Source organism: Cupressus sempervirens, chromosome 3 (genome assembly GCF_028749045.1).
Source record: "Cupressus sempervirens isolate cs-2001-9-10 chromosome 3, ASM2874904v1, whole genome shotgun sequence".
Taxonomy (NCBI): domain Eukaryota; kingdom Viridiplantae; phylum Streptophyta; class Pinopsida; order Cupressales; family Cupressaceae; genus Cupressus; species Cupressus sempervirens.
In genome coordinates, this window is record NC_143120.1 from 1,091,196,891 (window position 1) to 1,091,268,979 (window position 72,089).

The window sequence follows — 72,089 nt, forward strand, 5'->3', positions numbered from 1 at the left end:
CATGTAATTGTTATTTATGTCTGTGGTTTAATCCTAACAAGTGGTATCAGAGCGAAGTTGTTTTTCAGTTATCCTCTGTAGGAAAGTCTCACAGTTGAGTGGGAGCGATGGAAGACGACAATAAGCTGAGGGTTGATAGGTTTAATGGGCAGAACTTTCAATTATGAAAGATGTAAATAGAAGACTATCTTTATCAGAAGTATTTATGGAAGTCGTTGGAAGGCAAAACCAAGGACTCAGTGAGGTTTTGATACTCGACATCCACTATCAATGTTGGGCATCATCATGCACTCGTTAGACATAGAAGCTCATTCCATACTCATCACTTCCAACTAGTCTTGAACTTGGTCTGCACTGGTGACTCGGTGAATACTATGAAACTCGTCATATAAACTGAATCACTTGTTTACCTCTACATCAATGTCAAATGATGAATCATGGATCTATGTCAAATAACGAATGGGATCTTTTAGACAGAAAAGTACTTGAAAACATTTGATTATGCCTGGTACCATCAGTGGCATTAATATTACATAAGTGAAGACGACAGAAGAATTGGTGCAAACCATAGCGAAACTATATGAAAACACCTCTGCTTCAAACAAGGTATTTCTCATGAAGTGTTTATTTAATATGAAAATGGTAGAAGGCGAATCTATTGCAGATCATTTAAATGAGTTTAATACTATTACTAGTCAGTTATCTTCTGTAGGTATCAATTTTGATGAAGAAATTAAGGCTCTCTTGATTTTTTGTTCTTTGCCTAAAAGCTGGAATGGCTTGGTAATGGCTGTGAGTAATTTTGTTCCTCGGTCTAGTACCCTAAAATATGATGATGTGATCGGTGTTATATTGAGTGAGGAAACTCATAGGAAAACCTCAGGTGGATCTACATCAAGAAGTACTTTGAAAACACAAAGTCGAGGCAGAACAACTAAGAGAGGAAGTAATTTCGAAAATTGTAGGAAATCAAGAGGAAAGTCAAAGGGGAGGAGGTCTCAATCGAGGGGATCGAACAACTACTGGTACTGTGGGAAACTAGGGTATAAAAAGAAAGATTGTTGGACTTGAAAGAAAAATGAAAGAGATAAACCAGATGGAGACAAGGAGGCAAATGTGGTAAGTAACAAATCTGAAGAGGATGCTTTGGTTCTGTCTTTAGAAAGTGTTGATGATTCATAGGTTTTAGATTCTGGTGCTTCATTTCATGCTACAGCTCATAGAGGTTATTTCATTGATTATATCCAAAAAGATTTTGGACTTGTTTATTTGGGGGATAATGAACACTGTCAGATTGTTGGAAAGGGAAAAGTTAATATTAAGTTGCAGAATAGGAATCATTGGCTACTACAAGAGGTAAGACATATTCCAAGGCTGAGTAGGAATTTAATTTCAGTAGGGCAACTTGGTGATGAGGGTTGTGTAGTTATTTTTAATGATAAAAATTGAAAGGTTTCAAAAGGTTCCCTTGTAGTAACAAAAGGTGTGAAAGTAGGCACCTTATATCTTTATACAGGTTATGTTGTTCATTCTACTTTAATTGTTTCAAAGAAAAATGAATGTTTAGAAACTGTTGTTGTAGTTGAGCAAGGAGAACAAATAGCTGCTGTAAATTCTGATACAACATTGTGGCACAATAGACTTGGGCACATCAGTGAGAAAGGTATGAAAGTACTTCATTCAAAAAAAAATTTACCATGTCTGAAATGTGTTAATATGGATTTCTGTGAAAATTGTGTGTATGGAAAACAAAAGAGAGTGAGCTTTGTGAAGACTAAGAAGGAAAATAAAAGAGAGAAATTAGAGCTTGTGCATACAGATGTATGGGGACCGGCTAAGGTATCTTCCCTTAGAGGCTCTCATTATTATGTTACATTTATTGATGATGCAACTAGAAAAGTATGGGTTTATTTCCTTAGATAGAAATCTTATGTATTTCAAACTTTTAAGAAATGGAAATGCTTAGTTGAAAATGAGACTGGTAAAAGATTAAAATGTCTCAGATCTGATAATGGTGGTGAGTATTACAGTCATGAATTTGAACATTATTGCTCCACTAATGGTATTCGTAGACAGAAAATTGTTCCAAGAACTCCACAGGAAAATGGAGTGGCACAATGCATAAATAGGACTATAATGGAGTGTGCAAGGAGCATGAGGTTGCATATTGGGTTGCCTTTACACGTGGGTGGAGGCTATCAATATAGTTGTATATTTGATTAATAGAGGTCCCTCTACTCCTTTGGGTTGTGATATTCCAAAGGAAACATGGACTGGTAAGAAGGTGAGTTATTCTTTTCTCAAAACCTTCAATTGTGAAGCGTTTGCTCATATAGATTATGAAAATAGAACTAAGCTAGAAGCTAAGTCAAAGAAATGCATATTTGTTGGATATGGCATTAATGAATTTGGTTATAGGCTTTGGGATTTTAATAATCATAAAATTGTAAGAAGCAAGGATGTCATATTCAATGAGAAAGTGTTGTACAAAGATCTGTTGTAGCAACATGAGAAGAAAAAAGATAATTATGTAGTGTTGGATGGTACTCTAAAAGTTGATGTTCCAACAATTCTTCATGACGTGCAACAACAAATACCAGACACACCAGTGAATGTTAGACGGTCAACAAGAATGAGCAGACCTCCAGAAATATTTTCTCCCTCTTTGTATTCTATTTTACTTATTGATGCTAGTGAACCTAAATGTTATGATGAAACTATGTAGGTGGATACTAAGATTCAGCGAGAGTCTGCAATGAAAGAAGAAATGGACTCTTTGCTGAAAAATAAGACATGGGAGTTATGCAAGTTGCCTGCAAGTAAACAGGCCTTACAGAATAAGTGGGTTTACAAGTTAAAAGAAGAGGAAAGAGGTTAGAAAAGATTTAAAGCCAAGTTGTTTGTAAAAGGATTTGCACAAAAAAGGGCATTGATTTTGATGAGATATTTTCTCCTGTTATTAAAATAACTTCTATCCTTACAATTTTAAGTATTGTGGCTACTAAAGATTTGCATTTAGAGCAACTTGATGTTAAAACAGCCTTCCTTCATGGTGATTTAGATGAAGAGATATATATGGCTCAATGACAGGGATTTAAGGTCAAGGTAAGGAGAATTTAGTGTGCAGATTAAAGAAAAGTTTATATGGCTTGAAGCAAGCACCTCAGCAATGGTATCTGAAATTTGACAGATTTATGCATAAACATGGATGCAATAAGTGTCATTCAGATCATTGTGTTTAGTTTAAGAGGTTGGATGATAATAGCTATATTATTTTATGTTTATATGTTGATAATATGCTTGTAGTTGGGCCTAAAGGGTTGAAATGTCAATTAGCACATGCATTTTCTATGAAGGATTTAGAGGCAGCAAAACAAATTCTTGGTATGAAGATTTGCAGAGATAGGAAAAACAAGAAATTGACGCTATCTCAAATTGACTATGTTGAGAAGGTGTTGCAATGTTTCTTTATGGAGAATGCTAAAGTTGTCAACACACCTTTACCTAGTCATTTGAAGTTGACTAAGGAGATGTGTACCAAGACAGAAGAAGAGAAGGATAAGATGTCTAAGGTACCCTATGCTTCAGCTATAAGAAGTTTGATGTATATTATGGTATGTACTAGGCCAGATATTGCACATGCAATTGGAGTTGTTAGCAGGTATATGAGTCATCCAGGAATTGAGCATTGAAATGCACTCAAATGGATTCTCAGATATTTGAGAACATCCAATAAGTGTTTACACTTTGGGAGCTCTACTACTGATTTGCAGGGCTATGTTGACTCAGATATGGCAGGGGATATTGATACCAAGCAGAGTACTATAGGTTATGTTTTTACTATTGGTGAGGCAGTCGTGAGCTGGGTTGCTAGGTTACAGAAAGTTAATGCTTTATCCACTACAAAGGCAGAGTATGTTGCTACTACAGAGGCAGCCAAGGAGATGATATGGCTTCAGTTCTTCTTGGAAGAATTGAGACACCCTCAGAAGGATAATTATTTGTTTACAGATAGTCATAGTGCCATTCCTTTTGCAAAGAATTCAGCTCTGCATTCAAAGACAAAATACATATAGTTGCAGTACCATTTCATTCGATTTGTTTTGGATGATGGATAGTTAAAGCTGGACAAGATACATACAAATGAAAATCCAACGAATATGTTTACAAAAGTAATAACAAGGGAGAAGTTGAACTCCTCTTCAACTTCAATTGGTCTTCTAGACTGAATAGCAATCAATGAACAACACAGTCCAGGGTGGTTTGATCTAGTGGGAGCCCCGTGTGGTAGCGGTATTGCTACAAGATCAATCTCCAAGTGGGAGATTGTTGTCTAGTGTGGAGTTTGATCAGTCCCCAAAAGGGATACTGTTAGTTTGTGGTGACTGATCAGGAAAGTATTGTACATACTTCAGAAATTCTTTGAGGCTCCCCCGCAAAAAAAAATTGGGCCCTATTTTATTGAGATTTTGGGTCGTGTAATTATTTAATTATAACCCTAAAGTGGCTTAATACTTGTATAAAAAGGCTTAGGGTTGGAGATTGTTTAATAAGGTGATGCAAAAATTGGTTCTTGCAACGATATTGAGTTGTAAAGGATTACAGATTGTAATTAGGTTATAATCACTGGATCGTAAAAATATTGGACTTGCTATTTGGTGGACGTAGCCTAGAGATTGGGTAAACCACGTTAAATCTTGATGTCTTGTGTTCTTTTTTGTGTGATCTATTATTTTCTGATATTGTTTATATTTGCATATAATTGTTATTTTTGTCCATGGTTTAATCCTAACATTTGCAACTAGAAAGTGTGCTTCTGGATGCCAAGGGCAACGTGAAAGTTTCCAATTTTGATCTAAAATTCAATCCCCCATATAGATAGACGGTTGTTACTGGCAAATATAGCTATTTATCTGCCTCTATAGCTAATAATGGTGGTTAGACTGGTAACTTTGCTACTGCTTCTGGGCCTCTATCTATAACTGCCCCTGCCATTTTAAGGGGATCTATTCCTACAGGTTATGTTGCTACTCTTGACATCATTTTGGAAACCTATCATGGGAGCTTCAAGATATGTTGCAAAATTCTAGAGTGAAGCTTTTATTTATTTTTTATTGGTCTAATGTTAGATATTTTAGATTTTTAGCAAGAAAAAATAAATTATCCCTGCTCAAACCAATCAAAATTTTGGAAAAGTGATATTCATTAATTATTGAAAATAAATATTAATTTTCAAGCATTATATTTTAGTGAAGTAGAATTTAATATTTCAATTTGATTGGTCAATTGACAAGTCAAATCAAACAAATTGGAGTGAACAAATGGAGGAGGAACTAATAATAATAGATAGATCCTATGAAAATCCTAGTCAAACTAAAATTTTAGTACAAAAGTAGTTGTGTGGCAATGACATGAAAATAAAACAAAACTCCAATCTCATCCACCTTCTTTTGGGTACATTGATAAACATGTTCTCTAAGTAATCCAAGATTACAATGGAGGCATCGCAACCATTTTAAAAATCTATATTTTATTATAAAGTTAAAACATTTGCCTTTAGTATAAAACATCTAAAACATTTTTCCCAATACTTAAACAATAATAACATTAACATGCAATCGAATTTGATTTAAAAAATCTATCAATTATTGACCAAGTGTAAACAATTATTGTGTACTCTGATCAAGTTGGGGGAAATGATTTACCCATACTGATATTTTTGTCTTTTTTCTCCTCTTTGAGGCATTGTGTCAAATAATTCAAATACCTTGTCTATGCTTCCACAATTTGAATACATGTCAACCAAGGCAATTGGAACTACATCTAACAAAAACTTTGATCCTTCATGATTTGATGGATGTCCATGACTTATTTCAAAGCTCCCATTTTGGCATAGGCATGGATGATTCTTCCAAATGTTTTGGAATTTGGATTTACACCTGCCAATTTCATTTGTTTGACATTTTGTAAGGCCATTTCAACAAACTAATGTTGTACATATGCTTTGATCATGGTATTCCATGAGACCATATTTCTTTTTGGCATAGGCATGGGATGCTTCCAAAGGTTTTGGAATGTGGATTTACACCTGCCAATTTCATTTGTTTGACATTTTGTAAAGCCATTTCAACAAATTTCTCTGTAAAAATCCTCTGATTATGGTATTCCATGAGACCACATTTCTTTGAGGCATTTTCTTAAATAGGATCTAATGCTTCCACAAATCTGACAAAATCCCTCTGATGAATATCCATACCCTAGTCTAGAGCTCCCATTTTGGCACGGGTAGGGAAAATACTCCACATTTTGCATGTCTACTAAGGCAGTTGCAACTACATGTGCTAATATTTCTCTATCCTTCGTGCTTTGATGGATGTCCATACCCTGTTCCAAAGCTGCCATTTTAGCACAAAGGTTAGGGTGCAAGTGCTAGTTTATGGAATTTATATGAATTTCGGTCTAAAGCTTTTAGCATATGGTACTTGATGAGATTTACCATTAAGACCTTGCTCACTTTTGCCTAGCAAGACAAGATGCTCTCTGCACTTGTGATAAGGAAGCATATGGAGATTTCTCATGTGCCTGAGGGAAATTTTATTAACTCCTGAATATAATCACTGGCATGGCAATACACATTGTATTCTCATGCAATAGTAGAGTCCTCAATGTTATTTTGGAAGAAATGGAGGCGTATAAAGCTAATGCAACACTTCATTTTTTAAATGTTTAAATGCCACCATCCAGATGCTCAGTTTGCATTCTCTTGTTGTATATACAAAGTAAATTGGGAGCATGCATCAAAGGCCATTCCCCACTGCCCAACGTGGTGGTATAATTTACAGCAATGAGCTCATTCCCCCTAGGCCCTGGGGTATGTTCATTCCAACTCCTTTCAATTTTAATCACAGATAACATGACTAAACATTATGCAGAAATGTGTTTATTAGCTTATAAGTGCAACTGCAAAACACTTCGAATATCTAAAAATTAATTTTACGGTCGAAACTCTACTAACTTGAGGTCATCGACATGAAAAATGTGAATTTATATACTGCAGAATATGAGGAGATGACCTAATCCCTGAAATATACAAAAGAAAATTAAACTTCTTTGAGCAAATGACTCAAGATGGGCAGACAAGGTTTTCATCAGATAGAAATGACCTCTGGAACAAAAATGGTCACTTCATTTGGATGTAGTAAGTGCAGTTCATCATTGAGATGAACTCATGTCCCAATTACTGGAAAGCAGCTTCACACCACTCAAATAATCACAAACATGGTTATAACCTCAAGTAATCAATCATCCCACCATTCTTCAATTCATGTTAAAGACTTGTTTCTTGATTTTCCAGCTTAGCGAACTATCCTGGCATTTATTTTCTGGGATGTTTCCAGTAACATCCTCTGCCTGAAGCTCCTCTGCCAGCATCTGTCTAATCATATCTTCCTCTGGATTGATTGATTTTTGCTTGCAAACTCCTAACAGATTTGATAAATTAGAAACATCTGCCATATTGCTTCCAACAGAACAATCAGGTTGTTCATATTTGTAATCATCATCTGATTTGACAGTTATAACACTCCCTGTGACAGAAAGTCCCATATCCAGCTCTCTGTCCTCTAACATATCTGCTTGATTATCATCTGAATTGAAGTTCACTCCTTGAATTTTCATGGTACCAATATTCACTGAATATAAAGTGCCAAGCAGCAAACTCAGTCAGTCTGCCTCGTCAATTTTGAACTAGGATTAAATTAAGGATGGAAACAAGCTACAGATTGGCACACAGCATCTACACTCAAACTATTATACTTTTAATGGAACCATACCTACAGCTTCATGTCCAATCAAGTGAGGCAAATAGCGATTAATATGGTCTTCTGCATCCTTTTCAGCTTTCAAAGTCTCACATTCAAAGGAAATGAAAAGTTCATTGTTCTTCTCTTTGCTCTTTGCAACCATGGAGATAACATCCTCCTCCCATCTGCAAAAAACTAAGCATCAATAATTCTCGAACGATCCAGAGTCAACCTCCAAATTATGGAAAAATTGCTCACATATACCATATTTTGTAGGGCATACCAAAGAAAATGAGCTGTGACAATTTTGAGCATTACATAAAAGGCTATTATTTTAATTCTAGTAATGAGAATCATAAAAAGTAATAAGGATTATATAGATAATAGAAGCATTGAACAAAAATCCAATATTTAGAGGATACCCATGAACATGATCTACATTCTGGAACCGAGCAGCATCTTGACCTTTACACTCCACTATGACATCTTTTTCCTTCTTGCTCTGTCGTACGACAGGTATACTATATTAGTACATAAAAAAAGTTACAAAATCAAAAGAAATAACCTAAGAAAATTTCTAAGCATAGAGAAAAGGAGTGTTGAGTAAGAAAACCATATCCACTACCACCTTGTAGTTGAAGAAGAAATAGCTTGTAGGCACCGGAAAAGAAATCACCACAACTTTATTAACTTAAATTTATAGTAGGAGCCCTTAATTAAAGGTAAACTATCACTTAGTAGAACAAGCAAGCTCAAATATAGTATCAGAATAAATACCACTTTTTTATATTTACAGTTGACATATAAATACTTGCTAAGCTGTGATCAAAATGCAAACTGCAACGCTCAGAAGTTATAAGACAAGGAATTGAAGCAAGTTTTGCATCAACAAAAAATCATGTCTGAGAAACATTGATTCAAGGCTTGCTTGCTTCAGGCTAATGATTGTTATCAGAGAAATACAATACAGAAAAATCGAAGGAAGAGACCCCCAGGGTAGGCAACAAAGCAACTCACAGAATAATCAAAAACTGTAAGTTTAATCAGCCGATAATCTTCACCTCTGCTGCACTCTCTGTGACATGCTATTTCTGTAAATATGAAAATGAACGCAATTCAACCTATTAGCCAAAAGAGGAAGAACCATTTTAATCCTTGAAAGTTGAAGATCTTAGTATTTCAAGCTGCACAAGACTCATAATTATTAGCAACAAAATTACAATTCCTCATCTCCCAGAGTTTCAGATAGAACTAAAGGAAAGAGAGTAATATTTCATGGGGAATTCCCCACTAAGAAATTCAAACACAATAGAGAAACCCTTCGTATGAAAACAGATCTATATTAAACAAAGCAGTACTTATGATGTGAAATTTTAATAAACCCCCTCTTCATAGAAAATGGTCACTTGTGAATACTACAATAATCAAAATTTCCAAACAAATTACATACATACATTGTAAGAGTGTTTTTCGTTTTTCCTTCAACAGTGAATTCAACATAATTTAAATTTTGGCAAGAAATATTTCTACACGCCCAAACCTTAGTATAAACAATGTAACATGTATAGAGTCTAGTAGCAAGATAGAGAAATCCCTTTTCTGGTAGTAGCCATATTGTCTATTTTAATAACTCCCGAATGTTCTGGTCAAATGAAATGAGCTCAAATTATCGAGGTTGCAGAGACCCATGTTAAAATCCCCAGTAGAAATTGTAATGTCCCCTTCTCACTAGTGCTCAAGTTTAATGGACTTTGACCTACCATCAGACCCTCGTAGGCCAAGGTCTTGAGGAAATGGTCCTGTGCGCAGTTTCGTACTGTAGCCACAGTCTTCCTGCAGTCGCAAACTAAATGGGGCTACAAACTTCTTGCAGCCACTAACTTCCAGTAGCCTACGATATTATTTGCACTTTATATTAATTATATTTTTATATTACTTTAAAGTGCAATTAAATATTATTATGAAAAAGGTGAATCTTCTAGAAAGTGAAATTAAATATTATTTTATTTCTTTTAGGAGGTCAACCTCTTGGAGTAGAAGACTAAGTAGGGAGGAAAGCCTCATTCTTGGATATCGAATATGTTGCCATCTACTTTGTTTGATAACTTGCAAAGCCAAGGGTTTCTGCAGCCTGCTACATTGGTCATTGGGAACGAACACTCTCATTGATCCTCTTGAGGGTTGCAGCTATTGGAGAAAACAAATCAGTCTTTTCATTGTGCCAAGTTTGTGGCCTCAGGCTAGATTTGCGGAGAAAGATTGAAGAAATAAGTCTAATATTTAATTTGGACATACTGTACTAGTGCTAGAGTATTTAAGTAATGATAACAGAAATGTTTGGAAGACTTTCCTACAGCTGAAAGAGAACAGTGTCGCTGCTACAGTATCACCACTACAGTGTTGCTGCAATGGTAGTGACATCCAAAAAAGTTTGGGCAACTTTCCAGGTTCCCATCTACTTATATTTTGCATTGTTCTGAAGCCATATCTGAATACTTTTAAAGGATTTGTAGGGACTTTGTAATCAGTTATGGAAACATTATAATCTGATTTTATATCAGCAAGCTGTCATTTTAAAGGGGATTGAATATCATTGCAGTTTGCATGTCAGGTGTATGTCCTAATGTCATACTCTTGTAGAAGCACATTTTCTCACCTTTAACCAATCCTTATACACTTGAAAAAGAAAAGTACAAAAACATTTGCATCTTCATTGTTCCATATTTTGGAGTTTTTGGAAGTGTATCTATTGTTATCAATTAAAGTTTCGCATTTAGGAAGAATCAGAAATGAAGTCAGCAGATTATTCTTTTGTGCAAAGTGTCTGACTAAATTCTCAGTCAACAAATCAGAAAAATCGAATTCAGAATTGCAGGGTATATTACATGAAAGATCCTCCGAAGGGTTGCAGCTATTGGAGAAGACAAATTAGTCTTTTCATTGTGCCAAGTTTGGGGCCTAGGGCCAGATTTGAGGAGAAAGATTGGAGAAATAAGTCTGATATTAATTTCGGACATATTGCAGTAGTGCTGGGCTATTTGAGTAATGATTCTAGAAACATTTGGAATGCATTACTATAGCTGAAGATGAACAATGTCATCGCTACATTTTCGCTGCTACAAGGTCACACCACATTTGGATCTTGTTCCATTTGATCAGGTACCAAATGGAAGAATCTAGAATATCCTGCATGTCCTGATCATGTTTAGGGGCAATCTAGAATACATTCTTTGTCTGATTTCATTCACATCTATAGTATTTGCCCAAAAATCTTCAAGGTGCATCTAATGTTGATATCTTGCTCCTGCCACTATTTTGATTTTGTTGTAGGGATAAAAATAGGGCCTTCCTAGATAAAGTGGTAAATGGAAAAAGTGGAGCTAATCTGATGATCTCTCTGTTGCCTTCAGACACAGGCACACCTCAGAATTGTCCTCTCCTATGGAAATTAGGGAATCCAATCCCAACTTCTTTCCTTTCTGAATTTTCTCATAAATAGTAAGTTGTCAAGTGAGTTCCAAGAGGACTATCTTATATGTTGGGTACCTTGGGAGCTTGTATGCTTGCAAAGAAAATCTCTAAAGTAGGGAGCTATGAACATAGCTCCATACTCCACCAACTTCATTGCCCAAACTTACAATCTCATTAGTGATCTCTTTTGTAGGGTCCTGACAATGTGTATTGTAAATGCATCATTAACTCTAACACAATCGTCCTTCAAATGCAAATGCAACTGCGAGTAGCATTCATGAACTTTCAACCGCTGAGTTCCGCTCCCAATTGTTCCTTTAGATCAGGATGGGTTTTTCTTCCCCCTGCTATACAACAGTATCCTAGTTAAAGGAACGAGTGAAGTACAAGCTTTTCAGCAGACATCTGGAAATGCTCCAACAAGGACATACCAGAAGAATTACAAGAATCATGAGCCATTGACAACGTCCACTCCTCCAAACAACTTTACAACTCCTCCACATCCCAATGCAAGCAATATTCTAGGTCCCCTAAGGGACTCGCCTAATATATCAACAACTTGCTAATTCACAAGGAGAAAAAGGACAATCTTCTATGACAAATGCTTCGCAAAATGAGAAAGGGCGACCTAACATACAATCTACCACACAAGAAGGAAAACAGAGGCAAAAAAATAAATAGTAAAAAACAGAAAGAAAATCCTCCTATAGAGGAATTTAAAAGGTTGAGCTCTTACAAACTGGAGGAATTCAAGAAAATCAAAAGTGAGTCTACCATTATATTAATTGATGAAAACTCCAGAAATTAGAGATACATTGTTGGGAAGTTTAAATGATGCTCCTCTGAAGACTATTTCTCAAAATGTATCACATCTGCCCAGATGTCTCCCCAACGTTCAACAACTTTACAACTCCTCCACATCCCAATGCGAACAATATTATAGGTCCCCTAAGGGACTCGCCTGATATATCGACAACTTGCTAATTCACAAGGAGAAAAAGGACAATCGTCTATGACAAATGCTTAGCAAAATGAGAAGGGGCAACCTAACATACAATCTACCACATAACAAGGTAAACAGAAGCAAAAAAATAAATAGTAAAAAACAGAAAGAAAATCCTCCTATAGAGGAATTTAAAAGGTTGAGCTCTTACGAACTGGAGGAATTCAAAAAAATCAAAGTGAGTCTACCATTATATTAATTGATGAAAACTCCAGAAATTAGAGATACATTCTTGGGAAGTTTAAATGATGCTCCTCTGAAGACTATTTCTCAAAATGTATCACATCTGCCCAGATGTGTCCCCAACATTCAACAATCCAGTTTTGCACAAAACACCAATATTGTTGACGATGTGCTCCCAAATGCACCAGAGGTTCCTCAAAATCCTTCAAGTTTTATTGGAATGGTGCAGAGTTCCCCTAATGATCAGAAAGTTACAACTAATGAAGGAATCTCACAAAATGATCTTGCACCTAACACAAGAAACAATCAAAGATACTACTGCTTCAGTAGAACAAGTGACAGGCACTATGTAGAATGGAAGTGACATTTTGCAAAATATAAATAATGAAGAATTCAATTCGAGAGCACAAAAGCCCGTGGTTCTCTATCAAGGGAAAGAGGACCCTTCTCCTTTCCTTGTGTCAGTCACAATTTTTGGAAAAATGTTGCACAACTGTTTGGTTGATTCTGATGCATCCAGTAATGTGATTGGCTTTAGACATATGCAGAAAGTTGTGATCAGTTCCACTGCAAACAAATAAGTTGGATAAGACTGAAGTCCCAGTTGTGGGCAAATTGAATAATATTCACTTGCAATTGGCATTGATCCACGTGTTCGGAGTTGTATTGATATCTGTTGTTGATATTCCTGAAGGATATTGAATGCTTCTAAGTAGAGATTGCGCGAGAAAACTGGATGGATACAATGCCACTGACTTTTCACACGTGTGGGTTCCTTGGAAGGAAATCCCGAATCAAATAAGGATAGAAAGCACACCACGGCTGCGATTATTGATTACTAAGTATGGTGAAGACAATGAGATTTTGTTCATGTTTGGGATTGTACGTTCCCAAAATTAAAGACAATCTGATGTTGTATGGTTACAATTAGGGAGAATGTCCCAAAGTAATTCCCGAGATCACTAAAACAAATGTTGATAATAATCCAAAACCACCATCAAATGTTCAAGAATTTTAGAAACTTCATCCTGCAAAGTGTTAGACAAGAAGTTGAATTGGGTAAAGATGTTAGCATTCAGAATTTATCATTGCCCAATTATTGCAGAATACATAATACTATTCACTCAGAGGTATCATGCACCTATGCAAAGCTGCAATTGCACAGGTATCAAAGACGGTCCCACAAGTATCGGTAGCAGAAAATATTGAAGAAACTGTTAATTCATCCCATGTGGTGATTCCAGTGCCACAGCATACAAAGGTAAGCAAATATGAGAAAGAAATTGAAGAATCAAGGAATGTGCAAACTGAGGATCAAGCATGGACATTGTCATTTGATGGATCTAAGTCAAAGAAAGGAAGTGGTGCTAGTGTTGAACTTATCAGCCCAACCAGAAAGACTTATTTGGCAGCACACAGATTACAATTCCCGTGTACAAACAACATTGCTGAATATGAATCATTAGTCATTAGATTGCTTCTCCCTGTCCAAAAAGGTGCTAAGATTCTTCTAACATAGTGGTTTGACAAGTTTGAAAATAGTATACATGTCATGATAAAAGATTGGGTCATTATCGAAACAGAGTTTAGGACTTAAATGAAAGCTTTGAAACTTTCAACATCTAAAGGACAAGTCGGACGAGCAATCTTGTAGCGAACTCTCTAGCTCAATCTGCAAGTTCATTGGAACCATTGGCTATGGATTACATAAAGAAATTCAAAGTTGAACTGACTTCAGTGTCATTTGTTCCTGGTAACATCACAAATTTCCAAGTTTTTGAAGATGATAAGAATATCCTTGATTTTCTGACAAGCCCGAGGGTGATTGAAGCACAAGTAATTGATGAAGGAGAACAACAACAAGAAGTTCAGTTTGAGATTGATGAGCTAATGAATTTGAGGACGAACACAATTCCTAAGGAAAAATCAGAAAGCATTATCTGTTGATTTATGATAGCTTCGGTCAGATTATTGCAGATCTATTTGCACATATATATGCGAATGTATGTTTCATATACATATCTCTGTCATAACAAGTCTGAAAATATACCAGCTTCGTATCTAACCAAGTTGAATCATGTGCATAATATATATATTCAATATCTTGTATATGGATTGATTATATTGGATTGAGTTAGTTAGTGAACACTAACTAATCGTGACCTTTCACTATTAAGAGTCATGACCGATCCTAAAGTTGCTATTGAATAAAATATATATATGCTTTCGGTGATGGGAAGATACACATCGAAATCAATAAATGTGATATACTCCCTACAGTTCGAAGATCATCATATTTGCATAACAATACTTATCATCTTAATTAACTATCCCATTCTAACATGGTATCAGATCAAAATCTGGGAAATAAAAGTTATATTAGGATAGTCAATTGGCAAATGAAAAGGATTCGAGTTGTCCTATATAAAAATAACTTCATGAAGCGATAATGGAACAAGGGAGTTAAACATTAGAGGAAGTATCTCAGCGCCTTATTAAAATTGAAATATTAGAGCCCCTCGATCTTAGGGGTCTTTCAAAGGACTAAAGTTGAATAAGAAATGGATTGCTGATAAACTTGAAATTATTATGAACATTTGGAGCACAGATGGTGAGACAAGGAAGTGAGAGCACATGTCCCAAGTTTCAGATCTCCTACAGAGTGTTGTGAGATCAATGTTTGGGCATGTACTTCTATAGGTCATAGTATAGGATGGAAAGCTTCAATGATGAATCAGATGTTTATGTCACTCGTGAATGTATATGCAATGCTTCTTCACTTTTCAAATGGATGTCTTAGATCCTTATCATCTGGGGCACATTTTGGGACCACTTGTATCTCCCACTCCATGTTCAGGTTGTTGAACACTACAAAACTCAGGCAAGTTAGCCAATCAATTATCCATGTTGTGCTAGATGCAAAACATGCTCAACATTCTTGTTTGCACTTCAATGTTGTTGAGCGTTGGTGGTAGATAAGATGGACAATGCTGAGAAGAGATACTGGAGAGTGGTCGATGTCAATGCTAATGGGCACCATGACCTGGCAATGTCAGAATGCCAGTGGTTGATTAATGTCAGTGCACAAGTCAGCACCAAATGTGGGCAATGGTGATGTTTGATGTTTGTTCTTGCATTGCAGATTAATCAAAGTTTGGATCACATGATGCTTGAATATGGCTGCTTCAAGGAAATGTCACATGATGTGCTTAATCTAAGGATGCAATGTTCTGGGAACATTCTGCACATCAAATGTTCAGTACAATTAACATCGAGATGATCACTTTGAAAGCACAGTAGAATATACTCAGCACTCCCTATTTAAAGATGGGGATAGGCAACGAACACAATAGATGCTTGCAGATGATGCAAATTTAAGAGAAATACCCGTCTTTCCAAGCTCTTGTTGAGTGGACTTTAGGGACGACACGACAGCACTGAGCTGGAGATGTATCACTGGGTTTGATGGATCTATATGCTATTGGGGGATTGGGCTTGCTGGGTGGATGTGCAATGCCATGACAAAGCTCTGCAATAAGTGTCTTCTCTGGATTGAAGATAAAGATTCACAGTGGCTTGGTGCAGAGAGCTCAGCCACGATATGAATGCTACCTATCTGACTCAACTGATCATTTGGAGTAGATTGGGTGGCGGCCAGGAGAGATATAAAGTAATAAACTTTGCATCAAATCAACTGGAGCTCTTGATTAATATTTCTCTTGTGATCTGATTGATTGAATTTGTACTAAATCACCATAACATATGAGGCGATCGTTGTTGGGTAGTATGAGCAGTCAACTAAACAATTATCATTATGCAAGATAACAAAATCATAATCAGAAGAAACAATTTCATTGTTCAATATTGTTGTCCAATCTGCAAACTTAGTGTAAGAGTTTGCAGGGAAGGACTTCCATCAAGCCAGCTAGCTTGGAGGAGAAGTAGGAAATGAAACTAAGAGAATTCTTGAAGAAGCATCTGAGGATAACTTTCTTTCAAAATCACAAGCTCCTGTGACATTGATGAAGAAGAAGTCACTATTGTAACTTTGGGGGGATCTGGGATCTTGCATTCTAACACCCTCGTTCATTTTAAGGCCCAAAGATATTTTTTTTAAAGGCACTGTATTTATGAGGCCTATGCCAAGTTCAAGAAGATGTATCCAAAATTTGATAGCACAGAGGAAGTGAATGAGATCAGAAATGATGAGTATGGGTTATCTAGAAAAGATTGAAAAGACTTTGAAGGGTTACTTGGCTTATTGTGGATTTGGACTCTGTTCTTACCTAAAGCAGTTCCAACATTGGGAATCTTCTTCATTTGGTTTTATCAGCAATATCTACAAACTTGAGCTCACATGCACTAATTGAGCTGCCTAAGCAAGGTATTGCAGAGCATGATATCAGTGATAGGATAATGGATTATCTTAGTATTCCTCAGATGAATCAATTAACTGGATGGCACAAACTGCGAGGTAATGAGCCTCATGATTATGGCATTTACACTGAAACAGAACTTGCTTCTTCAACTCCTTACACTCAACTCTTCACTAAAGTTATTCTTCCAGCACTGAGAATAGCTGTTACAAATTCTTGGAAGCCTAGGGACATTAAACCTATGCTACATTTTTTGTTTTTTGAGAACTTGGGAGAAATTACTACCAACTTCAGTACTTGGTATCCAACCATTTGTTATAATTTGGGGAATGTGCTTCATGCCTAGAATGTAAGTGAAGCATCTGCATATGCAATTTTATCACCTTGGAAAACTGTATTTGACCCTGCTAGCTGGGAGCAACTAATTGTCCATTTTATTGTACCTAATCTGCTATCGTTTTTTTACAAGAATTCTTAATCAATCTAGCTAATCAGCAACTAGACCAATTCAACTAAGTTATGAATTGGACATCTGCTATTTCCATATACCATATGGCTAAAATGTGGGAGGCTGCATCTTTCAAAGAGGCAACAGTCAGGATCTCGATCATACTGATTTAGAGGGAGCCTAAGTAGCAGAGGGAGAGTGCAAACTCATGTAGTAGTGTGACTGCTAAAACTGCATGTTTGGTCATCATTGGAATCAACTCTACAAAATGAAATAACTGGGAATTTTACATTGTGGGGGGGAATGATAAACCAATGTTCCATTCCCATTCGAACCATCTGTAGAAGGGAGATTTCAAAGAAACGATACCATCAAAGTTCAAATATGAACCATTTTTAGATCTTATGCATATAGACCTTTATTGGTGCAACTAATGTCAAGGATATTGATGTGCAGGGATTAAAAACTTTTTTATTAAAAAAAAAATGATGTATTGGGAATGATATTGAGGCATTTTGGCAGATGATAACATCTGGGATTATGAAATAAAGCCAAGAGGCTCTTCCATTGAGAGGGATCATACCACAATTGAATTTTGTTCAAATATAAAATGATCATAGTTCTTCGAAGAGGAAGAATCAACATTCAGAGGGAGTTTCAAAATCCATCATAGGCAACCTTAGACGAGAAGCACGAAAGACAAATACATGTGTATGAGAAACTACTCCTATGAATAATGTTGTGATCATAACATAGAGAGTTGTCAGAAGATTTGCCAAGTGAATCTTTGATCATAGTGATTCAGAGCAGTAGACCATGGAGATGGTTTCCAAAGAAGGTACATAACCACTAAAGTACAAAAGGCTAATATTATCACCAAGTCTCATAAAAGTAAAGTTTGTGCATTTGGAGACTAGCTTGAAGTTGTGAAGAATGAAGTCATTACTAAGAGGGAATCTTAACATCAATGATTTCTTGAAATGTACTTTATTGGATTGTTCTTTGTGAGAGAGAAGTTTAAAGTAAAGCCCTTGTTCCACCCTCTGATAGTAGTTATGATGGATCCACCCTCTAATATGGTTCATGGTGGATTTCATGTGTGTAATTCCATTACAATACCACATGAGAGAATCTGTGGTGACTTCATGTAAATATTTTGATGTCATGTGTGTGACTCCATGACTTTGATGGGCCTGCCCCCTATGTACATTGCAAAAAGGTGACGATCTTTCTAATAATATACACTTGTATTCTGTAATATTCTCGTTCTAAAATAAATCATTTATCAAACTATTGTTAATGGGCCGATTGATTTAATATATCTCGGACCCATTTTTATTTTGTTTCCGTAGTTTGTGTCGCCATCGGCTATCTTTGTACACCCTCGGAAAGTTTTCCCAACGGGTATTTAAGCACAGCTTGTAGGTAGTCTTTAGGTATGCATCTTATTTGGATTATTTCTGTGTACTACGAATTCTTGTTGGGATTCTCTGTAATTCACCATTTCGGAAGTGAAAGATCTTCCCTACTTGGCTATTTCCAGTTTCGGTGGGATTCAACCCTCACCCTATTCCGTCGCCTATAACACTTCGCTCGGATCTGGCAAGTTGGAGCATCATTCTTGTTGCAAGCTATTTATTATCTGATATACATATATATTTTCTCTGTGTTTTGATTATTTCAAGCTAGCAGTATATGTGCGTTGGTTTTGTGTCGGATTCGCCCCTCTCTAGGATCATAGCATCTTCGTACCTCTCTCCATCGTCCGTACAACCTTTGGTCTCCATCTGTACCTCCACACCTTTGGCATCTTACTTCATACTTACCAACCTCCTCCTCACCCTTCATATGGCCTACAATTCCTAAGTGTACAGTCTGCATTATCCCCACCATACAACCTTAGGATATCTCGTATTATCGTCAACTTGGCCTCCATTTCACAATGTATGGCCTCAATGTCCATACCCCTTCCCTACTCCCTACACCATACGGTGCCTTGCATTCACCGTACTCCTCCCCTCCATATCCTCCATTGTACGGCACCCACATTCCTATTGTACCGAGTGCACACTCCCTGTCGTACGACCTTATCACTTGACCTTCGTACAAGCTTTCAGACCCGTACGAACACACACTATCCCCACTGTACAGCCTACCTGTAGGTCTTTCTTGTGGTCATTCAATAGTTGTGACGGGTCATCAGGTAAACCCCACGGAAGGAACATTACACTAAAGAATAAAGAATAAAGAATAGATATCCCATTCCAAGGATAGATGAGTTACTAGATGAATTACATGGTGCAGTCTATTTTTCAAAAATAGATCTCCATTCCAAATACCATCAGATCTGCATGAGGGAGGAAGACGTAGAAAAGACAGCCTTCTGTTGTCACTACGGGCATTATGAATTTCTGGTCATGCCGTTTGGATTGACAAATGCACCTGCTACATTCCAATCGTGCATGAATCGCATCTTCAACAAACAATTACATAAGTACTTATTGATAATTTTTTATTATCTTATTTATAGCAGGACATGGGAGGGGCACCTGAAGCGTCTGGAGGAAGTCCTAAGGATCATGGAGGAGCAATCTTTGTTCACCAAGCCAAGTGTGAATTCGGTATGACAAAAATGTTGTACCTGGGGCATGTTGTCAGTAAATATGGAGTTCAAGTTCATCAGGAGAAGATTCAGGCTATCCTTGATTGGCCTCCCCCAAAATCACTCACGGAATTGTGAGGATTTTTTGGACTGTGCAGTTATTACTGAAGGTTCGTTAAAGGATTCTCTCAGCTTAGCGCACCCTTAACGGATCTAACAAGAAAGGGGTCTTTCCAATGAAACGAAAAGGCACAACTCACTTTTGATAAACTGAAAGAGGCAATGAGCAACTGTCCCGTACTTGCATTACCTGATGTCACTTGACCATTCATTCTGAAGTGTGACGCATCTAGAGAAGGCATTGGCGCGGTACTAATGCAGGATAGACACCCCATAGCTTATGAGAGCAAGAAGCTTACACAAACGGAATGCTTATATTCCCTCTACGACAAAGAAATGTTGGCCATCATACATGCACTAACCAAGTTTCGGCAATATTTGGTGGGTGCCAAGTTTGTCGTTCGTATGGCTCACAAGAGTTTGAGATATTTTTTGGAGCAATGGGACTTGAACGAGAGGCAACAAAAATGGTTAAGCAAGCTTCAGGCTTTTGATTTTGACATTGAATATGTGAAAGAAAAGAACAATGTGGTTGCAAATGCCTTGTCCAGGAAACCCGCCATCTGCTCACTAAACCAAATTTCAGCTTACTAGAAGGCACATTTGTTGGTAGAATATTCCAAAAACACATTTGCCTGTGAGCTAATGGATAGCAACACCCAAGATGATCAATACAAAGTGGTGGATGGCATTATCTACTATAAGAATTAGATATTTTTAGTGTCGGAATCCAAATTGAAGCAGAAAATCTTTAAGTATACGACTCACTCTTGGCAGGACACCCAAGTTTTCTCAAAACTTACAAAAGTCTCCGAGAGAAGTTTTCATGGAAAGGACTTAAAGAGGACGTGTTGCAGTATGTAAGAGAGTACAGTTTGCCAGCAGAACAAATCCGAACATACTCTACCTATCAGGTTACTGCAACCTCTGCTAATTCTAGAACATAAGTGGGAAAGTATCTTGATGGATTTCATAACGGGGCTTCCCAAGGTGAACAGAAAGGATTGTATTTTCGTGGTGGTTGACAGATTGACAAAGTACACACATTTCTTCGCCATTCCCTCAGATTTTCAAGCCGCACAAATTGTCAATCTATTTTTTAGAGAAGTCTTTTGTCTGCACGGGTTCCCCCAAAACATTGTTAGTGATCAGGATGGGTGATTTATCAGTATCTTGTGGATAGAACTATTTCGATTGGTAGGGACAGAATTGTCACCAAGTACTAGTTACCACCCTCAAACAGACAGACAAACGGAGATTGTGAACAAGTGGCTCGAAGGTTACCTTCGAAACTATGTTTCGGCACAACAACGGGCGTGGGTCAAGTGGATACATCTAGGAGAATATTGTTGCAATACCACGTATCACATGTCCATCGAGATGGCACCATTCAAAGCTCTGTACAGGTACGAACCCCTCTCCTTCGTCGACACAATGTTGGGAGATAGTCACGCACCAAGGGCGAGGGACTAGCTTCAAGAGTGACAAGACATCCTATGATACCTGAAGGAAAACTTACAACAGGCACAAAATCAACAAAAGATGTACGTTGACGGACACCGAATGGAGAGGATTTCCTAAGTAGGGGACTTGGTTTATCTCAAGCTCCAGCCATATCGACAATCCTCATTGAAGGAAAAGGGCAAAGAAAAATTAAAGCCACGATTTTATGGCCCCCATCGCATAGTCCGTCACATTGGTGAAGTCGCTTACGAGCTGGAACTTCCGGAGGGAAGCCATATTCATAACATTTTTCATGTTTCATGCCTAAAGAAGGTCGTAGGGCAGAACGTCACAATAGCCACAAACCTTCCATCCCTCAATGATGAAGGAAAGCTCATATTGGAACCAGCCGAGATCATCGAAGTACGTGAGAAGACTCTGCGGAACCGCACAGTGAAGGAATATTTAGTGAGTTGGAAACACTTGCCATTGGACGACATGACATGGGAGGGTGAGTACATTATGATAATATACACTTGTATTCAGCATTGTAAGGTAACGACTTTACAATGCTTACTGTCACGACGAATATCATGCTAACTTGATATTCTTAGAAATGTCCTGATAGTTAATATCTCATTGACTTATTGATAGATATCATACTGACTTGATATCAGTTGTATATCAATTTGTTCTTTATGAGATAATCATGGTGGATTATAGGTAACATAATATCTATGGATAACCCATGATAAGTTATGGTAGACATCATGCGACATGATGTTAGTGCACATACCATAATCAGGATATATGAATATCATGCTGACTTGATGCTCAATATACTCCTTGATATCACGTGTAAGGTGATATCTAAATTTGTTTCATACTTAGTTAATCTTCCCTAGCTAAGAGAGAGTGTTGATTTATGATAGCTTCGGTCAGATTATTGCAGATCTATTTGCACATATATATGTGAATGCATGTTTCACATACATATCTCTGTCATAACAAGTCTGAAAATATACCAGCTTCATATCTAACTAAGTTGAATCATGTGCATAATATATATATATATATATATATATATATATATATATATATTCAATATCTTGTATATGGATCGATTATATTGGATTGAGTTAGTTAGTGAACACTAACTAATCGTGTCCTTTCACTATTAAGAGTCATGACCAATCCTAAAGTTGCTACTGAATATAATATATATATGCTTTCGGTGATTTCAAGATACACATCGAAATCAATAAATGTGATATACTTCCTACAGTTTGAAGTTCATCATATTTGCAGAACAATACTTATCATCTTAATTAACTATCCCATTTTAACAAAATCAAATATAGGACTACCAGCTAGTCAGAAAGAATTGAAGTCATTCTATGGAAAAAATCAACTTCGTAAGGGTTTATAACCGGATTTGCAGAAATAGTCAAGCTATTGAATGACATGTTGAAGAAAGGAGCAAAAATAGATTGGACACCTGCCACAAAAAGAGCATTTGAAGAAATCAAGCAAATAATTGTGGATGCTCCTATTTTGCTGAGCCTTGATTACACTAAATTGTTTTACATATATTCATTTGCTTCAAAGCACACATGTGCGGCTATCCTTACCCAAAGGGTAGTTGATAAAGATGAACATCCTACTACATTTCATGTGTTTACCACTGAAGGATGCAGAACTGAGGTACCCAATTGTTGAAAAGCAAGCATATGCTTTAGTGAAGGCGATAAAGAAATTCAGACATTACATTCTAAGAAGCAAGGTATACACGATATTTCCTGATGCAAAAATAAAATGATTGTTAATGCCAAATGAGTCCCAAGAAAGAAGAGGAAAGTGGATGGCTATCACTGAGGAATGCAACATGGAGATACAACTTATGAAGCTAGTTCGAGGGCCAGCTCTGACATAAACACTTGCAACTACTGGTCCTGGATTAGTGCAACAACTATATGAGTTGGAAGAAGTATCTCTGGATGAATGGTATGATAACATTGTTTACCACTTGTTGAATCATAAGTACCCTTCACACTTGAATTCTGTTGAAAAGCATTCGTCGAGAAGGAAAAGTTAACAATTCATGCTTCAAGGAGTAATCTTATACGGAACCAATCATGACGGAATTTATTTGAGATGTGTTGGAAAAGAAAAGGCAAAACAAATCCTTTAACATTTTCATATTACCACGAAACCAGCAGTTATGGAAGCAGCATGGCTATGGATCATCAAATCTCAAGGGTCAAATAGTACTGGCCTAGATCATTTAAGGATGCATATGAACATGTAAAAAAATGTCACACATGCCAAGTAGCTGCTACATGAGAAAAGAATCTTGTCATGCCATTACAACTTGCTATTGAAGTGAAATCATTTGCAGACTAGGGATTGGGCTTTATTGGTCCAATCAGCCCACTTGAAGTCTTGAAATCAGTCAACAATTCTAACTGTTGGAAGTCAAATTCCGAGCATACCATGAATTTCCAACACTTTGAGGGCTCTTGGCTTGAAATTTTTCTTAGCGTTTCAAAAATTCAGGCAAGGGATGATTTTCCTCCAAGAGCGAGCTCGAAATTTTTGTTAAGTATAAAATTTATCCAGACAGGGATTGTTTTCCCCCAAGACCAAGAGCAGAACATGGAATTCTTTCTAAGTATGGAGCTGTCCAGACGAGGGTCGTTTTTCTCTAGAAGGCAAGTATGGATTCCAAAAAAATTGTGTCAAATTTGTTCAAACTAGGGTGATTTGTCCCTCGAGGAGGGTTTGGAAGGGTGGAAATTTTTGTAAGTGTTGGAGATGTCCGGACTGAGGTGAATTTTCCCCCTCCCAAAGCAAAATGTGGAAATTTTTTCTAAGTGTTGAGAGTCTCCATACTAGGGTGGAATTTCCCCCTCGTGATGGCAAAGCAAGATCAATTTTTTTCTAAGTACAAGATGAGTCCTATCCAAACCATGATTGATTTTCCCACTTTGCATGGATGAAATTTGAGCATGAATGTGGCCTTTGGATCCATTGATGAGATTGAAGAAGGTAGATATTGATTTGAAAACCGTTTTTAGTATATCCTTAAAAGCTTGCACTAGGTGGGTGGAGTCGCTGACTAAGCTACATCTAGTAGAGTCAAAGTCCGTCCACGTTTCCTTGCATTCATAATAGAAGTAGAAGTAGTAATAGCGGTTAGAAGTTTAAGTTAGAGCTGAAGTGGAAAAGTTAAAACATATTTTCATTGCACATTGTGAAGCTAAATCTTTAGAAGTGCAAGCAATTGATATCCATTGAATGAATAGCATAAGTCCCCTAAGTGATTACCAGCAAATCACATTATTTCACTGAGCAAGTATCCACCATTGAAGGGAACCTTGAAGTTGTTTCGTGATCTTCCTTTGCAAGCTTAGCATGAGAAATGACCTTATATCAGGAGAGGATTGAATATTTGGTGTTTCACTCTGAAACATTAAGTGTTTGATTATGTATGTTGTAGTGGAGTAAAACTCACATCAACAAGCGCCATTATAATTCCTAAACCCATAGTGAGCTTTATTGCTCAATAGCCAAAAGGAAAGAAAAAAATGCAACATTGATTGGAAAGAGAGTGAAAAGAGAAAGAAAAGATGAAATGATATAATTGGCTTTTAAGGGTACATGGAAATCTCCATAGGTGTTCATCCATTGGAAGTGGAGCAATTTATGTTGGTTTTGTAGTGACAACTCTGTCGGGGCTATAGATACCTAACTAGCAAAAAGGCAATGTCCAAAATGCTTTTGAAGTCAAGAGGGATCTATAACTCATCATGACTAATCCTAGGGTTTCTAAGTGGTCTTGTCAAGCAGGAATAATACATCTATATACACTTAGACAATCGCAAGTCAAATGTGTCTTGATCCAATATATGATTATACTCCCCTTTTGAGTTTTGATTTCTCTCTTGTGATGGCATAAGATCTATTAACCAAGGATTTTGAGTTCAAATTTAGTTTTTATCCTCGAAAACATTTCACTCGTGGAATCACTAGATGTTGTGACCTAATCACACATTGCCCATTCAAAATGGAACCCTTATCTTTTGTTCGCTTGCCCCTTTTGGTTTGTTTTGTCTTGGTGGCTCTTAGATCTCATTTTCAAGGATCCCTTCTATTTCTTCTTGAGAAGTGTTTAAGATTGGTTAGGTCTCAAGTCAACTTTTGTTCACCAACTATCAAGTTACCAATTTTGAAATGTTTCTTAATTTTGAGTTTTGAGGGTGAATTCCTTAAAGAGAACCATGTCTTTGTGGGTAGCAATTTAAAGGAAGAATATGATTATGTCAAAGCATGCTGAGTAAGAGCTCAAAAATATGGTAAGTTTGGGGACAACGCATGGAAATATTCAAAATCTGAAAGTGTACACCTACATTAATATAGCCAAAATTCTCAATGTTAAGAAATGCACAACGAAGAGGATGAAATTTAGTAGATGCTAATGAATAAAATTCAAGGAAAGGAGGATGATCTACTTTCAGTGACAACACACATTTGCTAGAAGTTATAATCACAACAAAGGATGATCTATTGTGGATGTTGAAATGTACCAAGCACATATAAAACCATCAAACACATATCACCTAAAATAAGGGAATCGCCAAAGTTATACAAGGGTCGTCAAGTAAGTTCAAGGCATCAATTTTGAAATGCATGGGAAGTGACAAGCGAAAATAACAGGTCAAGCTTAAAATAAGTAAAAAGGGTTTAGGAACCTAAAAAACCTCAACTTGAGCACTAGAAAGTAGTGGAAATGTTCACAAAATTTCCTCCTTGAAATGGAGCAACAAAAACTCAAATGCTACGTCAGAGAAAAAATCAAGAGGCTTAGAGGAATAGCTTACAAATATTCCACCCCTTTTAGAAGCATTACAACTATAGAAGAAGTCTGTAAATAAATTCAATGAAGCAAAAATGCAGAATTTTTATTTTTTTTAAATCGTGTGCAGGAAGTTTCTAGACATTCTAAACGAAATGATGTACTAAGCTCAACGAATATCATGCACATCTCCAAACACTTTAGGAAGAGAAGAGTGAACGTCTTCACCATCACATAGCTCCTCATCTTTGTGATTATCAAACTGCTGCACCCGGAGAGGTTTGTAGAGTTTTAAATCTCTTCAGACATGGAAACGATGATGCCCACAACATAAAAGTTACCAAGCCATGAAAAGCTTGAGGCAAGGAAGAAAGTCCATAAGGATGAAGGGGAATGTACTCAATAATGCCAATAAGTACTTCGCACGGAATAAGGCACACTCTCATCACAATGAAATACAAAGCAGTGCTCATATTTCTGGCCTTCAAAGGTTAAAATAAAAATCTGTGGTGATAGCATCAAAGTTGAGGGTGAATTATAGGGCATCTGTGTACACTTGGAGCATACTTGACACCATTCACAATGGACCTGCCATCAAATTCAATTAAAGTTAGAAACAAATACATGGCACCTCATTCACGAGTACTCAAAGTGTATTTTTTTCATGGATCAATAATCGGTTTCCAAAGATCGCCTACCAATAGAGAATGAAGACAATCCATCATGCAGTTCTGAATAAAGTGTCGAAGCAAGAGGCATCAATAGTGAAAACTTCAAAACGCAAAGCGCTTGTTTGGAACCATCAAAGGAAAGTATCCACCATGGAAGCCCAATTACACTCGAGTGGGTTTCAATGCTTGTCAAGGAAAGTAGAAGGTAAGGAAATAGTCCACTATGCACCCCAAAATGCGTCTGAGTGCATATCGTAGTCAATGAGGGAAAAGTTCCAAAAGTTTAAAATCCACAACAACCTCATTTATGCACTCAAGGGCGTATTGTCTATGGTCACGGAAAGTTCCAAAATTTAAAAACATTCACGGTCCAAGAATGCGCTCAAGCACAATTTCAACCAACTCGTGGATTTTGTCCAAAACTAAAAAATCTTTCACTCCCTTACCCCACCCAATGCCTATCAAGCGCATTTCAAGCATGCTCAAGGAAATTTGCTAAAAGGAAAAATCTTTCACCTTAGGTAGTAATGTGCTCTCAACATAAATTCCTTATGCTTAGGAAATGGGTTAAAAACTAAGTTACTGTATTCGCTGGTTGACCCCTGAATTCGAAAGTCGATTCGCTCAATATTCCAATTCATATCATATTTGTTTTTTTCTGGAAAATTCGTTGTAAATGTGTCAGGCAGGACCCTGGTCGAATTAGAGGTAACTTTGATCAACTCCAGACTCCTCCCAACAATTTGGAAACACATTTCTCTGTTTTTCAGCGAATTTGGACCAACTTTCCCGTGACACCGACGCAGGTTTTGTTTTTAGTGAATTTTTTTTTTTTAAAACATTTGTTTCCTGAAGTTTTAACCTAGAGTCAACTGCATTTGCAATACATTGAGAATACACAGCGTGCAAGGAACAACGGCATCGGCTCAACAAAAAAGCGGCACTTTCAAAAAATCACGGACTCATTTACAGAAAATCGCAGCCACAGAAAACCACAGGCCAGTATTAACGAAAAATGCAGGCATAGGCAGTCACTGCAGAGTAATATGACAGCAGAACTATCATAGAAACATGACAGAAGAACCATCAGAATAATATGATAGAACTACTACACAAGTCATTTAGAAGAGAATATAAAATATGTAACACATTTTTTGTTCTTCTGTTACTGGAATTCTATTCAGCATGCGAAAGAATTATATTTTTGCATGATAGAATTCTATGACGTCAATTGACAATGACAAGATTTCATTCAATTTACAATGGACTGACTAACGGGCAATTGACAATGAAAGGATTCATGTTCTGTCCTAAGATGGGATAATTGACTTGGACAGAATTTAATAGAAAAAAAAGTTAAAAAAACATAATAATACCTCAACAAAATTTAGCGTACGACATTTCTTAGTACTTTAAATTTTTATATTTAACAAATTCTTTACTGCACTATTAATTAACAGAACGAGTATTTCCTATATTCTGGCATTTTATTTTGTGCCAAAGCAATAATATTAGAATTTCAAGTTTTTATGTTTTTACGTTTTTTTAAAGAAATGGCAAGAAGACTAGCTAAAGGCAAGAGGCAAGAGGATTAGCATCCCTTACTATGCAAAGGTAAGTTTTTATAGGAAAGAGGCAAGAAGAGGATTAGCCTAGCTTGAAATATATTAACATAATTAACAAATATATAAATATATATATGATCTTGTACAAACAAATCCAAGACGAACCTAAACCCGGCCCCCCCCATAAAATTGAGCAAATGTCGAACTTGAATCTTTAACCCGAATCCAAACCGGCAACTTAGGTTAAAAAGAAATTGAGTTTTCAAAAATGGTCTACCTTCACCCAGTATGAGGGACCAAGGAATTCACTAGGAAAAATAAGATGGGATACAATAACATGGTGGGACCCAATTTTGAAAGTTTTACACGTTGCGGAGGAATGAGTGTGGTGGATTTTAAATTACTCGAAAGGTAAAATCAAGAAATCAATTGACTATCTTGAGAAAAGTGGAAAGTTTGGAAAAGTTGAGAAATTGGAAATTTCGGGAAAAAAATTAAAAATTCAAAAAAATGGAATTCCAGAAAGTTTTAAAAGTTTGAAAAAATTTAATCTTGGAATTCTAAAAATTGAAAATGTGAAGATTTTGGAAAATATGAAGTTCTGAAAATTCAGATAAATTTAAAATTTCAAAAAAAATCCTCACAACTCAAAATCCTCAAATATAAAAATCTGTAAAAGTTTTGAAGTTTGGAAATTTTGGAAAAGGTTTAAGGATTCCAAAACTCTGGAAAACTAAAAAAATTAAAATATTTGGAAGGCTCACAATTCCCAAAATTCCGAAATTCTTGAAAATTGAAAATTTCAAAAAAATGGTAAAAATCTGAAAATTTTGGAATCTCTTGAAAAGGCAAAAATTTTGGAAATTCCTTGGAAAGGGTGAAAATTTTGAAAACTTCAGAAATTATCACATCAGAGGTTTATCAATGGGAAAAAGCATCATAATTGAATATTGTGATTTAAAAGCAAAATTATTTGGATATTAATTTTTATCGATATTTCATTAATTAAAACTAAAGAAAATCCCTAAACTTGGATGTATGAAAAAGTAGGGACCAACTTCATCACCCCAACAGATGATCGCATATGCAATCTCTTTTGAAGGGCCCTAAGAATGCACAATTGCAAATGCATCAATAACTCTAACATAATCATCCTTGGCATGCAAATGCAGCTGCAGGTAGCATTCATGAACTTTCAACCGCTAAGTTCCACTCCTAATTGGTCATTTACATCTCAACCCATCATACTTCATCATTCGAGCTAACATGTATATAACATAGGATCTCATGTAGAATTTCCTTGATTGCTCCAGATTCATCAACTACTCATTCAGGTTGTTGTTGATCAATCCAGCCCAATCAACCTTCTTGAATTCTCCAATCACTTGCTCAATGAAGTACCACATCTATGCATCAAACCAATAGGACTAAGGCATCTCGAAAATCCTGTTAAGCATCATGACCAGGTCACTATACTGCCATTGCAAGTCAAGCCATACCAACTCCTTAGGCAACTTGGAATGGTGAGATTTGTTCTTCTTCAAACACTTACTCTAGATGACCTCTTCACAAACTAAGTCCCAACAGTATAGACCCTGAGTGCTTTCTCCTTTGTCTTTGACACCATTCTCGTGGGTGAGGGTATTCCAAATGTTTCTGATATGGCTGGTGGAGAGAGATCTACAAGGATGTTTCCATCTGAGCCTTTAATTGTCTTGTCTCTAGAGTTGTAGTGCTTTGCACATTCCACAATCAATTTATGATGCTGAAAAGTTGGAGGTAAGTTGGCTGCAACAAACCCCCCACCGTTCACAATTTGAGCAGTCAAATGTGTTGGTTGATGGTGTTTGTATCCAAACATTTTTCAGTTGAACTTGTTCATATCAAGACCACCAAGCTTGTCCATGGTCAAGACCTTACATAAAAGGAACGTTGGAGTTATTGTATGATCTTCTTGCAATCTAATCATACACGCTATGTTACTCGAGGACACTTTTTCAGCCTTAAGCCCCAAGTTTTGGAAATGGGGACGATTTCGAGGATGGGGGGACAGTAGGGGACATTTCCTAGCCCTCCCCACCTAGGCAAGAAAATTGACAACACGTCTCGGAAATTTCGAAAACAGTGATCAAGTTTCTGAATCGCATTGACCATCTTGGGGACTGTATTTCTGTCTACTATTCGTCCCGGGGATTATTAAAAGTATCCAATTAAAAAATATATATTAAACCCCAAAAAATATTTTAAAAACTTGTTTTTACCCATCGGTGGGCCCTACGCTTGGAAGTTAGACTTTTAATAAATTATAAAATAAAAGTTATAAACTTTATAACTTTGTCTACGTATCAAATCATAATAGTGATAGTGATATTGATTTGAATGATTAGGAGCAGCTGTCATACTATCTTTGTTTTAATTTTGACTTTGATGTTTCAAACTTGGAGTGTTTTGTCTTGACATTATATGATCATTGATAGTTGATACATTGATGGAATGATTATATGATCATTGATAGACTATAGTTAATAGTGTAAAAATTAATAGTTTGAAGTTTAAGTCTTTAATTTTTCAATGTTTCCATTTTGTTGAAAGTTGAAACTTGAAAAATGCAGCCTTGAGACATGAAAATAAGAGATAGCTGCCATTTGGAACACACTTACTGAATAGGCAGTGCCATTACACTTGCAGCGATCCTGAAAACTAACACTTTCCATTCTCTCATTTGATGACTTACCCTTGGTATTCTTAGATGATGATTGAAATTGATGTTATTTTCTATGATGATTCGATTAGATGCTAATTGCTATGGTCTATAATAATTGATGAATCATTATTTGATGAATTTAGTTGATAATTTTAAACTATGTTGCTGTGATGAATGTGCAATTTATGAATATATTTGAAAGTTCATTTATATATATAAATATATATATATATATATAGCTGTCCCCTACTCTAGCCAAAAAAAAAACCATCCTAGAAACCTGTTTCTTTATTCCTCCATCTTGGAAACTTGGGGTAACATAGCATACACAAGACTTTGTTCAAGAGAGGATAAGATACGCCAGTATTTCATTGTATTGTTTGGTGGGTTATATAACACATCAACAAGTCCAAGCACTTAAGTGGATTTTCAACTGCATTGATTGATTTGCCCAATTAGTCATGTGATGTAATGTCCCCATCTTTTTAGCCTCTCAACAAAGTTCTTAGCCTTTCATTCTTTGAAGGCTAAGAGGAGAAATAAGGTGAAATAATTAAATTAATTTCTTATAAAGTCATTAAATAATTTAAAAAAATTTTAAATGACTTTATATTTAATTAATTTAATTAAAAAGTGACTAAAATAAATATTAAATCATAAGTCACTAAAATAATATTATATTATAAAAAGAGAATCTTCTAGAAGCACAACTAATTATTGTTGGAAAGGAGGAAGCTTCTAGAAAAGTGCAATAAAATAATATTTATGATTTTTCTATAAGGGGGGAAGAAATAGAATAAATAGAGGAGAGAGCCTCTCTGTAGGCCATCCAAATTTGATATTGACATTGTTTGTGCACTTGTGGAGCCAAGGGTTTCTGCAAGACATTTCAATCATTGAGAACGATAACTCTCTTTGATTGGCAACTTTGAGGCTTTGAAACTATCAACTGATATTGTTACATTTGCTGGAGGTGATATTTCAATCATCTCATTGGAGCTTACTGAGTTTTTGCAGCAATTCATGAAGAAGATATACTTCAGTTTTAAAGGTCATTTGATGCCCTCATTTTAACTACACTTTGGAAGGAGTTAAGCAGCTGATTCAGAGGCATATTAGAAAGTTTATACCCATCTGCTATAATGCATGACCCATCTGCTACAGTGCATGACAGATTCTGATCTGCCTACCAATCTCAGGTTCCCTTCATTTTATCTTCATGTTTTATGCATCTAAATGGTTTTGTATGGACAATCTAACCAGACTATCGAAGACATTGTAACCTGATTTTTACATCAGAATTTTTGTATCAACAGAATATCAATTTTTAAGTTTGGAATATAAAGTTAGTTTGCATGCTAATTGTTTGACTTAATATCACTTGGTTGTAAGTGTTAATTTGCATTGAATAGATGTCATATATATCCCTCTGATGTACAAGTGTTTGACAAAATTTCTAAAGCAAATACAGCAAGTTTCAATCAGATTTGGACAGGGATATTACAGCGATATCAGAGCCTTCATCCTGCCATCCTATGATCAGACAAACAGCAGATGAGTGAGAGAAATCAAATGTTATAACAGGGAACAACGGAAACAACAATATCAGAATCCTCAGGTTGAAGGGGATACATCCTCAGAAGCATTAAGAGAAGGAGATACCGACAAAACAGTTCAAAATATGGCAGAAGAAGAAAATAGGGATGCAAGAGCTGAAAGGAAATTTGATACCATGCTTGATATGATGTCACGCTTATTAGCAAAAATGGATCAGTAAGCCACTCAAAATCAAAACACAGCTGAACATAGTGGAGATAATGAGGAAAGGTCTATACATCGCGCTGAAGACACTAGAGGATCAGCCTCTAGGCCTCTTTTTCCCACCTTTACACCAAGAGAAGAACAACCACATGTTGCTCTAGCTGTTTCTTTTGGGAACGAAGCTAGACAGGCCTACTTAGAGTATACGACTCTCCCTCCTGATATGAGACAAATATGGACATTTGATCAATTCATGAAGCAAAGGAATGGGAGAGGAGGAAGGAATGATCACTATGCTCCAAGAAATGACTATCAACAAACACTTGGTAATATTTCCATGCCTTACTGTGATGGAAGCAACAAATGCACAGCAAGGTCTTGGGTTCAAATGCTTGATAATTATCTTTCTTTGAGACCAATGCCTGAAGAGGATGCCATAAGATTTGCTACATTACATCTTGAAGGAGTTGCTCACGAGTGGTGGTATCATGGGTTAGTCACTCTTGGACACAACCTTATCACTACATATGAGGAGTTTACCAACAAGCTAATTGAAAGATTTGATGTCAAAGATCCCGAGGTGAGTTTTTGTGAATTGGCACAACTAAAACAGCATGGTTCCCTTGATGCTTATGTGAATGACTTCCAACAGCTATCGGTCATGGTTCCGAACATCAGTGAAAGAAGATTGGTGGTCTTATTCATGGAAGGATTGATGGAGCCATTGAAGGGTTGGTTGAAAGCTTTCAATCCTCCCTCACTACAGGAAGCAATGAAAAAGGCACGTAGCATGGAGTTCACTGCCCCTACCAGCAAGTTTACATCAAAGGGAACATTTTCTAGTCGTGACAACAAGAAGTTTCCTAAGAAGGAGGACAAAGCTAAAAATAAGTCTACTTTTCCGCTTGACCGTGAGACTCTTAATGATTTAAGGAAGAGGAAACTATGCTTCTATTGTAAGGGACCATATGATATTAACCACGACTGCCCTATGAAACCTAAGGGGAAGTCAAATCGTGCAATGTGGGCACCAATTGAAGATTCTGATTCAGACTAGCAATCTGAAATTAATGATTTAGAATCAAAAAAATCAGAACATGATGAAGAATTAGAGGAAGTAGTGAAGCTTAAAGAGGCTCGTCTCACAAGTATTCAGCAAGAAGGGTCTTTTAGGATACAAGGGGTCCTTGTTGGTCAAAAAATGATTACTCTTCTTGATATAAGTGCGACACACAATTTCATTGATACTAGACTTGTTGAGAGGCGTGGTATATAAACTGAGAAGTTTGAGGAAATTCGAGTTAAGGTTGCTGATGGTTTCACTCTTAGGTGTGACAAGATGATTTCAAAATTGCCCATGCGCTTGAATAATTCTGAGTTCAAAGCAGATTTTTATGTGGTGAACATGGGAGACACAGATATGGTTTTGCGAATGACATGGTTACATGACATAGGAATATTCACCCTCAAACTCCATGAGATGGAAATGAGATTTGAGATGGATGGAAAAACTCATGTGTTGAAGGCACTCAGAGACACCAGTTGCAAGACTATTTCTCTCAGGAAAATAGAAAATCTCTTGCGTCATGACATGGTTGAGTGGGCAACAGGTTGTGTTTTGAAGCCAACACAGGAAGAGCAGCAAAAACTTGTTTATCATCCTCATATACAAGAGTTGAGGATCAAGCATGATAAGGCTTTTAGCGAGATTCCACCCGGTAGACCTCCCGATAGAGGGATAGAACACATCATCAAATTGGAGGAGGGTGCTAAGCCCGTGATAGTCACTCCCTACAGGCACCCTAAGCGGCTCAAAGATGAGATAGAAAAAACTATCAAGGAGTTGCTAGCTATGGGGCATATTAGATCAAGTAAGTCACCTTTTGCTTCATCAATAGTATTGGTTAAAAAGAAGGATGGTACTTTGAGGATGTGTATTGATTATAAAATGCTAAACAAGAGAACAATCAAGAACAGATACCCCATTCCAAGGATTGATGAGTTGATTGATGAATTGCATGGTGCCATGTACTTCTCCAAAATTGATCTGAGATCGGGTTACCACCAAATTCAAGTAAGGGAAGAAGATATTGAGAAAACAGCTTTTCATTGCCACTGTGGACATTTTGAGTTTGTGGTTATGCCATTTGGTTATGCCGTTTGGGCTAACCAATGCCCCTACTACATTCTAGTCTACTATGAATAGGGTATTTCATTCACAGTTGAGGCGATTTGTATTAGTCTTCTTTGATGATATCTTGGTTTATAGCCGGACATGGGAAGAGCATCTTGCAAATCTCGACATAGTTTTGGGTATTCTTAGTAACGAATCTTTATATGCCAAGGAATCTAAATGTGACTTGGGAATGACAGAATTATTATATTTGGGTCACATCATTAGTTCAGAAGGAGTTCGGATGGATCCAGATAAGGTAAAGGCAATTGTTGAGAGGCCTCCTCTTATACCCAATTTCTTACCTCCTCTAAGCCAGCGGACTTGGTCCTGGAGGAGACAAAAAAACAAAAATTAAATCAAAGTGATGGCCCATAATTAACTACCTAGCTCAAAATTTAATTTTGCCAAAAGGAAACTTGCACTTTAAATTGCTATTTAGCTCCAAATTGCAAAAAAGAAATTAAATACTGCCTTGAGGGTGTTAAATATTTCCATTTAATGAGGGTTTAGTAATTAATACGTCATTAAATTTGGATTTTGGCTAACCAAAAGCCATCTTTTCAATATTAAATTACCAATTTCATTAAAGGCAAAAAGTTTTCAAGGCAATTTTAATCTATTAAAGCCAATTTTTTGCAATTTCTCTCTAAATCGATTTCGCTATGCCAATAAAAATAAAATAAAATTACATCTAGAACCAAAAATCGATTTTTTGCAATTTAGCCCCATTTCAACAAAATTAAAATTTTCACCAAAGAAAAATTTGAGATTTTCCAAAACTTAAGTCTAGCAAAAAAATTTCTTTTGAAAGATTTTTTAAATTTACGCATTTATATCCAAATTTTAAAAGAAAACATCTAAGTACAAATTTACAATTTTATCCTACCAAATATTGCTCTTTAAAATTTTGTCCGGTCTAAGGATGAAATTAGTGGCTCTGGAAAATCAAGCAGAGTCGGGTGAAAATAAGCTAAGTCTCCCCACATTTGTCTTGAAGGTGCCAAGGAGTGAAATTTTCAAAACTCAAAAATTTGGGCAATCCAAAATTTGCCGAGGCAATTAAAAAAAGGGGGGTCCCCAAAATTTTGGGACGATGGTGTGAAAACCTCACAACACTTACGCGCTAGAGTTGCCAGCGGACAGCGAAGTGCACAATATTTTTCATGTATCACACCTCAAGAAGGCATGGGGACATCATGTGGTTCCTTCTGCAGTTCTACCACCTTTAGATGATGAGGGTAAGTTGATTTTGATACCAGAGGCTATATTAGATTTTAGAGAGAAGCAGTTGAGAAGCCGTGTCATTAGAGAATTTTTGATTAAATGAAAGGACCTACCTATTGAGGATGCTACATGGGAGAGTGAAGAGATTCTGCAACATCCAGAGTTGAGATTGCTTGGGGACAAGAAATTTTCAGAGGGGCAGTCTATAATGTCCCCATCTTTTTAGCCTCTCAACAGAGTTCTTAGCCTTTCGTTCTTTGAAGGCTAAGAGGAGAAATAAGGTGAAATAATTAAATTAATTTCTTATAAAGTCATTAAATAATTTAAAAATTTAAAAAGTGACTTTATTTTTAATTAATTTAATTAAAAAGTGACTAAAATAACTATTAAATCATAAGTCACTAAAATAATATTATATTATAAAAAGGGAATCTTCTGGAAGTACAACTAATTATTGTTGGAAAGGAGGAAGCCTCTAGAAAAGTGCAATAAAATAATATTTATGATTCTTCTAGAAGGGTGGAAGAAATAGAATAAATAGAGGAAAGAGCCTCATTGTAGGGCATCCAGAGTTGATATTGACATTGCTTGTGCACTCGTAGAGCCAAGGGTTTCTGCAAGACATTTTAGTTATTGGGAACGATAACTCTCTTTGATTGGCAACTTTGAGGCTATGAAACTATCAGCTGATATTGTTGCATTTGCTGGAGGTGATATTTCAGTCATCTAATTGGAGCTTACTGAGTTTTTGCAGCAATTCATGAAGAAGATATACTTCAGTTTCAAAGGTCATTCGATGCCCTCATTTTATCTACACTTTGGAAGGAGTTAAGCAGCTGATTCGGAGGCATATCAGAAAGTTTATACCCATCTGCTACAGTGCATGACAGATTCTGATCTGCCTACCAATCTCAGGTTCCCTTCATTTTATCTTTATGTTTTATGCATCTAAATGGTTTTGTATGGACAATCTAATCAGATTGTTGAAGACATTGTAACCTGATTTTTACATCAGAATTTTTGTATCAGCAGAATACCAATTTTTAAGTTTGGAATATAAAGTTAGTTTGCATGCTAACTGTTTGACATAATGTCACTTGGCTGTAAGTGTTAATTTGCATTGAATAGATGTCATATATATCCCTCTGCTATACAAGTGTTTGACAAAATTTCTAAAGCAAATCAGCAAGTTTCAATCAGATTTGGACAGGGATATTACATGTGATTTCCAACCTGCAATATGAATTTGCACAAGTGGATTATCAAGGCCTGGTCTTTATTGTGGTTAAATTTCTCCAAGTGTGGACTGGGTTTAAATGAAAACCTTCGACCAATTGCCCGCTTCCATTTTACATTGTGAAGAAATTCCTAACCGATGGATTTCTGCCCAGCCTTGGGTAGAATTCCAAGCATTTTGGGGAATCATGATTTAAGTGTTTGAGCAAATTTGCCAACCACCTAATTTCCAACCTGATCCCTTGGTGAATTGCCAACACTGAGAGAAATTCTGATCGGTTTTGTGAAAATTGTCTAAACACAAGTAGGAAAGCTTGATTAACCAAATTTTCACACTTCGTGGAATTTCTGATTTGATATTAGGCAAAATTCCAATTCAAATATGAAAATTCTGATTTGCATTTCTAATCAAGATCTAAAATAGGATAGCAATCTGCTCTTCTCAGGAGTGAATTCCAAACACTAGCAGATTTCCAACCAGATTGAGAGAGGTTTCTTATCAATATGCAAAAAACCGATGACCGATGCTTGATTAGCCAAAGTAAAAATCTAAATGAATGAAGGGAATCTGATTTGTAATCAATCATACACTTGCCAGGCAAACAGCAATTATTTGACTTGCATGATGGTGATGGATCAAAACAATGTGAAAACCTGATCTGCAAATCAGTCTAAAGCCTCAAGACAAGGTGAAAACCTCAACTTTGCATGATGAAATTCCAATACTAGACAAATTTCCCCAAGTCCCAAACATTTAGCAAAATTCTGGAAACCCATCTCAATGTAAATTTCCAAGCCAGATCAACCTGCCTTGGAGTAAGTTTCCAAGAAAGTTTGGAAACCCAACCTGATTGTGAAGTGAAAATATGGACAAGGTTGAGATCTCGGCAGTGCTAATGAAGATTCAAGGAATGTAGCTAGGGATTTGGCTTGAAAAGAACATGACAAACCTTGTGCATTTGCAAACATTGAAAGAAATCAAGATAATGAGAATGATCTGATCTGCATTCGATGAAAGAAACCCCAGTAAGTGATGAAAATCAGAGCAAGGCATGGCAAAATGTCCAAGACTTCAAATTTTTTTGAGAAGGATCTCATTGGAAATTGCCAAAAGAGGTCAGAATTCCAACTTCTCTTGGAACAAAATTCCAAAGGAAGCTGAAATTTCAGACCTCCCTTAGAATTCATCTCCAAGCAAGCAACTCCCAATTTTCCCCCAAGTCTTGGAAACAATTTTCAAACTCAATAACAGAAACTGACTTCTCTAACAGCAAAATTCAAATGATGCAATGAAATCTAGGCAGTTTAATGAAAAATCCAAGTGTTTGAGATGAGAAATCCATGAGATTCGAATCAGACCTGAACCATCCAAGACAAAAACAGGTAATTGAGGAGAATATTCAATTTGAAAATGTGAAATCTACATAAAAAGAGGAGAATTGGACTTGCAAATGTAAAGAATCCGAGTTGGGTGATATAAAATTTACTTTGTTTTTGGAATGAACATGAACTTCCAATCGCTTGAAACAGAATTCCAAAGGGGATCAGAATTCCAATCACCCTTGGAATTAATTTCCAAGGCAATTGATATTGAGGGTTGTGCAAATTACAAACTTGGTGGACCACTTGCACAAAAGATGTTAAAAGGGATCCCAATGCAATCAGGGCAGCCTTAAAAAAAGGATTAAGTAAATTGCAAACCAATCTAATTCATCAGGTCGTCCGTAAAAAAAGGATTAAGTAAATTGCAAACCAATCTAACTAATCAGGTCAGCCAAGGAAAGGGGTAAGTAAGTTCCAAAGTCGGCCATGAGAAGACAAACAAATTGCAAACTCATCGGAAATCAATCAAGTCGGCCCATCCAAGGTCTCCAATGGCCATGACATTTGGAACCAAGGCCTATAAAGGAAAAATGCAATGCTTTATATTCAAATCATTGGTGCAAATCAAAAAAGCTTCTAAGCGCAGAGCAGAGTTGGTAGGGAGTGACAATCACAGAGAGAAAGCTGGAAATTAAATCACCTCTTGCATGCATGTAATGTCCCCATTTTTGGCAGGTTTGCACAGTTGATGAAGTTAGCTCATCATAGCGACCCTCGTGAGCTAACATGGTGTTTTGGGGGTCCCAGCTGTAGATTTACTATTTTTAGTAGGTCTATTTTTGGTAGTGTAGTGGGTGACTTCGGTAGTTGATCGTCACTTGCAGTAAATAAAGTTTTAATTGCATGAGCTCTTATTTATTCATTAATTATTAAGTTGCATTATTATAATAATGTTTTATTATTACAATAATGACATTAAGTAATATTTCTAAAAAGTGTGTTGGAAAGTTTCTAGTGTTGAGTTCTTTTGGAAAACTTCCACAATTTCTGAAGTGGAGTTTTTTAGGAAACTTTGGCCAACAAAAGATTATAAATGAGAGCTTATTTCATTGGGAAAAGCACGCTTGAAAATATATTTATTTTTTGTGCCTTTGTGACTTTTCCTAATTTCTGACCTATGAGCCCTTGCTGAAGTATAAGGGTCTCATCTAAAAAATTCTTGGCATTTGTGTTGAAGTATACAATTGGCCAACATTCTCCTACTGTATTCCTGTAGCTAAGGAGAATAATCTTGAATTATATATTTTGTTTTCTTTACTGCATAAATTAATTGATTAATGCACACAGACAATGAACAAGAAAAATAACAGCAGTACTCCATTTATTATTCGCATATGCCAAGAGATTACATATAGAGCATAAGATCTGATGCTTTACAATGATCCCAAACGGGCTATAAATACTTTCCGAAGAACCTTCCCGAAGGGGTCCGACCACTACATAATAATCCTAATCTACTCGTCAGCTACAAAATCTTTACCAACAACACGAACCCATCGACTACATAGTTTCTACCGACGACATCATCCCCCCCAAAAGAAAAGTCATCTCCTGACGACTTCAAAACAAACAAAAACAGGAGACCACGAAATACAATAGAGAAAGACTATACACTAGAGAGAAGATTGTGATCCTGAAAAATACTGTTGCCGGCGCAACTCATAGACTTGCTCTGTCCAGATGCTCAAATCCTTCTGAATCTGTGTGTTAACCTCTATGGCTTCCTTCAAGAGAAGCGTTGCATCCATAGCCTGGGTCTTTGCCACTGTAATTCCTGCTCTACCGCTTCCTTATCCCGCAACATTGTTGCACACTCAGCTGCCCACGCCACCTGCTAGTTGGCCAAATCTGCATTTACCTTTTCCCTAACCTCCTTCTCTGCTGCCAGAGACCTCTCCGCTACGACCTTGTCTGTTGCCCTATTCGCCTACGAGCATAGTAGACTTCTTTGTACAGTCCTACTATCTCATGTGCCAGCTTCTCTATGGAAGTGTTGCACGGACCCAACTCCGGCTCGATGGCCCAATCCGCCAACATCTCCGGTGTCTCAACTGCTAGCCATCCTCTGTCCTCAAAACATGAACGAAACCGCTGCAGGCAAATCCCCCTAATGTAAGCCTGAACCAAATGCCACTCCCTCCGCCGAGTCATAGCCTGCAGTGCCACATTGTGTCCTTTCTGCAGCGCAGTCCGCATAGCCCTGAGGTAATCTCTGCATCGGTCCTCATCCGACCCATAATCCTCCTTCGGCACATCATCCATGGTCCATTCCCCATCACTGCCGGTCTCTGCCACTCCTACGGTAGCCATGTCCACATCTGGTGTCACCTCCTCCTTCCTGGGCGCACCCTCTGACTGTGGAATTGCCACCTCCTATGGCTCTGATACTGCTGCTGGTCCTATAGGGACTCCATGACTGGGGGACTGAATGGACAGTCCGACCTTGGCAGGAATGAACCAAAACTGCTACCTCAGAAATTCGCTTGCTCTATCTATCACCTCCATTCTCTCGAGTTGTTCTAACTGTGCCTCTATCAATAAAGAAGATGAAATGGTGACCACAGCATCTGAACCAATCACATCCAAATGAACCTAGGGTTCCAACTGTGGCGCTGGCAACCCTATCATCTTTGGCTCTGCTGGTGCGACAGGGTCTGGCATACAATCCTAGAAAGGCAAGCCCTCAGTCAAAGCTATAGGCGACATAACATACTTGCTCATATCATCTGGCTGAGGGTTTGAAGAATTTCTAAGATTGTCTCTAATAATTGTGCTGAGGTAAACAATTATCGAATTCTCCTACTGTGGCTTGGAGATTCTGATAGTAAAGGTTGGTGTTTTTGGCTGAGAATTTACATTGGGTTGTAATTAATGAATTGATACTGGAAGCCTATAAATTTGCTAGTACTGGCAGACGTGGTTGAACACAAGGGCCGATTTTCATAGAGAGACTAGACGACATCATCATAGGACCCACATGCCATTATCAATCTTGCGTTTGAGATTGGACAGCTATGTGAATGCTGGAGTAACATCAAACTGGAACTGCTATTTGAAACTAGCCACATGAATGACCAGACCAAGCCGTGAGTGATAGTTGGGTCTAAATATTGGAAACGGCAACTGTTGGAATTGTTGTTGAAGCCGTATTCATTGTTGGAGGGAATACTGCATACCTGTGATTTGCCAAGGAGAAGTCAGCTACAAATGAACACTATAAGGGACGGCAACTCCACAATATTTCAATTCAGGTTCCAAATTGCTATTCAAAATTGTATTGAAATTATTTGAAAGCTTGTTCTTTTCCTCAAATTTAATAAAATGGCAAACGATATTTTGAAAGGTTTATATTTTTGCAATCTATGTCGTGATTGTAAAGTTTTTGCTAAATCCTTATCTCTTAATCAGACTTTTAATCCAGTCTTATATGCTGAGAATGTCTTCTAAGTAGTATGAATATTGATGAAATTAGTGCTTATTATAATGCAGATACAATACTAAATATTTAACCTTTTATTGTGATAGAGAATCTCATATATAAATTGCAGGATATAAAATGCTTATAGGAGCAGACTACTGTAACTGTGTGTCCTATAATCTGCATTTACAACCTACTTATATATCCTTTCTAAAGGGTATGTCCCTCGAGGGACATAACCCTTCTTAACTTGGCACCTATAGGAGAGATATATATCATTAAATGCCAACATTAGAGATATATTTCTATTAAGAGGAAGTACGGTCTGTACTATCAAACCTGTAGGTTTATCTTGGTTAATATTCTTAACACTCCCTCTTAACCTAATAATCCTACAGAGAGACATTATATTCTGCAACACCAATACAGAGGAATAAGTAAGAATTAATACTCTATATCTATCTGTCTCTTCTTAGTATGTGGTATCATAGAACACATGATACAAAGTCATATTACTAAACCTGTGATATGACAAATCACTGCCACTAGTGATATTATACAGGATAAATCTGAACAATAATCTCTTCATTTATCCAAATTATGATTTCATAGAAACTAGTATTTCCATATCAAAACATGATCTTGAATTTTAAGATCTACCAAAATACAGGATAAACCCGGAGAATACTAAGATTCTTCCTTTATCCAATTTGTGACCCATGAACATAGCAATGTCAACATCACAATATGATCTTGAACTCATCTAGATCTTACGGTAGAACTCTACTATTTAGCACATTATCTAAGAGATCGTCACCTCTCATAATGTTTTATACAAGTGTTCATTATTTTCAGAGATCGTCACCTCTTAAAATAATGAATACAAATGGTGGAGCCCATAACAATCAATAGCCTAACAAAATAAAATTATTTTATTAATAATCAAGAGAGTACAAATGGATTACAACTCAACCATACCAAGTCTCCTCCTAAAGTGTTCTATCTCCACTCTAGATAGAGGTTTGATGAGTATATCTATTGTCTGATCCGCAGTGCAAATGTATTCCAATTTTATAGAATTCTTGTCTACCATATCTCTTACATAATAGTAAGGAATTTCAATATGCTTGGATCTGTCATGGAAAACTGGATTCACTAAGAGCTTGATGGAACTCTGATTATCACAATGAATAATCGTGGGATTCATAGCTTGCCCAAATAATCCCACAAGTAACTTCCTCAGCCATACTGCTTCTCGGAAGGCCATCGCTACTGCAATGTATTCGGCTTCTGTGGAACTCTGTGCCACTGAAGACTGCTTTCTACATACCCAAGATATCATTGTTGATCCCAAACTGAAACAGCATCCTGAAGTACTTTTCCTGTCTTTAACACTTCCACCCCAATCTGAATCAGTGAATCCATGCAAGTCTAAAGCAACTTTCTCATATTTGAGTCTAAGATTAAGAGTGCCTTGTAAGTATCTCATAATGTGTTTAACTGCGACTAGGTGAATCTCCTTCAGTTCACACATACACTGACTTAAAGCATTAACTGCATAGCAAATATCTGGTCTTGTATTTACTAAGTACATAAGAGACCCAATCATCTGTCTACAGAGAGTAGAATCTATGGATGGTGATTCTACAACTGCTTGCTTAAGTTTATGTAGATTAGTCTCTAGTGGAGAAAACATAGGTTTGCAATTCCACATTCCAAATTTCTTTAAAATATCTGATGTATACTTCCCTTGATTTAGTATGATATTGTTAGAATTTTCTCGTACTTCCAGTCCTAGGAAGTAATCAAGGAGTCCCAAATCTTTCATCTCAAATTCTCTAGTTAGATCTTTCTTGCACTAATCTATGAGATGATCATCACCTGTTATTAGGGGATCATCAACATACAATATCAAAATTACCATATCATCTTTATCTCTTTTATAATATAAATTTGGATCAGCTTCATTCTTGGAGAATCCTAAGCTGGCGAGATACTTATCAACTCTTTCGTACCAGGCCCTGGGAGCCTGTCTAAGCCCATAGAGAGCTTTCTTGAGCCTGCAAACAAAAACATTAGGATCATGAGTTTCAAATCCTTCAAGTTGCTCCAAATATACTTCTTTTGAAATCTTTCCATTTAGGAATGTTGTTTTCACATCCATCTGATGTACCTTCCATCCCTTTGATGCGACAATTGCTAAGACTACTCTTACGGAGGTATATTTGGCAACAAGAGCAAAGGTTTCTTCATAATCAATCACTTCTTTCTGAAAAAATCCTCTGGCTACAAATCTAGCTTTATACTTCTCAATACTACTATCAATAGCATGCTTTATTTTAAATATCCACTTGGAAGAAACAACAGATTTTCCTTTAGGTCTTGGAACAATTTCTCAAACATCAATTTTTCATGATAGAATAGTATTCTTATGTCATAGCTTCTTTCCAAGCTGTATGTTTAATAGCATCAGAGGGATTGGTTGGCTTTGTTTTGGATAAATCACTTATGTTAGCTATATAACCAGAGAATCTTTTAGGTCTTTTGCTTTCTCTAACTATTCCGAAAGGTGCAGCAAAGTCTTGAGCTGCTTCAACTGTTTTAATGGCCCAAAGTGGTCTTTTTTTTTTATTTTCTTCAATGTTCATATTTTGAATTTCAACTTCAATTTCTTCTAAGTTCTCCCTCTGGGACCCAGATTCACTATTTCTTTCAAAACTAGATAAAGGAGAAGGTTCATCAGAACTTATGGCTCTTTTGAATGCAAGATCTTCTTCAAAGATTACATCTTTGTTAAGTTCAATAGTTTTCTGTCCAAGTATGAAAATCCTATATGCTTTAGAATTTTCACTATACCCTACAAAAGTACCTTTCCTCCCAGAGGGTTCTAACTTGGTTCTCTTTTCTTTTGGAATATGGATATATATATATATATAGGACATCCAAAAATTCCAAGATGACTTATATTGGGTTTTACTTTAGTAAATACTTCTTCAAGTGTTTTATCTTTAAGATAGGAGTGCGGACTTCTATTTTGAATATATACAGCAGTACAAGAGGCTTCTACCCAAAGATAATATTCTAGGTTTTGGTCAAAAATCATCGCCCTAGCAGCTTCTATAATTGTCCTATTATTTCTTTCTGTTACCCCGTTTTGCTCTAGGTTATAAGGAACAATGTACTCCCTCTTAGTCCCTTTACAAAACCTTTTAAACAAGTTTGAGGTATATTCTCCTCCGTTATCAGTTCTAAAGGCTTTAATTTTATGTCCTGAAAAATTTTCAATTAATGCTTTGAATTCTTTAAATCTTTGTAGGATTTCTTCTACTTCCTTGCATTTTAAAAAGTATATCCATGTTTTCCTAGAGAAGTCATCTATGAACAAGATATAATACCAAAATCCTCCAAGAGAAGGAACAGACATAGGTCCACATAAATCTGAATGAATTAATTCTAGTACATTATTTGTTTTCCTAGTACTATCATGAAAGGGACTTCTGGTGTTTTTACCTAGAGCACACCCTTTGCAAATACTAGGGTGGTCTTTATTTAATTTGGGTAATCCAGTAACCATCTTTTCCATAGTTGATAAAGTTTTAAAATTTAGATGCCCTAATCTTCTATGCCATATTTCATTTGAATCTTCAACTTCGTGAACTAGGGCTTGAATGGATCCACTAGATTCTATATTCAATTCATACAAATATCCCTTTCTTTGACCAATTAACTCTGCTTTCTTGATGGAAAAGTTCTTAGCCCAAGTTAATACTTTGCCATCCACGAATGCAACATTGTGTCCATCATCTTCAAGTGTTGTAATTGAGATTAGGTTTCTTTTAATCCCTAGTAGATAGAGTACATCTTTAAGAAGAAGAGTATTTCCTTATTTTAGTTTCAAAGTACAATTTCCAATTCCTTCAACGGAGTGTGCTAAGTTATCACCAATGATAACTTCACCGTTAACCTTCTCTAATAAAGAATCTAGAGTTTCTTTGTATCCCGTTATATGTCTAGAAGATCCACTATCAATTACCCATGCTTTATTTGAAATTTCATTTGATAGAGAGGAATACAAAACACGGTTCTCAAGATCATAAGTATCTTCTTCTCTAATGACATTTGTACAATTCGCCTATTGTTTGGAATTTTCAAGACAATTAGACCTATAGCATCCAAATTTTTCACATTTGAAACACTATTTTAGATAGATCTTTCTTGGGCTTTCCATTCTTTTGATTTCCATTTTTCTTCATGAAATGCTTCTTCTTGTTTTTATAGGAGTTTGTATTAAGAACGTGAAGTTCTTCATCTTCTACTTTTGGTTTCCCTCCTTTCTTTAGTTTTCTGGATTCCTCTTGAAGACAATCATTCTTGAGTTTGTTAAAGTCCGAGAGCTTATCTCTGGCACTTATTCCTTGTGCGAATGTCTCCCATGAATCTAGCAATCCATCTATAGCCATAAGTGTTAATTCTGTGTCACTAATGATGGTTCCTATGCTTGATAGTTCATCTCTAATGCTGGCAACTCTTAAGAAGTAAGAACTTATCGATTCTCCTTTCTTTATCTAAATGTGATTCAGTGGCTTTTTTAGTGCAAGAACCCTGGTTGCATTGTTTACTTCATAGGCATTTCGTAATGCATTCATCATATCAAACGTAGTTTGATGTTTTGTAAGCATAGGTACAATTTCATTTTTAACTCCATCCAAGATTATTTGAATAGCTTTTCTATTTCTTCTGGTCCAGGGTTGTTTGGATGCTCCATCAATGAATTGTTTTACATTTTTCTCTTCAAGAATCATCATGATTCTGAACTTCCTGGCTTCAAAATGCTCTTTCCCATCAAACTTGTCCTCGGGTCTGATTGTGTAAGCCATGGAAGATAGAAGATTGTTGCTTGATGTGTACAAAGTCTACTTACTGAAATTTAGCAGAGCCTAGGTTCGATTACCAGAGCTCTGATACCATGTAAAGTATCTGCTAAATCCTTATCTCTTAATCAGATTTTTAATCCAGTCTTAAATGCTGAGAATCATCTTCTAAGTAGTATGAATATTGATGAAATTAGTGCTTATCATAATGCAGATATAATACTGAATATTTAACCTTTTATTGTGATAGAGAATCACAGATATAAATTGCGGGAAAATGCTTATAGGAGCAGACTGCTATAACTGTGTGACCTATAATCTGCATTTACAACCTACTTATATATCCTTTCTAAAGGGTATGTCCCTCAAGGGACATACCCCTTCCTAACTTGGCACCTATAGGAGATATATATATATATATCATTAAATACCAACATTAGAGATATATTTCTATTAAGAGGAAGTACGGTCTGTACTGTCAGACCTGTAGGTTTATCTTGGTTAATATTCTTAACAGTGATAATTTATATAAAGCAAAAAACAAAGAGTCAGATATATGATTTGAAAAAATACAAAAAGTGGAAAACTTATAAAACAATAAGTTGTGTATCAATATCCGAATTGGGAGCCAGTTTGGGTTATTACAACCAAGGCCTATAAAGGAAAAATGCAATGCTTTATATTCAAATCATTGGTGCAAATCAAACAAGCTTCTAAGCGCAGAGCAGAGTTGGTAAGGAGTGAGAATCACAGAGAGAAAGCTGGAAATTAAATCACCTCTTGCATGCAAGGGAAATTAGACTCGTTGAAGATTAAGCAATGAAAGATGAAACCAAAGAAATCTCCTAGCTACAGCCTGAAAGTACAAATTTTGACAAACTTGAAACTTAGAAGAAACTCAGAAAACACAGATTTCTACCTGAATATATCAGAACCAGATCACAATATATAAATACTGAGAATTTCAACCTGAATGTGACTTTGCCCTTTCACAATGCCTCTGCACGAATTTGCAGCCATGGATATCAATTCGCTGCTGCCAGAATAATAGATCGCTGCTTTCCAAAGATTAATTCGCTGCCTTCAGAAGATTGTTGATTTGCTGATTCCTCAGATGGATAATTCACTGATGATTGATTGATGATCTGGATGCAATCATCTCTCTCTCTCTCTCTCCCTCTCTCTCTCTCTATATATATATATGAGTGTTCATGCATTCAAGAGAAATGACTTCTCACCAAACCCATCCAACCTACCACAATTTCTTTATCTCCTGCGAATTGATGTAAGGATCTCTACTGGATTGGCTCAGAATTATTGAACTTTGGCTACAAACATTTCGTCGTACAATTGCGATATGAACTAATCTTTAAGCAAAACTATGATTGCATTCCCAAAATTACTGTCTCTCTGAACTAATACTGATAGGCGGATATATCAATCATTTTACTCAGAACTCCATTAAATACAGAATCAATAACATGAACACATTAAAAAAAACCAACGTTTCTTATAAAAGATTTTCTAAACTGATGGCAGCATTACATTCCCGTATACGAGATATTAATATGCAGAGTTAAGCAATTACGGGTGGAGAAGAGAGATGACAGACCTGTGATTTCTACGTATGCCGATGGTGGTCAGGACCATGAAATGGAGATAAAACCCAACACCGCTACCAAGACTCAGCCAGTTTGCCATCTGTCGATGCATATTGTGCCCGAAATCCACCACACTGTAATACCATCACATCTTCCAGGCTCTATACCGTTTCAGACATGGTTGCTGCTTCAGACGTGTGAATGCAGAATCTGACCCGTTATTGGTGCAAGCCGTGAAACACTGCTATATATCGAACTTGCCTGAATGCCACATTATCTCTATGATTTACTCCTTCGAGTATCTCTGTCCTGTTCACTTGAGATGAAATCCCTCTACTACTGCTCTCTTTGCTCCACTATGTTGATATTAGCCAATCTTTGACTGCTCATGCCCAGTATGCAAAGTACGTAGCGAGATTTGGCTCAATTTCCTCTACAGAATTCCATATCAAAAAACTGTTACTTGCTGTTGATTCCAAGCTGTATCAACTCCTTGTTATCTCAGAACTTGTACGTGGATACTAGGTTTGCGTCTAGTACCAAAACTTTCTTAAGGGATTTCGTCCTTAAGAACAATCCAGTCACACTTTATGTGACCATTAGGATTTGAAGAGTTTTCTTATATTCATTCATTGTGTCTTTCCCAAGACTCAGCCTCTTATTTATAACCTTGAAGTGAGGGAAAAGTGTTGGAATAAGAGATGTGGGATAAAACACCAATTTCGTCTTCTAGTAAGTCACTTTATAAAGTGAATGTCTTAATAAAACATAAAGTAACTTTATTAAAGTACTTTAATACATTAAATGACGAACACAAGACAAATCTCCCCTTGTGACTAGCAGGCATTCTTTCTGAAAATGCCGTTAATCTATCCGGATGTGGAGATAGATTAACCAGGCACCAAAAGAACTAGCGCGAAAGAGGGCACATAACAATTGATATTCTGAGCTGACCTGAGAGTTGTTTATTTGCGATGCATCATCAAGGACATTGCTAGGTCGGCCCATTAAGGGATACGACCTAGCTACCCGAAAATCAACACTCCATCCTAGCTAGGGAGGACTCCTCCTGAAAAATAAGTTCATCAGATGATAACCATCGAAGCTGCTTAATCATGGAAATTCCCCCATGACATCCACCATACCTATACACAAAGGGTGGAAAGGTTTTACACCTCAATCTTCTCCCAACAAAGAGTGCATTACCACCTTGTCGACTAGCAGAGGATGGTTCCACCATACCTACTTGCAAAGGGTGGACAATGAGGACTTTCACTCAGACTTCTCCCAAAGAAGAATGCATTACCACCTTGCCTACTTGCATATGGTGGACAATGACGACTTCCACCTTAGACATCTCCCAGAGAAGAATGCATTACCACCTTGCCTACTCGCAAAGGGTGGTTCCACCATACCTGCTTGTAGAGGGTGGACAATGATGGCTTTCACCTCAAACTTCTCCCAGAGAAGAATGCATTACCACCTTGCCTACTCGCAAAGGGTGGACAATGATGACTTTTACGGTTTTACCTCAAACTTCTCCCAAAGAAGAATGCATTAGCACCTTGCCTACTTGCAGAGAGTGGAAGATATATCTAAATGTATCACTGATGCTGAGACTCCCTCTCAGCGAAAGCTTCATTCTCCACAATTCCAAGTTTTAGTCAAAAGTACGAACTTTCTCAAGCCAAAGGCTTGGTAAGAACATCTATTATTTGCTCCTCAATGCTGATGTACTTCAATTGAATAGAATTCCTTTGCACCACATCTCAGACACAGTGAGATTGGATCACTGCATGTTTTTCTCTGTCATGGAACACAGGATTCTCAGAAAACTTTACACAACTCTGGTTATTGCAGTGAATAACTGTAGGATCCAATGATTGCCCAAATAATCATGTGAGAAAATTCCTAAGCCACACTGCTTTTGATGCAGCTACACTGGCTGCAACATATTCAGCTTCTGTTGTACTTTGGATAATACATGAGTGTGTCTTGTAGCACCAAGAAAACATAGCAGATCCCACACTAAAACAGCAGCGAGAGGTGCTCTTCCAATCAGTAATATTTTCTGCCCAATCCAAATTGTCACGTAACTAAGTCTAAGTCAATTTGGAAAAATATTTCAAGCCATACAAGTATCTTAAGATATGCTTGGCTGTAACTAGATGTATCACGTTGGGTACACACATGAATTGGCTAACAGAACATACTACATAGCAAATATTTGGTCTAGTATTGACTAGATACATCAAAGGCCTGATGAATTGTTTGTGGAAAGTAGGATCCACAAGGTCGGAACTAGCTGTAGACTCACTTAACTTCTTAAACTTGATTTTCATCAATGTACACATAGATTTACAATCTTACATTCCAAATCTCTTTAGAATGTCTATGGTAAGTTTTCCTTGACTTGGGATGATGTCATCAGGCCTCTGCCAATCTTCTAGTCCTAGAAAGAAGTGTATGGGTCCTAGGTCCTTACATCTAGAGATGAGATGTTCTTCTCCTATAAGAAATAAGTCATCAACATATAGGACCAATATCAAGGCTCATCATTTAATACCTTGAAGTAAAGGTTTGGATCAGCATCATTCTTGCAGAATCCCAAACTCATCAAGTATCGGTATATCCTTTCATACCATGCTCAAGGAGCCTATTTAAGACCATATAAGGCTTTTTTTAATTTACACACGTGACTTTTTTTCATGAATCACGAAGCCTTGAGGTTGCACGCTGTAGACTTCTTCAATAACACCATAGAGGAAAGTTGTCTTTACATCCATTTGATGCAGCTTCCATCCCTTAGCTATTGCAATGGCAATGATGGTCCCGGTGGAAGTATAGCAAGCAATTGGAGCAAAGGTCTCTTCATAGTCTATCCCTTCTTTCTGACAGAAGCCATACACAATGAATCTAGCTTTGTACTTCTCAATGCTTCCATCAGCTGCATGCTTAATCTTGAATAGCCTGATTTTCCCTGAGGTCTAAGTACAATATCCCAAACATCATTCTTGATGATGGATTGACATTCTTCATCCATAGAATTCTTCCATGCTTGTTGATTCACAACTTCCTCAACACTGGTCAGGTCTGATTCAATGATATTGGACATCAGTATAACATAGTTGGAGAACTTTTGAGGTCATCTTCTTTCTCTGAAGGTACCTCTTGGGGCAGCAAACTTTTCTGCCTCCTATACGGTGTTTCTTTCCCAAGGAGGTATTTTCTTGCTCACAATAATGTCTCTAGGCCCATCAATAGGATCCAACGATTCAACTAGATCATTTGGTACAAAAGACTCCCTTTGAATCTCAGTACCATGACCAATGTCCATGTTTTGAGTATTATCCTAATCTTCATAATCAATCTCCATACTAGATCCTTTAGGCCTTTTCAATGAAATGTCTTCTTCAAAAGTAACATCTCTACTAACCTCAATATACCTCTGACCTAGAATATTTTCCTCTTGCAATTGACTAAACACTATATCCTAAGCAATCCATGTTCAAATATATTTCGATAACATCCAAACTACAATCTAAGTATCCTACGATGTGCCTATACTAGAGATTTCTCCTAGGATTGAGGACGTACAACTATTGCATTGTATATGTTTTCAGCATTGAATTAGTGGTCCACATAGTGATTCAACTCTTCGTACCCTAGAAAACCATTGGTCATACGACAGATTCATACACAAGGATTTTGTTGTTAGAGCTAAGCATACAAAGACTACAATACCATACCCATTATTGGTCGTATGGTCTATCCTTCCCACCGTATGACATCCCAATCCCCTGTACAGTATCTTAAGCGAGCGTGGGTCCCATTCCTTGCCGTATGCAATTATTTGTTGGCGCAAGACACCTTTACCATATGGTTCGTCAAGTAGATCAGTTTGGTCTATAGAGAGTGTTTTGTGTGGAATTCTAAGCCGTACAAAGTTGGTCCATCAGCAAGTCCAAATGAGTCATACGGAGCATACTAGTCCTACAGAACTTATTGTTCGTACATACAAGATTGAATGCAACCATAGTCTAGGTTGTACAACAACTTGGAGGGGCATATAGATAAAGTCGTCAATTTATTTGAGTGTTGAATTGTTGTACACTAAGGTCTTTCTCCCTCCTAGGCATCGGGGACATTACAACAAATCAGGTAACTTAGGAAACCTCAAAAACAAATTGATCACCCCTGTCACTCGAAACTTTCAAATATGGCAACTAAAGATCCATTTGAGCACCAAAGGTTCTAACAGATGTTGGAATTTGCAAAAATAGATGATACATGTAATTTCCCCCTTTTTGGCACTTAGCCAATTTGTGCACATTCAGCCAATTTCCAAGCCTATTAGAGGCTAACTAGTTAGTTAAGGAGAACTCCAATGATCTTGAGAAGCATTTGCTTTGTCTTGCAGTTGGTTAGATAGAGACCTTTTATGTCTCCCATAATAGAGTGACCCTTTCTAAAGAGTTTCTTGATGGTTATTGCTGCTGGCACAATTTTCTAAGCAAGCTGTACCAAACACACAGGGATCCTAGAACTGTGGTGTGGGAATTAGGAAGTAAATTGCTACATTTATGACATGATTTTCAACTTGTTAGTTGGAGCCCAGACCTGCAACAAATGTCTCTTGGGATTTGGAAATGGTTATTCGTATTTTTAAGTGATTTTTTTGGGAGGGATGTACAGGTGTCCCATACAGGCCATACCATGTCGAGAGCCTTCTGCATTGTTTGGTGTGATTTGTGCACTTTTCATTGACTTCCAATACCTATTTGGTTGCACCAGGTGGCTAGGAATCTATTTCCTATGATTGGGAGTGGTTTTGCATGCCATTAGGGGCCACTGTGAGACCATACAGCTCATTGTATCTACTGCTTTGGGGGTTTTCAGATTTAAAACATGTCTGATATGCATTTCCAGCATTAAACTTTGTCTTTCCAGTGAGTTTGGAGCGTGTCAAAGTCCTATTTCTTAATATTGTTCCAGATGGTGTCCTCTTGTGTGTATTGAAAGAGGGATTGAAGCATGTTAAGCAAATCCCCTTGCTGTCTTGAGCATAACAGCATGTTGTTGACTCATATTCAAACCTGCACACTTTGCACTATATTCAAGTTATTTTCATATGGATGTTCACATGTATATCTATTTCATATATTGGCATCTTTGTCAATAATTACCCATCTGAATCTTTGAAAAAACGGATCTATTTACACCGATTTCTTATATCAGACTGTATGACAGCAGTGTGTTCTATAACTGCAAGTTGAGTTGTGATTTGTTTGTCAATAAATAAAAATAAAAATAAAAATAAGGGTGGTCTGTTGATTTATGAGAATCACTGCAAATGTAATAGCACTGCCTATACGGTATGTATTTTCCAAGTGCAGTGATCACTTGTATTTATATTGAGAATAAACCAAGAAGAGACATGTCCCATGTCTATTCATTAATATAATGACTATATATATATCCACCATTTAGCTATCATCTCATGATATCAAAAGTAATGGCCTCAAAATATCAAGTCACGTGATATTCATCAAGTACTCAAAAAATGTCCATAGATAATGTATCCTCAATAATAATTACCACAAAAACATTCATGGTCTGTTTAAGGAACTTAATCCACCATGCAAGATATAACCTATCATGATCTGTCTCAAACATCATAAGATGTCCATCACAATACAAGGCCATGGTCTGTTTAAGGAACCCAAGGCCATGGTCTGCTTAAGGAACTCAATCCGCCATGCATGTTTATCATCTATCATGATCTAACTCATACATCATAAGATGTGCATCACAATAGAAGGCCATGGTCTGTTTAAGGAACTTAATCCACCATGCAAGTTTATCATCTATCATGATCTGTCTCAAAATCATAAGATGTCCATCACAAGAGAAGGTTGTGGTCTATTTAAGGAACTTAATCCACCATGCAAGTTATAATCTATCATGATCTACTTAGACATCATAATAGAAGATTGAGTTATTTAAAGATCGTCACCTTCCAATAACTTTTACAAGTGATAATCATTTGGAAGCTGTCGCTTCCTCGTGATGTACATAGGTAGTAGGCCCATCAAAATCATGCAATCACCCACACTGATTTTTAGACTCCCTCTAATTATTGAGTTCCTTACCAATGTTGCCTCTGATGAAGTGTCAGACTCTATCTGAATCTGATTCTATCTGAATCTGATACCAATCTTTCTTTTCCTGTTTGGAACCAGACAACTTCCTAATGGGAATCAGGTAACTTCTGGTCCGTACGCCTATCCTCTCTTCCAGTCCATTCACCAACCTCTTCTTCATTCCATACGCCTATCATCTCCAGTCCATACACCAAACTCTCCTCCAGTCTGTACACCTACCCCTCCTCCAGTTCGTACATCCAACATCCTTGCCTCCATTGTACGACATCTTTGAGCTCCATATGAACTCAGTGACCCCTCCTGATGGATTGGGAACATTATAGCATCCACGTCACGAGGAAATTATAATTTCTCTCATTTTCATTTCTTGTTCCACATTTGCAGCCTGGCTTTGATACCATGCTGATTTATAAGGATCGCTGCAAATGAAATAGTATTGCCTATACGGTATGTATTTCCAAGTGCAGCGATCACTTGTATTTATATTGAGAAACCAATAATAGACATATCCCTTCATGGAACATGTCTATTCATTAATATAATGACAATTTTAATTTTATATATATATATCCAACAAAAGCTAGCAAACATCAACATGGTCAATAATTTAATGCAGTGACCCAAGATTTAGTACAAAAAATAGGAACTATTAAACTATAAATATGGATGATTAAAGAAATCAAAATAGTACTGTAGATTTTATCTCCAAGAGAATAATACAAATGCTCCAGAAGCAAAATAGTATTAGGAAAGCATAACAGTATGAAATCAAAGGATGCAAATACAAGCTAACAGAGTGACTATACATAGATAATTCATTTTTTTCTTTGTTGCGCCAGATCTATCCCCATGACCCAGCCCATCGTCCAACCCACCAAGGTCTTACACAGTGCTCAGTTGTGGTTCAGGAAGAGACAGGCTGAAGCAAGACTAATCCCCTGCGGATACAAGCAATAGCCCACAAAGCACATGCATCAAACCCAAGATCAATGGGAAGCAAACCCATGGCCCAAGCCGACTCCACTATCCATAGGCTTAGGGCTATGAATGTACATAGATAATTGAGAGGGTAATTGTGACAAATACAACCAATAAGAGGAGTACACCAAAAGTGCTTTGGGAAAACTAAATATAACTCCATAAAAGATGTCGACGCCTCATGCCATCCATACTAATTAATGCAAACACGTTTAATTTAAAAGTGTAAAAACACCTAGATAATAGAAAAACATACACCCACTATAAAAATAGAAATCCATTTTAGCAAAGTGCACATAAGTTAATCCCAAAACAGAACCTTTTTCACCGACAAACTCACTTAAACATAGACTTTTCGGGGAGGAAGCCACCAATATCCAACGGTAGTTCCGTTTCTTTTATCAGAGAAAACATTTATTTATTAAGGGAGATGTGAATGCAGCAATTGGAAGGAGCCACCTATAGTGTTATGAGAAAGAACATTAAATAGAAAATACAGCCATAAACGTCTAGAAGCTTAAATCCTATTATGGACTTTCTAATTCCACAAAAGTCATTTAAACAATTAAAAAAAGACACTGACTAAAAATAGAGATACCAAGCCTGGCTAGTATTCTGCAATGTATCCTACCATAGCCCTATGATTTTGATGTGCATACAAAAGTGTAATCAAACGCTTCTAGACTGTGGAGATGAGGTCCTCCTCCAACAAACATGAATCATCAGCAATATAGACAAAAGGTAGAGCATATTTTTTCTTCCAAGATACCCTAAATTTCAACCTGAATAGCACTGATTCTGACTGAACTCTTTGCTTAAGAAATCCAGGTTACTAAAAAAATAAACGAAAGTTTTCTGCTGAAAAATAGTACTCGTGCTCATGAAAGAACGACTCTCCTGAACACTTGTCTCAAATATGTATCTGAATATTGACTTGGTCTCACCTATCTGATTCCCCAAAGAAAAAGAAAAAAATGTGCTGAAAACTGGATTCTTGGCAGTGCATCCTAAAACAACACATTGTTTTTGTCTATTACTCCTCTCAATGCGCTAGGGGTAGTGATTCTTTGTTTAGGGCTTAAAATTTAGGGTTTAAGTACTATAATTGAGCCTAAGCCATGGGAAACTTTAAAGGTACACAAAAAGCTCTTGAGATGGGTTAAAGATGATGTTGGGAGATCAAGACTTGTACTTCATTTTACACAGTCTTTTTCTTTTCTTCTACTCAGAATATAGAAAATGGGCAAATAAACTTGCAGTGCAAGAGTAGAAAACTAAAAATTTCAACTGTAAATTCAAATCCTACGCTTTGATACAAAACAATGTGCTGAGATTAATAAGCTTCAATTAATTAAGGGGATAAAAGCAATAAAATATTATAAGTTTAAAAAAGGGTAGTAAGGTAAGTACGAGTTCCATAGATAGCAAAACATTTTGAACAAGGTTGGCTGATAAAATGGCCAGAAATGGAACCCGATGGTAATAAAGCCAGGGATGCGATTCCCTCCAGCTGCCATACTGATGACGATGCTGATGGTTCTGCTGCTCTTTCCATTTCCCTAACGTCAATTATGGTGAAGGAGATGTTTGAAATTACAGTGTATGAAACGAAAGCCTTGAAACTCGTCAGGTAAAGCGTTTTTGTCTTAGAACAGTACAAGGTATGCATTTAACCTCCTCGTTTGGAGCGCATTTGAATTCTTCCGTCCAAAAGTGGAATGAGTGTCCGAAATTTCGTATGAAAATTAATTCTAACTTTTAGTCCCTCGCCCTACATAAGCAGCGATTTAATGTTTTAATTGAGCGCTTGTTCTTCATTCATCGAAGTCAATGATTTATTTTTAATTTTTTTCTTTTTATATTTTTCCCACGCTGGCTGGTTATATTTTGTTGTATTTTTAGTCATATTTCATTTTATTAATTTTATTATTAAAAATAAGAAAAGAGAAGTGTTCACAATAATTTATTATTTTTACATAATTAAGTCGAGAGGAGTGACATCAATCTTCAATGTAAACATTTTGGCTTTTTGAATAATTTTGACGGTTCATTAGATGTCTTATTTATTATATATGATTAAAAAAATTGATTTATTCAATCAAGATATGAATTGTTACAGACACATGCTAAATAGTAAAGAATATGAAATTTATGAAAATGAAATTCATTTTGTACAAATGCATGTAATCAGGGTATCATATTGTACCTCGGCTCTATTAGGGAAATTGTGATTAGTCCATATCATTGAATTGAAACTCTATTCTTTTGATGATCGTTGTATGAAAGTTTCAGATTTATTGTTAGGTGGAATGTGCATTCCTTCAATTGTTTAAGTCAAATCTTTGTAATTCTATTCAAATAAATCTCAATACTTCTTTTGAGTTAAATCATAGTACATCTAGGTAAGTTGATTGTACAAGTATGGGCAATTGTTGTTTGTAATACTACATAAGGTTAAATTTCATTTCATACAAAGTGAATGGTTGTTATTTATATCCTTAAGGAATAATCCCATGTCGAAAGTTGGTCTATGAATTTTACAGTTATTGATCTTGTGTAGAAAATGAGAATGTCCAGAGATTGTCACAACTATGATGGGATGACCCTTGTGATTTCTTTTTTAAGGAGTTTCATTTGAATGTCATGTGCATGGGAGATTAGATGTTGGATGTGAACACAAATGACTTGATTCTCACCTCCACTAAGATTTTGGATATTGAGCACGTCTGTATGCACCCAAAAATGGTCACCTAGACTATGGGCCCCCATTATTCAATTTATCAATTTATCAAATTTTCTGAATCAATGGTTTGTAATATATTCAAATCAATTTCCTTGATCAAATTCAATTTATTTCATTTCTAAATTTGATCATTTTATTCCAAGTCTTATTTAATTAAAAGAAAATCTTCTCTTTTAATAAAATAAAATAAAATTTCCATTTAATTAAAAGAAAACCTCTCTTTTAATTAAACAGTTCATCCACATTTAATTAATTAAGAGAAAAACCTCTCTTTTAATTTAATTAAATATCTTCTATTTAATTAAAAAGAACTTGCTCTCTTTTAATTAAATAAAAATCCCACTTAAATATCTCTTTTGATGAAAAAAGGAAATAAAATGAATTCTTTTTATTTAATTTCTCTACACTTAAAAATGTGATCTAAGTGGGATTTATCTTTCCACTTTCTCCTCAACCACTCCTCTTTTCTAATTGGTGGAATATTGTCTCACATTGATCACCACTTTCTTCTCAACCACTCCTCTTTTCTCATTGGTGGAATTTTGTCTCACATGGATCAAACTCTATTATTCCATATTGGTTGTGAGAAGCCTCTCACCTCCATAATTACCTTTATAAGGGAGAGCCCTCTCCTCATTTTAGACACCCATGATTATGCTATCGTTATGTTGTAGGTTTGAAGACCAATTTTTGAAGGAGTTTGAATACAAAAGCTTTTTGTGGAGAACTTCTATTTTTTTGTATTTTTCTCTCTTGCACCCATCATGGGCTTTTAGCTTAGATCTTGCATTTGTAGAGTAGATTTTGCTTTCATAGATTAGATCTTATTTTCATGCATATTTGAAGATCATGGAGACTAGCATCCTTGCTTTTCCTCTTTGAATCTCTCATCTCATGGTGTACTTGCATGGGCACAAAAATAGGTCAAACTGAGGGCCTCCATTGCAAACCCTTGCACTCTATGAGTAGAGAGCTATGGATCGATTTGTGAGGGCTCATTCTTGAGTTTTCTTACATGTAATGATTCATAGAAGTGTGACAACATTTTAGCACACATTTTTGGTGCCCACCGTGGGGCTTGAATCAAGTTTCTAGCTCCATTTGCTTTTATTTTTTATCTCTGATTTTTTTACAGCAGCATATTGGATCTAATCAAGTGCTTTTGTACATTTTTCACTTTGATTTTAAGGCCAACCCATATATAGATTGGTTTGCAGGCAAAAAATCTAGTTGGCTTAAAGATTTAATCATATCTTTTAAACCACTTAGAGTTTGGTTCTGAAATTTTTTTGGTGGGTTGGGTAGTGCCCAACATGCCCCAGTTCGATTTTTAGAGTATTTTGACATGATTTGCGTGAGTTATGAATTTCTCTTTATTTTTCATAAAAAGCCATTTTTTATCGCAAATCAACGTATTTTTTGGAAAAATTTACATTTTCAGAAAGATTTTTGAATTCTAAGGGGGGTTCTTTCTTTGTATTTTGAATTTTGAGGCCGTATTAAGGATCAAAAACTCGATTTGATGAATCTGGCCTATTTTGAAAAATTGGGTCCCTAGGGCACAAATGAAGAGATTTTTTTGAATTTCTTACATTTTTGGAAAGCTCTTTAGTTTTTAGCAGGGGTCTCTTATTTTCATTTCTATTTTTGGGTCTGAAATCGTAGCAAAAAAAAGGTCTAATCATGTTGACTAGGTTATTCGTATTTTTTTTTGCAAGGATTTTCGTGTTTTTCTAGTTTTTTCTGCTAACTGCTCACTGTTTTGGGTTTTTCTATGTTTTCTGATTTTTTTTGGAATAGCATAGCAGTAAGTTGTGATTTCATTGGAAACACGTGCTAAAGTTGTTAAAAATAGGTAAGATCTACTAAGTGCGTTGCGAGGATTTCAGGTATTCTTCTTTGGCTGATAACACTTTGATTTGGAACTTTAAAATGAACCTCTCATGTGTCTAGCTTGTGTGTTTTGCTAATGCTTTTATTTTTCAAACACATGCATAATTGATACTAGGTTGTAATCTCCATTAATTTTTATTTAGCAAGCTTGATTATTAGTGATAGATTTAGATAGCTATATTGGGTTATTGGACTCGCTGAATCCGTCGACCCCTCATTCTACCCCGTGGTTGCAAGATCAGTGCCACATTAAAGGGGAGGGGTCTACAGGATAGAAGCGTTAAGTGCTCCACTTGGCAACCCTCTTGTGCTTTCTAGAACTCACTAATCTTTGAGTTGTGGACTCGTTTTGGCTTGTGTGAGGGGTTAAGTGTTCCACATCTTTGGACTCACCTTGCATTAGTTAAAGCGTTAAGTGTACCACCTTGTTCTTTTTTATTATTCTTGGATAGATTTTTTTTTGGGGGAATTAACATCTGCACACACATAGTAATTAGGTCCCATGAATACTATTCGTGGATCTTGAGGGAGTGAGTTCCTAGTGAAACTCCTCTCAAAGACGGATTCCTTGTAGGTGGGGAGGATACTTTGAGAATCTCTTAGATAGATGGATCTTCAACTTGGTGATTGAGGCATCCTTTCTCCGGAGAGGTTGATAGATCATTAGGGGTTGATATCATAGATCTTGAGATAATCTTAGTTAGCATGTCGGATTAATCTGCTTGCTTTGATTGGGCTAAAAGTGAAAAGGTGTCAAAACTTTGGGTCTGAAAGCTAAGTCCCCTTGCGGTCCACTATTGTGAGTCAGTCACCTTTAGAGAGGGTTAACCATAGCAGACAATCCCTATACAGGGCAAACTGCAGACGGAACCTCAAGCGGTAATAGCCACTTCTGCCTTGCTTGCAACAATCGCTATATAAATGTCCTCGCGGAAGAAATCTCCATGGGGTATGGTTCATTGTGGGTTGTCAGATCTTCTTAGCAGCTCTTGAAGATTAAGTTCTCAGACTGTGTCAAAACCTTGGTGCGCCAGGATTGGAGGTCACCCCTGTGAATCATAAAAGTTGCAGAGTCAAACCATTACTAAAAACCTTAGAGAGGCCAACTTTTATTTTTTAGGGATGTATGCAATGATTGTGAAACTCTTTGAGAACATACACAATTAGCTCTCCTAGGGATTAGCATAAACTAAGTCACTTGATTGCTCATGCGCAAGGTTGCTTTTGCCCTTGCTCATTGTTTGAAGACTGCTTGCTTGAACTCCTTGATTGTTATCTTATGTGCCTATTCAATGATGAAAACCTATTGATGTGCTTACTTGATCTTTTAAAACAAATATGGGTTCCTGAGTTGAGACTTCATGATCAAATAACTTTGTTGTCCCATTATTTTGAGTCTCCCTAGGTTGATCCTATTTGGATTAGGCTACTTAACCCATTGTTAGAAGCTTTTTTTGCACCTTAGGTTATTGTGCTTTGACCTCTTGAATTAGTAGTCATTGATTTCACAAGAGACCTTGTTTGGAGTTGGTAAGATAGAAATTGTCCTTATTGAGAAAGATATACACTTGGATCCTTTGATATTACACTTGGAGAGTTTTAGTAATTTCTTGTCCACACTTTTAGAAAAAAAAAAAAAATTAATTTTAATTATTTATAATTTGGGTAAATCATCCTCCTGGTCCATATGTGCCAGGGTATTCACCCAAAGTTATGAGCACCTCTGTGGCAGTGTTGGTTTACACCTATTTCAAAATTCTATCTTATCACACCTCTTTTGGACAAGTGAGAGCTTTTACTATCCTAGTTTGGTACCAACGTTTCTTAGGGTTATCCTATCAACTAGTGCCTTTTCTTTCATGTTGATTACAAGTGCTATTACATGTTGCTCAACATTCAAATGATCTCAAATGGTATCAAATTTTCCAAAATGACTCTTGGTCTTCTTTCTTCTTTATCTTCCATGTCTTTCTAATATATCATTTCCACTCTTCCTCTTCTTCATGACTTCTTGATTCTTTTCCTCCTATTATCATATAGTCTACCTTCTTCTATTCATTCTTTCTCTTCTTCCATACTTGATTCTTCTTCTTCTAGAACCATAGATCTTGGATATCTTTTTAGGGATCCTCATTTGAGCTCAGATGAAATCCACCTCCTTCTTGAATTTGAAAAGTGTTGTCACTCCAATAGATTCATGGATGCTACTATTGCAACAAAAATGATTAAAAAGATGGATAAATCAGACACCTTTCCTAGGATCATGTGCAAGATCAAATCACAATATCCTTCTTCCAAATATTTCCCATCTTCCAAGTCTTATCATGATTCTTCTAAATATCATACAGATTTTCCATCTTCCAAGTCTTATCATGATTCTTCTAAATATCATACAGATTCTTCATCCTCCAAGTCTTATCATGATTCTTCTAAATATCCTTCATATTCTTCATCTTCTAAGTCTTACGATAATTCTTCTAAATATCATTCACATACTTCATCTTCTAAATCTTACCATGACTCTTCTAGATATCATCCATCTAGCTCTTCACCTACCTCTTTTTCACGATATCATTCTTCTTCTACTTCTACCAAGAGTCTTATTCCTCTTATTGAGACATATGATAATGAACAACATGAAAAGTCTTGTGATATGCCTATCTATAATTCTTCTAGTGACAATGATTATGATGGTGATGATTATTACATTCCAACAGTTCTTAAAAGTCCTCCTAGTCCTATGCTTGTGCTTAAAGGGGATGAGTCACGAAAAGATATTGATGGTAATTCACATGAATCAAATCTTGAAAACAACATTGATAAATTTTGTGAACAATACCTAAATGATAAATCTGCATTTTTTGACGAAGAGAAAGCATTTTTTTGTGCTGAAATACAACATCAATGGGATAAGAGTTCCTCTTCTAAGAACCCTCATGCTAAAAATAAAGATTACACTCTTGAGCAAGATCATGTTAATGTTGAACCTTTGTCTTCTAATGCTCCCCTTCCATCTTCTACTTCCTCCACTATCCATACATCTCTTAAAGATTCAGAGTCTTTCAAATCTCCTACCAATCCTTCATCCAACAAAGATCCTAATGCTTTTCATGCAGTTCCCTATAGTTATCCTCAAGGGCTACCTCTTAAAGAAACTCAAGCTAACCTTCACCTGGCTGCAAATACTTTTGATAATGCTAAATCTAAAGATCCTAAGCCTTCATGTGCTATAATGCCTACTTCAGCTAGTCCTTCATCATCTATTCCAAAGTCTTCCATACAATTCCAACATGCTTCCTTCTCCTTAGCACTGGCTTCATGTCAAGAGGACTCTAAAAATGATAAAGAAAATAATATAAAAAAAAGATCAAGATCAAGAACCTTCCATGTCATCCAATCCTTTTCACAATGTTTCTGATACATTTCATGGTTCTTTTGGTCCCTTACACTCTTTCTTATTCATTCCACCATGTCTTAAGTCTTCTCCTAAGCAAGATCAAGACACTACTTACAAAACTGAGCTTATTGACAATCAAAATGACCTTAATATAGTTGCGCCTTCCAAAGATGATACTTCCATTAAGGTTATTAAAAATAGTGTTGTTACTTCCAATGTTGAGCCTATTGAAAATCAAGAGAACAATTCTATGCTTATGTTATCCAAAGATCCTTGTCAAGATCAAAGTCTTCCATCTTCTTGTTCTACCACTCCATGTTCCCTTCCACTTTCTACTCTTCCTAAGTCTTCTCAAGCTATAAGTTCTCCTATCAACGAAGCTGCTCCTATTAAACATGTTTATGTTCCTATTGAAAATCCTGATGCTCACTCTAAAGATGCTGATGTCCTTGATTGTGATATAGATGTTGATGAACTTATTGATTACCCTTTTGCATCTTCCACATCCATCCTTGGACCTCCTCCACCAATACTAAATCCTTCACATTTTCCTTCCATCTTGGGTCCTTATGTCCCTTCACTTTCCCCTCCCAATTCTCCTAGTTCTTCATCCATTTTGGGTCCTTATGTCCCTCCCTCTCCTATCTTTCCTCAAGATCAACGTAGATGCATATCCTTGAATCCTTTTCATCCACCCACTCACCTAAACCAGTCATATCATCCTTCTTCTTCCACAAGTCCTAATTCTTTTGGAAGTAACTTGAATGTTCAATACAAGAAAAAGAAGCAATTCAAGAAGCCATATAAAAAGGTAGACCACCATGTCTCTTCTAATCGACATGGGGGCATTAAGTCAAAAGAGATATCTAAGAAAAAAATTACAAGACAAGTATGGGTTCCAAAATCCATCATTGAAGATATTATCTCTAAATCATCAAAAAGAAATGAAAAGAAGCCTAAGGCTATATGGATTCCAAAATCTCTCTTGAGAGAGTCTAATGTTGAACAACAATTAAATTTGACATTCAAGCTTCCAAAGAATTTCGCTTCATCTTCTTCCAAAAGCATTTTTCCATTCCATGTGCCTAAACTACAACCTTTTCTATCCACTCACCATATTCCTTCATTCACATTTTCTCCATCCTTTTACCACCCTTCAAGGTGTGTGTTGACGTTGATCTTGCCTTCATTTCCATTTTTCAATCTCACTCGCTTCGCATAAAGCCATATCCTCCATTTTTGTCTCCCATCTTTCTTTCCCTATTAGCATCTTTGAGCATATCATTTGAATTCCTTTGTATATCATGGTTTAAAAATTCAAAGAGCATCATCTCAAAAGCTTGACATCTTCCAAAAAAAAAAAAATTGAAAAAGATTGAAAAAAAAAGAAAGAAAAAAAATGAAAAATTTGAAAATGTGCCTTAGTGAAAACCTGGTAATCAGGCACCTTGGTAGCAAAAGTAAAGAGAAATAAATTCATCCTATGGTGAAAACCACTCCCTTGTGGTGCCTTGGATAAGTACCATGATGAAAACCTAACAAATAGGCATCATGCGTAGTTCTTCTACATCTTTCATTCATTTTGTCTTCTCTCTTTGATCTTGACAATGTTGACCTATAGACAAACATTTGGCTATCTTGTGAGATATCTTATGATGATCTTGTTTTCATTCCTTTCATGTTTAGCCTTCATATCTATTTTCCTCCATTCATTCTAGTATTTCGCTACCCTTTTCCCATTTACCCCTTTGGTCTTGATCTAATAAAATAGAGTAAAATATGATGCTATAAAGTCTCTTGACATGTCTACTTCTTTGGATTGCATCTTTCCCACTTTTACATTATGCTTTCTTGAATTATCCTATACTGGCCTTTCATTTCTTGTCCAAATGTCCTTTACATGACAAATTTTCCCTAGCTTGGGTACTCTTGAGGAGTCAACCTTTGAAGATCACTTTCACTTGCTTCATACACTCCTTGCTTATCCATAATATCCATTAGCTTATTGCTTCATCATGTCCTCCACCTTGTTAGACATTGGGACTGCACGATATGATCCTGCTTGAGAGTTTGGTCCTTGTTTTTGTTTGGGGGCATTGTCTATTATTTGTACATATTTATTGATCCTGAAAAAAATTCAAAAAAATTTATATATTTTAAAAAATCCAAAAAAATGATATATTGTAAAAATTCTAAAAATTGAAAAATGTCCTGAAAAAATGATCATCTTAGTGACAACCTAGCAAAAGGCACTTTGATGTATCTTCAAAAAAATTATATATTCCAAAAATACAAAAAAAAAAAAAAAAAAAAAAAAAAAAATTCAAAAAAATAGAAAAAGTGCCTTGGTGAAAACCTGGAAACAGGCGCCTTGATAGCAAAAATACAAAATTTTTTTTTTTATAAAAAGCTCTAAAAAAAATAAATAAATAAATAAAATCCAAGTGGTGAAAACCTGGAAACGGGCGCTACTTGAGGCCTTTGCACCCGTGTTTCTTAGCACATGTCCTCGACACTTAGCCTTTCTCCACCATGCCTTGTCCTTGTTACCTTGATTTGGAATTGGTCTTTGTCTAGGGGGCATAACTATGTTAGCTTTGGTTTCTTAGATGTGTGAGTCTTTAGGACACCTCGCAAATGGTGTTTTTCAACACCCATTGACATCGAGTGTTTTTCAACACTTATTGGTTTGGTCTTACCCAGTATCATCATGTGATCTTACCTTCCTGCAAGCATTTGATCCTTGTCCTCAGAACTCAGTATCAGTTAACACACTTAAATTTTTAAACGCAACACTTAATGCTTGACTTATGTCATGATTTTTTTCTCTGTGTACTAACTGTTATTGATTTTTGTTGAGTGTCTTTGTCTGATAAGTCTCTCCATGATGCACCGCTAGAAGACTTGGGGCATGAGACATGTTTTTATTTATTTATTTTGCTTGTGGGTGTGGTCTTGAACTCTAGAGTGTCTTTTGTTGTCCCCTTGAAACACTTAGGAGATTTGAGACATCATCCTTGATTGTTTTTTGCACAACCATTCTTATAGTCATCTTGGCACCTATGCCTTGATGCGAGCATAGTTTTTCTATATTAAATTGGGTAAGCTAACATCGAAGTCATCTTGACCTTTATGTCTTTGATGCTTATGTTAGAATATTTCCACATTTCAATCCAATATAAATCGCATTCATATCTTCATAGTTGCATTTGTAACTACTGATGATTGTGTGATTTTTCGATGTCCGTTAATAATGGCCCAATGATGAAAATAAGTTCTTTTACATTCTCTAATGAATGATGAACACAAAATCCTATGTTACAGTTGCTCTTTTGCAAGTACACCATTGCATTTCATGTAGCTTGCATTATTAGACTTCATGTTAGTTTGCATTTTTAGGCTGCATTATGAGTTTGAGAGGGTTCTCCTTTCATCTTTATTGTGGACATTTAATCAATTGTGGTCACATTTTGATCTTCATTTCCTTATTTTCTTTCGTGATCTCAATCGAAATTTCTATCTTAAACAGTTGATTGATTTTTGGAGCATTTTTCTTTTCTTATTTCTATTTCTTTCCATATCTTTCAAACTTCTATCTTCCATTTTCTTTTTCCCCACTTCTTTTCTTCTAAATCACCTTTGGGGCATAATATTTCATGCTTGATGATCTACCTTGGTTCTATGATTCTTATATCTTTCATCTTACATCAAGAACCTTATCTTTTGTTCGATTTGATCAAATTTATCAATTTGTTGTTTCTCCTCTATCTCATTTCGATTTCGATCACGAGGGGGCAGTAATTATCAATTTCAATCCTTGATTCAGTTTTATCAATTTTATACTCGACTTTTTCAAGTTAAAATTTATTTGTATTCTTTGTCCTAATGTGTTCCCGAGTTGACCACACATCTGGGTTGTTTTGTGATCCCAAATTGACCTCACACTTCAATTTCTTTCTTTGACTACATGTGTTCTCGAATCGATCACACATTAGTCAAAGAGGGGCAAATGTATGCACCCAAAAATGGTCGCCTAGACTATGGGCCTCCATTATTCAATTTATCAATTTATCAAATTTTCTGAATCAATGGTTTGTAATATATTCAAATCAATTTCCTTGATCAAATTCGATTTATTTCATTTCTAAGTTTGATCATTTTATTCCAAGTCTTATTTAATTAAAAGAAAATCTTCTCTTTTAATTAAATAAAATAAAATCCCCATTTAATTAAAAGAAAACCTCTCTTTTAATTAAACAGTTCATCCACATTTAATTAATTAAGAGAAAAACCTCTCTTTTAATTTAATTAAATATCTTCTATTTAATTAAAAAGAACTTGCTCCCTTTTAATTAAATAAAAATCCCACTTAAATATCTCTTTTGATGAAAAAAGGAAATAAAATAAATTCTTTTTATTTAATTTCTCTACACTTAAAAATGTGATCTAAGTGGGATTTATCTTTCCACTTTCTCCTCAACCACTCCTCTTTTCTAATTGGTGAAATATTGTCTCACATGGATCACCACTTTCTTCTCAACCACTCCTCTTTTCTCATTGGTGGAATTTTGTCTCACATGGATCAAGCTCTATTATCCCATATTGGTTGTGAGAAGCCTCTCACCTCCATAATTTCCTTTATAAGGGAGAGCCCTCTCCTCATTTTAGACACCCGTGATTATGCTATCGTTATGCTGCAGGTTTGAAGACCAATTTTTGAAGGAGTTTGAATACAAAAGCTTTTTGTGGAGAACTTCTATTTTCTTGTATTTTTCTCTCTTGCACCCATCATGGGCTTTTAGCTTAGATCTTGCATTTGTAGATTAGATTTTGCTTTCATAGATTAGATCTTATTTTCATGCATATTTGAAGATCATGGAGACTAGCATCCTTGCTTTTCCTCTTTGAATCTCTCATCTCATGGTGTACTTGCATGGGCACAAAAATAGGTCAAACTGAGGGCCTCCATTGCAAACCCTTGCACTCTATGAGTAGAGAGCTATGGATCGATTTGTGAGGGCTCATTCTTGAGTTTTCTTACATGTAATGATTCATAGAAGTGTGACAACATTTTAGCACACTAAGATTTTGGATATTGAGCACGTCAACCACATAAATCATGGATCCATTGTTGCCCTAAATGCCTTCTATTTGCATTTTCTTTCATTTCTACTTTCAATTCTTTCTTGAGGTCCAAAATTCAAGCTTCTCATTTTCTTGATAGGGTTTTGTATCATCACAATGTTAGAGTAGTTTGGTTGTACTTTTTTTTTGGGGATATGAAGACAAGATCGAGGGTATTTATTTTGTCAAATTCTTTTGTGTGCAATTCTGATCTCTTTTTTTTTTATATATCGTGTTTTTTCAAGCAGCATTCTAGTTGAACTCTAAATAACAACAAATAGAAACTACAATCTTTTTCTCATTTATGCATTTTATCCTTTACAATTGGAATGTCTTTGTGTTCGTGTTTTATTCCTTTGGCATCATTTTCTTTTAAGCGGTTTGATTCCACATTTTCATTGTGTTTGTTTTTCTAATTGGTGAATACCCAAATCACCATTATTTCTATAATTAATGCACTATATTATACATACCATGGTTGCATTTCTATTTAACCTTGTTAAGGTTGATTTCCTTGGTTTTGTTGCGTTAGTCTAATCACTATTTCTTTAGTGATGTTAAAATAGGGATCATGTCCATTATGTTATTTGTAGGTGATAAAAAAGATTGTCTCTTATTATGATACAAGTTGTGATCTCATCTTCCTATGTTGAAGACCATCATGAGGCTATTATTTTTATACTGCGAGTGGCATTTAATCTTCACAGGTTGGTTATCATTTTGTTTGGATGCTTCCCCTTTTTCATGTGTCTAACACTTTGAGTTTTTAATTGACTCTGTTTATGGATTGAAATTGGATATTCACAAGTGCATAGAATGGAAGGTGGTTGTATAATTTTCCTTTGTGGTAATTTAAAAAGTATTATGCTTCATTTGCTTATTTCCTTTCTTGTGTCTCTATTTTTTCTTGATCTGCATACTCTTTGTCTTTCCTCATGGAATCTTGATACCATTTTGTCAGTTTCATTTTTATGTTCTCCTTTCATTTTTCATTAAGTTTGTTATTGATATTTGTATCTTGAATAAACTATTTTATAATTCTTGTTCTTGTGTATCATAATTGTTGTATTAACACTTGTTGAAATATAAACAACGACTTTGGTTTTTTTAATGAATTACATTTTTATTCTTACTCGGCATTATGACTAGAGGATACTTTTAGGTGTTTAACAGTTGTATTAGTTCAAACTTGTGTAATATTCAGTTGGGGTTAAATTCAAATTGGTTTTTCTTTACTTTTACAACTCTATGTTTTGGTTTCCAAAATTGATAACTCTCAGCTTTCTTTATATATATTTGATAAAATATAGGTATGCTAGTATTTAATACTTTAGATAATATTTAATACTTGAGGTAGTATTTGTGTTAGGGTTAATCTTGATGGGATTTGTTTTAACTCTCATTAATTGCTCTTCATTTGAGCAGGGGCTAAGAAAAAGTGAAGCAAGGCCTGGGCAAGAGTGAAAGAAGGGTTTTGTGGTATAGCAACATTTATTTTTGTTTAATTTATTGGATTAGCTATAGTTGGCTTCTTGCTCACATTATTCATTGTCATTGTCAACGTTGAAATGGTTTACACTTTGTTGTTGGTTTAATTGTGGCCACCTGGATATACTCATCTATGTAAAAATCTTTGTTTGCGTGGAAAAATATTTGTGAATTAGCCTTCCTCGTAATGTCCAAAAGCACATGGGTTAGATATTAGTCCTACTATAGGACTTTCTTAATAAATGAATTAAATTATTATTATTTTGTTATCTATCATCTAGCATTATAGTTTGAGCAATTGCTAAGAAAAAGATGAGTGAGGACTTAGAGGTGTCACAACTATATTTTTTTTATTTGGTTCTTTTTTAAATGGGTAATGATTTTTAGCTGATTATTTTATTGAAATTTACAACTCGGTTCGGACCAGAAGGAGCGAACCAAGTAAAGAAAACCTCTAGTATATCCCAAAACTTTTAAAAGTTCATAATATAAAATTACAAAACTTGTTTTAATAATCTTTTGATATGGTGATGATGATTATTTTTTCTTATACATTCACTAATGTATTAGAAGAGTTAGATGGATTTACAAAAGTTTCATAAGAATGGATCAAATTCAAATATCATCCCTTGTCATTCACTTTTATTTTCTAACCATTCTTATTTTTGTACATTAGCTCCATGTCAAAAAGTTGGAAGTAATTGTTCCCTATCCTTTGTCTATCTTCCTTTACCATTCTGGGATGACTCCTTCTAATTGACGTTGTAACATATACATCCGTACTGTATCACCTATTTTAGTAGAGTAAAATGAACACTAATATATAAAAAGCATTCTCAATACTAAAAACAAATAAACACTTAAGATAGGACCAAAGAAGACAAAATTGAGGAAAGTAGACCAAAGATGGTAAACTCCTCAAGTGCTTCTCATGATGACGAAGTTATGTCCCTGATGGATAGTGGATGTATGCTCACGATGTGCTCAAGCTCCAAATGGATGAGTGATAATCAAATATGAGTGTGGATGAATGATTCAACAATGAAGGTATGGAGGGTTTTCAACATTATAATAGTATTTTGGTAGTTTTTAGGCTCTCAAAATAGCATTATAAGTTTGCTTCAAAAGTGGATGATTTTAGTGAAGGAAGAGGCTTCTATTTATAGGCCAAGGGGTGGAAGGATGGACGGTCAGGATGCAAGGATGGCAAGATGGTGAGGGAGGGCTAGGATGCACTCAAAGGGGAGCACATGGATTGTGCTTGTTTAAAGCCAATTAGGAGGTGACACATGTCACAAGGTGATTGGCTGTGAGAGGGTAGGATATGTTTTGGTCAAAGGAGTAATGAGGGAGGTTGAGCCATAAATGGGGATGGTTGGGTCAAATAGA

General features: G+C 36.1%; 1 protein-coding gene across 1 annotated transcript; it reads right to left on the bottom strand.

Annotated features, from left to right (window-relative positions):
- Nucleotides 1–7,030: 7,030 nt before the first annotated feature.
- Nucleotides 7,031–57,811, bottom strand: LOC149570577 (uncharacterized). Its single transcript, XM_089823159.1, has 5 exons — nucleotides 57,466–57,811; nucleotides 8,820–8,893; nucleotides 8,225–8,304; nucleotides 7,833–7,987; nucleotides 7,031–7,691 (listed from the first exon to the last, which is right to left on the bottom strand). Exons 1-5 carry the CDS (start codon nucleotides 57,722–57,724, stop codon nucleotides 7,318–7,320), a joined length of 942 nt encoding a protein of 313 aa, XP_089679285.1. The 5' UTR covers nucleotides 57,725–57,811; the 3' UTR covers nucleotides 7,031–7,317.
- Nucleotides 57,812–72,089: the final 14,278 nt, after the last annotated feature.

Coding starts and splice junctions, on each gene's coding strand:
- LOC149570577 (XM_089823159.1), bottom strand. CDS start 57,724: ATGCATACCTTGTACTGTTCTAAGACAAAAACGCTTTACCTGACGAGT. Junction 8,894..57,465: donor TTTTGCTATCTATGGAACTC/GTACTTACCTTA, acceptor TCATATTTACAG/AAATAGCATGTCACAGAGAG. Junction 7,692..7,832: donor GATTGGACATGAAGCTGTAG/GTATGGTTCCAT, acceptor CTTTATATTCAG/TGAATATTGGTACCATGAAA.